General features: G+C 37.1%; 1 protein-coding gene and 2 pseudogenes across 1 annotated transcript; 1 reads left to right on the top strand and 2 right to left on the bottom strand.

Moving 5' to 3' along the window:
* Positions 1-13,785: 13,785 nt before the first annotated feature.
* LOC145642801 (gibberellin 3-beta-dioxygenase 4-like) lies at positions 13,786-18,713 on the bottom strand (annotated as a pseudogene).
* A 16,397-nt stretch (positions 18,714-35,110) lies between these two features.
* LOC145642799 (uncharacterized) lies at positions 35,111-36,676 on the top strand. Its single transcript, XM_081693967.1, has 3 exons — positions 35,111-35,836; positions 36,002-36,509; positions 36,612-36,676. Exons 1-3 carry the CDS (start codon positions 35,111-35,113, stop codon positions 36,674-36,676), a joined length of 1,299 nt encoding a protein of 432 aa, XP_081550093.1.
* An 11,578-nt stretch (positions 36,677-48,254) lies between these two features.
* LOC145642798 (gibberellin 3-beta-dioxygenase 3-like) lies at positions 48,255-50,517 on the bottom strand (annotated as a pseudogene).
* Positions 50,518-72,089: the final 21,572 nt, after the last annotated feature.

Raw genomic sequence — 72,089 nt, 5'->3', positions numbered from 1 at the left:
GAGTAATTGATTCACTTAATTACTCTTGTTTTAATATTGCTAGTATCATGATTAGGTTTATTTATATTTGATTTGACTAACAATTTATTGTTAAATTGCTTCCAATATTAATGGTAATTCTATTTTTGTTATGATCACCATATTGCATGTTTAAAGGGAATATGTAATTGAAAATCACGCCTAATAAGATAATTTGGACGACCGGTTTAGGTTCCTTTTTAATCTTGTTGTTAAATCAAGTGATCACTAATATTTTTGAATTATATGTTGCATTAATATTAAACCAATTTAGCCTAATAATAGTTTGGAGCAAATTGAATATTTTTTTTGTATGCCTTTAAGATCGCAGGAATCACTTTTCACTATAAGAATCGAGTAGAGGCTAATACGGGCGAATGTGACTCCAAGACTCACTTCGTACCATCATCCCCGATCCTCCTTTCGTGGTTCCGAACCATATGGAGTTAGTAATCTCATGGATTATGAATGGGGTGTAACCTTCACGGGTCAATCGTTGTTGCCTTCGTTGTCCCTTTATCGTGGTTGCCTTTTATGATCCGTGAATTGTTTACAAGTTCCTTAAAAACTTGTTGGCGGCTCCCTACTTTCCTTATCCCTAATCATATTATGTTAATTCCCACTTCCTATGAGTGCCAAGCATATTCACCACATGCTTTTACGTAGGCGCACTTCGAGCGATGCCTACAGGGGATATTGAGATATATTTAAGAAATATTAGGATATATTTATTTAGCATATTTTGTGCTAGTAAATCTTTTGATATATTTTATCTTTGGCAGTTTCCTAATCATATCACAATAGGGTTGATCTTTGTATTATATAAGTTTTGGCAAAGTCATTAATGAAATCAAGCGATTCTATTTCTCTTTAATTTAGCAAATTGCCCAAAAATTTCATAAACCTTGGGTGAAAACGCGTAGATATTTCATAGCCAATAGGTGGGAAAGAAAAATCTAGGCGTTCCCACCAACGGGTTACAATATATTTGGGCGTTTTTTTTAATTAAAAATTTCTGAAGCCTCTGATGGTGGTGTGTAGCTGGTGGCTGTCATTGTAAGTGGTGGTGGTTGGTGAGGAGATAGTAATGGTGGTGTGATTAGTAATTGGTGGGGGAGTTGACGAAATGCGGAGGAAGTCAGAAGGTGCTTCAATGAGGTTATGAAGGAAAGAGCTCATAAGCCCACTCTAATGGATGATGTTTTAATGGAGGAGATAGCTCATAAGCCACTTTCAATGGGGGAATTCAAGGTTGCCAATGAAAACGGGAGTGATAACAAGAGGGGTAAAATAGCCTGTTCAAATTAAAATGCGGGCATTAGTATGTAAAATGAGGGCGACATTTAACGTTCCACATAGAGTTTTAATACTTTTGTTTATAATAAGTTGCTATTAAATAAATGAATTTCAAAATTTCAACAACGCTTTAAAGAAGCGTCGTAATTCTTTTAGCAGTGCATACAATTTATAGCGCTTCGTAAGCGTTGTTTAAATGGTAAAAAGCACTATAATTAATTACTAAATGTGGTGCAGTATAACATTTTGTTCAATTTTATAGTCCATTCTAAATACTGCCCGAAAGAGAATTCCTTAGTCACGCATTAGTCAAAACAACAAGAGAAAAAGCAATTCATATTGGGTTAGAAAACACATAAAAAGAATCACAACACTTAGTTACAATGATGTAATGAAGTTCGTGACCTAAAGTCAAATTCAACATTTGACTATGGTCAAGCTTATATGGGTGTCAAAGGGAACATGATTGAGAGTTACATGTTTTATCAAGGTGGCCTCCCTTAAAGGCGTATTCTAACGGACAACTCTACGAGTTCGTGATGAAATCTAACTCGACTCAATGACTTGGTGGATTTAAAACCTAAGATGAATTCTTACTGCCATAAGTGTTATCGGTTAGGAAACACATAAATCCTTAGGGTTAAAACGTATGTCGATTTGAACACATACAACTTTCCCAAAAAATAAAATAAAATGAAGGAAGCTAAATGTGCAAAAAGAAAACCATCGTCACTTTTAAAGATGTACCATGCTTCGATACTCTGCATCGCGCCACGACACAAAGTCCCGTTGCACAGTACAAGTGAAATAGCAATGGTGCTTCTAGATTTCTTTCGCATATAAGTTTTAAAAAATTTCCTACAGGGCAGTACCTATTTCGACTATTTAATTTAAATACATGTGCAACAATGTCAATTAAATCGCAAATAACACAATTCAAGAGTCTTTCAAGTCTCAACCACTATTCTGAATCAATTACCAATCACTTAAATCGATACAAAAATCGAGAATCCTCAGCGGAGTCGCCAAATTTTAGGCATCAAATAAAGTGCACATGTTTAAACATGTGTGAATATGCTTGGAAATCATAAGATGTGAAATTTATCATTATATTACTAGGGACAAAAAATAGGGAGTCGCTAACAAGTGTTTAAGGAACTTGTAATAATTGATTCATTATCCATGAGATTACTAAATTCATATGGTTACGAACCACATATGAAGGATTGAGGATAATGGTATGTAGTTGATGAGTCATGGAAGTCAACTTCGTTTGCCCATATTAGCCTCCACTCGGTTCTTATAGTGAAAAGTATTTCATTCAATTCAAAAGACATATAAACAAAGTTCAATTTGCTCCATAGGAAAATTTAGTTTAATTATTACTGCATACTTATTTTTAAGGAAAATTTATCAGGAACTTCTTGTTTAATAGGTCAATTTGTGAACAACTACTCGCTAAAATGTTATATAAAAATACTACCCCAAATTTAAAGATGGGTAGGACTACCCTTTTTCATTTTCTGCCAAATAATTCCGCCAAGTGGGGTCCATTTGTTATTTTCCCTTAAAAAAATCCCCACACTCGTATATATTAACCAACCCTCTTCTTCTTAATTTGCATAAACTCAATAAAAAAAACCAAATCTTTGTGAAAATAAACAATTGAAGAAGAAGAAACGATTTAATTTACACAATTTTTTGGTTTTTTATATTGAGTTTTGCAAAAAAGAGGAGGGTTGGTTGATATATACGAGGTCGAAAATAACATATGGGCCCCACTCGCTAGAATTAGTTGTCGGAAAATGAAAAAGGTAATTTTTTTTTAATTTAGGGGGTAGTTTTGTTGATAAAAATTTTTAGCGAGTAGTTCTTCACAAATTAACATGTTAAGTGAGTAGTTCCTAACAATATTTCCTAATTCTAAAATTTTGTGGTCCCTTTAATTAAAGGTATCTAAAATGGCTGTCCAAATTTACTTGTTAGTCATGATATTGAATTACATATTCCCATTAAACATGCAATAGGTGATCAATAATAAATAGAATACAACATCATAATATTGTTGGAAGCAACTTCGCCATTGAAACAAACAATTAAATATTCAAAATCATGATAAAAATTGTTAATAGTGCAATAAAAAAATAATTAGAGCATATGTAGTAAAAGCTTACTTCGATTGCGTTTGTTTGTTTGAAACTATAAAACAATAAAATAGTTAGTGACTTCAAGGAATTAAAATATAATTAAATTAAAAAAAACTTAGGAAAAAATGTCAAAAATAAAATACAAACTTTGAACGATCCGCTAAAAACAAGTCAATCTTTTAATTATATATTTCTAAATAATACAAATTTTGTGGGGTATCCGCTTTGAACAAGTTATTTTACATACAACTTATTTAGCCGATTAATTTTTTATTTATTTTATAAAGTTGTTTGATAGTTTTATAAAAATAGTACAATTTCACGTGTTCCATATAACCTAACTTATCGGTTTTAACTTTTTTATTAAAGCAGATACCCCTCAAAGTTTGTATTTTTAAAAAATAATTAAAAGTCTGACTTGTTTTGACGGAATGTTCAAAGTTTGTATTATTTTTGACAATTTTTCCAAATACTTAATGTAAAAATTAAATTATGTCCAAACCCTTAATCGGTTGTAATATTCACGCCTTGGTTTATGCAAAGAGATTCGAGTGTAGTACGGACTCCTTGAAGTGTTTAGGGGAAGTATGGTGAATTTAATATGACTTTTCTTAGTTTATACACTTAATCGTGTCTCTCTAAACCTAAACTCGATGATGAATGAGCTTTTACCGCCAATTGGTCAGGTTGCGCATCAGTTTTAAGAATTGCTTAAAATTCTAGTCCATTTCTATGTCAATCCATCTAATCGAACCCACTCATAACCCAAACATCCATTCATACCCTTTTCTAAGCCCAAATTCTCAAATAAGAACTCAAATTTCTTTATTCGTGACCATAGCAAAAAACCGAGCAAAACTGAATTATTGGCCCCATGACTTTGAATCAAATCTGATTTGGTTGAATATACATTGAAATAAGGTTTCAAAAAATACATTGTATCATACAACGGTACACTTTTTTGTACGATGGTACATTAAACTGTGTCACGGTACTAAAATTTCATGCTCAGTCTCTCTTTTTCTGCCTTCTAGCCTATAAATAGGTTATTTTAGATTATAACACCTCACAAAAACACGAAAATTGCTTTAACACCTCCCAAAAAAAAAATTATTTTAACACCACACAAATTTCCCAAAAATGAGTATTACAACCACTTAACGGTTTTCGTCAAAAAATTCCGTTAAGTGTGGTCCATAGTGACACGTGTCACTATTTTATTTGTTTTAAAAAAAATTAAAATAAAAAACCTAATACTACCCCAGCTACCCCAGCCCCACCACAGCGCCACCATCGCCGTCCCCCAACCCACCCCCTACCGGCGTCCGGCGTCCCAAAGAATCGCCCGGCGCCGACGACCCCACCCCCTTTCCCCCACCTACGCACCCCACCCCCTTTTCTTTCCCCATTTTTGTTTCCTGACCACCACCCCGAAACCACCCTAAACGGGTTTAGGGTTCTGTTTGGGGTGGTAGGGAATTGATTAAGGGAGGGGGAAAGGAGAGGGAGGGCATTTCCGGGGGAGGTGGCAGGGGAGGAGAGGCTTTTTTCGGGGGCGTTTAGGGGCTTGGTTTGGGGGTGGTGGTCGGGAAACAAAAATGGGGAAAAGGAGGGGGCGGGGTGCGTAGGTGGGGGTGGGGGTGGGGTCACCGGCGTCGGGCGATTCTCTAGGACGCCGGAAGCCGGCAGGGGGTGTGTTGGGGGACGACTGTGGTGGCGCTGTGGTGGGCTGGGGTAGTTTTAGGTTTTTAATTTTAATTTTTTCTTTTTACTTTTTTTTTTAATTTTTTAATTTTTTTTAATTTTTTTCGCTAATCATAAAGCGACACGTGTCTGTATGGCCCCACTTAACGAATTTTTTAACGAATTCAGTTAAGTGGTGGTAATACCTAATTTTTTGAAATTTGTGTGGTGTTAAAATAAATTTTTTTTATGAAGGTGTTAAAAACCATTTTCGGGTTTTTGTGAGGTGTTAAAATCTAAAATTTCCCTATAAATATGACATTAATTTTAGGTTTTCGGAGAACGGGCAGAGAACGTGCAGAACACAACAATATACGAGCCTAAACTCAATAATTCAACCCTTTTTTCAGCATTATACTTATCTTAATCATAATTTTCAAGCACGCAGCAATTCAATGTTCCTTTGTAATACTTGGACTTCTACTTAGCAACCAAGACTTAAAAGGTTGAATTTATGAGATTTTGGACAAATCTAAACTTTATTTAATATAATCATTTTAATTTAATTTATGATTCAATTCCTGTAAGTTACTAACGATTTATTTATAATGTAGCAATTTAAAGGAGCGTGAGCAATGTAAGTAATTAAGTTAAGTAATTGCTTAACTTATTTATTTTGCTTGTATCACATTGAGCTTTATTATTATGATTTGGATGTTTCAATTAATATTATGATGTTGCTTCCAATATTTTTGTCGTACTATTTTATTTAGTTAGATCACCATTTTGCATGTTTAAGCAAACATATGTAATTGAAAATCACACCTAATAAGATAATTTGGATAACTGAATTAGGTTCCCTTTTAATCTTGATGAATTTAATAAGTGATCACGATAATTAGAATTCTATGTGTATTAATATTTAACTAACTTATTAATATTCCTTTGGAGCAAACTAAATCCTTATTTGTATGTATTCGAAATCACAATGAACACTTTTTCACTATAAGAATCGCGTAGAGGGCAATACGTACAAAGTTGACTTCCATGACTCAACTTCGTACCGTCATCCCTAATCCTTTATTCATGGTTCATAACAATATGGAGTTAGTAGTCTCATGGATTATGAATAAGGTATAACCTTCATGGATCAAATCGTTGTTACCTTTTAGTTTGTCCCTTTACGTGGTTGACTTAAATGACCCATGAACAGTTTACAAGCTCCTCATAAACTTGTTGGTAACTCCCTATTTTATGTCCCTAATAATATATGTCAAATCTCAATTCCTATAATTGCCAAACATAATAACCACATGATTAAGTAGGTACGTTTCAATTGACGCCTACAATTAGTGTGTAATATTAAGTATGCTTAGAGAGAATTAATTTTTTTCCATAACTCGTAGAACAGGTCCTATATTTATAGGATAAAATTAATTTGAATTAGGAATATTTTTATTGTTAAATAGAAAATTTTATTACCAAAGAATAGTAAGTTACAATTTACAAAAACTAAGCTGCAACAAACCACCGGAACACCAAAAGACCATAACAGGCCAAACTACCCCAGACATCTCCAAATTCAAGCTTAGCCACATTCTAAGAAGGGTTCTAAAGTGAACCAGGAGCAAATACTGGACTCAAGCAACTAGCCACCTTCTAGGAAGGTTTCTGAGAAGCCGGGACCTCACAGACAACCAAGAGATAACACAAACAAACAAACAAAACAAAGCCAACTGCAAGCTAAAAAAATAACAACCCTTAACAACCGTAGCAGTAGAAAAAACAACCAAATAACAACAAAAACAAAGACAACAATTTCACCAAATACGATGTATGTCAACAACAGAACATCTACAAGCAATCCTAAATACTATGTCCCTATAAACATTTTAAGCAGGTAAGCAAGAACCTGTAAACATTGTATTATTCCTCTGAATCCAAATAGCATAGACTGTTTCAGCAAGAAACATCATATGCAATCTGCCAACAGTTTTGGACTTCCTGTAGAATCTATTACTCCATCTAACTTCCTGATAGAAGGATTGCACAGTTTTCCTACACTCCAACCAATTTAAGGTTTTCTGCAAAATTTGTTTAGAATAAGCACACTATAAAAACAAATGATGAGTGCTCTCAGCAGCATTCACACATAGAACACAAGTAGGATCACATTGAATGTTTCGAGCCATCACTCTATCTTTGGATACAAGTTTGCTATGTAGAGCTAACAACAAAATGAACACACTTTTTTGAGAAGCTATATTATTGCAAACAAGTCTTTTCCACTCAATTATTGGGGCTTGAGGTCTCAGGAGCTTATACAGTTTCTTAAGTTGCATACCATTCCCATGCTTCATCTTATCCCATCCCCCAATTTCATCTATAACCTATCTGCATTTCAAAATCCTTTTTAGGACCCAAGAACGTTTTTTAGGAATAGGAACACCCCACACATTCCTATTCTTGAAATAGTAAATATGAACCCATTTGAATCATAAAGATTTCGCTTTATGAGGAATGTCCCATAAGAATTTAGTGATAGAAAAAAATGTTCCACTCAGGGAGAGAGATAACATTCCACCCACCACTAACTTTAGGCAGATACACTTTATTCTAGGCTACTAAAGCTTTTCTTGAAGGATTAGATTTCCTAGTCCAAATAAAAGCTTTAAACCTAGTTTCAATCTCTTTTAAGATATTCTTAGGTAAAACAAAAATCTGAGACTAGTAATTCTGAACTCCAAACATAATACTTTTCACTAGTTGGAGCCTACCAGCACAGGAGAGATGCCTAGAATTCCACCCAGTAATCCTAGAAGTAACCTTATCCACTAGGGGTTTTCATTGGCCAATTGTAAGTTTCTTTGAAGATAAAGGAACTCCCAAATATCTAAATGGAATATCACTTGGAGTTTCCCATAAAATATGGATAAGAGTAGCCTAATCATCATTAGACACTTCACCAAAATAAGCTTCACTTTTATCCACATTTGCTTACAAGTCTGAAGCTTTAGAGAACTTAGAGAAAGCCTAAAACAAAAGGTGGACATAAATCTTATTAGCTCTAGATAACATAAGCAAGTCATCTGCAAACATAAGATGAGTGAGCTGCATCTTTTCACATCTAGGATGATAATTGAAAGTAGGGATCTCATTTAATTCATGCAAACACCTTGACAAATATTCCATCCCAATGGTAAATGAAAAGGGAGACATAATATCTCCTTGCTTGAGCCCTTTTTTTTTTTTACAGAGAAAGGAGGAGCAGGAACTCCATTAATAAGAATAAAGAATAAGACTGTAGAAAGACAAATCATGGTCCAAAAGACAATGATATCAGGTAATCCTAACCCATCCATAACCCTTCTCAGAAAACTCCATAAATGGAGTCATAAGATTTTTTGAAATCAACTTTAACTATACATCTTGGGGTGATAAATTTGTTAGTATACCCCTTAATTAGCATAGTTTCAAGTAAAATGTTGTCACTAATATGCTTCCTAGGAATTAAACCTGCCTGAGCATCATTAACCACCTCCCCAATAACTTTAACTAATCTTGCTGTCAAGATTTTAGAGATGATCTTGTAAAGAACAGAACAACAAGCAATAGGCCTAAAGTCCTTAGCATGTCACTTTACAAAATTGGCTAAAGAGACCCGTTTAAATTAGTCGAAGAGACTGCCTTAGAGGCGGTCTCTAGCGCACCGGTCTCTTTGGCAAAGAGACTGCTTTATTATAGGCGGTCTCTAGAATGGGAAAGATGAGACCGCCTCTTAAAGATAAGTGGTCTCAATTTTGAGAAAGTTGAGACTGCCTCTATAAGAAAAGCGGTCTCAATTTTGAGAAAGTTGAGACTGCCTCTATAAAGAAAAGGGATCTCAATTTTTAGAAAACTAAGACCGATTTTTAAGCGTAACGGGTCTCTTTGGTCTCATTAAAAAAAAATAAACATATTTAATTTCATTTTTAAATTTAAATTACAGTATATGCTATATTTGTGGAAAATTGAAAGTATCAATTACAAAAAAGTTGAAATTCTACAATAAAAATTGTACACCGTATGAAAATTATTGTAATCCACATTAAAAAAATAATTACTCAACATAAAGTATAGCTGAAGTACTCTAACTTCTTCCTCTCCTTTGTTTTGAGGATTTTGTTTTCGTGAAAACAACATATCTGTCAAACCAATAACCACATAATTAATAAATCAATTATAATTGAGATTATTTAGAAAACTTAATTGAAAACTTGAACAACTAAAATAAAAGATTCCCGTCAAAGAAAAAAACTAAAATAAAAGATTAACACACAAGCACAAGAATTCACGAAAATTCTTAGAATAATCAATAACAAGGATGAAAACAGAAGACATAGAAGATCAAGACCCATATTATTGTTTAACAAATCCAGAAAATATGTTGATAGTTAGTTGAGAGTCAAAATCATTCCAGACGCAAGTAAATAAAAAAAATAATCATTAATACAAAACAACTTACCATTAAAACGATGAATGCTAAACAAAAGCGAAATCAAACAGCAGATCTACAATCAATGCAGATTCTTGTGGTGGAGTTGCAATTTATAGTGTTCGGGGCAAGGTGGAATACCTCTATATAACTTTGTCGTATAATACCTAAACAAACCCAAAATCAGTAAATTTTCTCAAAAATGTAAACAATCAACAAATTCGGAGATTCTTAGGCGAACAGAGTTATGGCGGATTTGAAAGAGGAGGATGCGGGTCATGATTTTCACTCAACTTGGTCGGATATAAATCGAGCCCATAAATTGCTTAGATTGGGTGAGAAGAGAGATTAGGAGGAGGTAGATCATGGTGGTGGTGGCTAATACATTTGTTGGGTTTTGTTTACAGAAAAGTTGGAGAGAGAGAGAGAAGGAGATGAAGCGGCGGGTTGCAATGAAATGAATGAACTGATGAAGAAGTTTATTAGGGTTTTATGTTTTTTTTATATCTGTAAATTAGGGAGACCGGTTAAGTTGTCACGGGTCTCTTTTAACTTTTTCAATTTTTTTAATTTTTAAATAAAATAATGAGAGACCGGTTATGTACTAACATAGGTCTCTCCTTTTTAAATTAAAAATAAAAAAAAATCAAGAGAGACCTGTTTTGTACTAACACAGGTTTCTCCTTTTTAAATTTAAATAAAAAAAAAAATCAAGAGAGACCTGTTATCTATATTAAAAGGTCTCTGTTGAATATTCACCTTTTATCATATAACCAAAGAGACGGGTTATTTGTAATATTGGGTATCTTGAAATAAAGAGACCTGCTATCTACTTAAACGGTCTCTTATTTACGGTCTCTTTGGCCAATTTTGTAGTAGTGTGTGAAGGATTTTTAACTTTAGGCACCATAGGGACAATTTTGCAATTCCACTCTTTTTGCATATTACAAGTATCAAAGAAATCCTTAACAGTAGCATAAATACCATGTTTAACAATGTCCCAAGTCTTCTGAAAAAAGAAGGAGTTGAAACCATCAATATAACGGGCCTTTGAGGTATCAATTCCTTTCAAAGCAGTATCAATCTCATCTGAAGATATAGGAGCAATCAGAAATTTCTAAGAATCTCTAGATAGTTGCTTTCCTTTTCTCAAAGTAACTAGATCAACAGCAGGCAAAGAGGTAACTCTAGACCCCATCAATTTCTTGTAGAAACCTGTTATATCTTGTTCAACCTCTTTTAATTTCTTCTGAAGAACATGATTCTCATTGAAAATAGAATCTATCATGTTCCTGTTATTTCTAGTCTTCATAACGACAAAGAAATAGTGATTGATAGAATCACCTAACTTCACCTAATCAACTATGGAATTTTGCTTATATATACTTTCTTGCATATTCCTCTAATATTTAATATATTGAATATATTCAGCTTCCTTAGTAATCAGAGTAGGATCATGATCACCAGTAAGCATTATTCTTTGAACTTCAAGGAGAAAGTTGTGAGCATTATCGATTATGGCATTAATATTACTAAAGTGTTTAACATTTAGCCTTTTCATTTTCTCTTTAACCAGCTTTAATTTAGCCTATACACATTTTAAAGGCCCTCTAGAAATAGAAGTCTTCTAGGAAGTTTCAATCAAAGCTTCAAACTGCTCATGAGAAGCAAGACAATGAAGGAATCTAAAAGGCTTATCCTTACCAGGAGAAGAAGGAAAACCTCAAAAAGAAGAGGAGTGTGATCAGATAAGGAAGGAGGAAGATAGATAGCTTCAACATGACCATATTGATCAATCCAAGCTTGATTTACCAGCCCTCTATCAATCTCGGTACAAGTTCTAGGCCCATCATAAGCTTTATTAGACCAAGAGAAAGGCATCCCTTTACTCTTAATCTCAAATAGCTCCATGTCATCAATAAATTGCTGTAAATCCTTGGTTTCATAATCATTAACAAAATTGCCCCGTATCCTATCTTTAAAGTGAAGAACATAATTGAAATCTCCAGTACACAACCAAGGTATAGTAGAAATTGGTAAGATCCTAACTCCATCTCAAAGAGCTTTCCTGTCATGGATAGAATGTAACCCATAAACAAAGGTACAATTGATTTGGCATCCCAAATCCTTAGTATTAATTAAACAATGTATAAAATGCTCATGGATTTTATTCACATCCCTATTAAGCCTATCATTTTTCTAACCAACCCATATTCTTCCTTTACGAGAACAAGACATATTAGTAATCCAAGACCACCCAATGACCCAATACCAATCTTCCTCTGCATAGAGGCAACATTTTTCTACTTCACCTTATTCTTAAAGAGACCAATCACATCACAATTATGCTGAGAAAGTAGCTTCTTAACATCAACTACTTCATTAAGGTGATTTAAACCTAGGGGTGAGCAAGAATTGTGGGTACCCGGATCCAAAATTGAAAAAGGTTGGGACCCGGTGGTTCCAGACCCGAAGCTGGTTCAACTGGGTCCGGATCCAATTCCTAAAATTAGGAACTGGTACGATGCAGTTCCAATTCCAAGTCTTGAATTTTTGGACTCGGTACCCACTGGGTACCCGGTTTCATACAAGTTTTTACTAGGAGCTTAAGAACTTTTGCAGCCCATGTGAACTATGGCCCAATAACAAAATAACCTCTCTTAATCATTGATCTAAATCGAACAATATTATGTAAAAAGTAAAAACTCTAAAAAAAAGAAAACAACCACTCAGCCGCACACTATCATTTCTTTCTCTGAGTTAAACTGCTCTCTTTCGCTTACTTTCCTTCTTTCTTTCACTTTCATCTTCATTCTTTTCAAATGTCCCATCCATATTAATAAAGTTAGCAATTCATTGTTCCGTCTTATTTTGTATCAAAATTCTACATATGCTGTTACTCTTTACTTTAATTCAATCTTGTTTAACAGGTTAGTTTCGCAGCTAGATAAATTTTATTTTATTTTTCAGCATGATTTTATTTTAAAAGAAGTGGACTTGCGGAGTATCACTTTATGAAATTGTTTATATTGTGGGTTTTTTGTTTAATGTATTCGAATCTACTCCAATTTTTATCCAAGTTATTATCATTACTTTTGTCAATCAGACGAATTGTAGCCAATTATGTTTTAGATAATAAAGTTAAATTAAAAATTATAGTATGAAGAAATTGGGTACCCGGTTCTGGAACCGGTTCCCACCGGTTCCGGGACCAATTCCCCAATTATTGGACCCGGTAAGAACTAATTCCAATACCAGTTCCTATTTCTTGGACCCAGATCTAATTAGTTCCAATTCCAATTCCATCCTTTAATACAGGGTACCCGGTTTTGCTCACCCCTATTTAGACCCCTTATATTCCATGTGATGATAATCATGTCACCAAAGAGGGATTACCTTCACTCCTGATAGGATTAATAGTAAAACCTCCAGCTCCTTCAATATCATTAGTCATCAGAGAAACATAAGCATTGGAAGTAAATGCAGCTGTAGCCCGAGTTCTTTTACCCTGATTCTTTGTCCTCCTGCCTACTATTCTCCACCAATCATCAGAGTTATGTTGAGTGGAGGTGGCAGCTGGTGTAATAACTACCCCATGAACAGTTTTGTTAAGATTTGGATCAGCAACAACAATCTGATTAGACTTGGGAACCCATATCGTTTTTGCTGGTGCTGTAGGAACAACTGGTTTCTTAGCCTGGTTCTGCTTTGCAAGAGCAACTTTAGCAGTACAATCATGCCCAACCCTTATTGCGCTTAGAGAAAAATGGAGGGGTCCATTCATATACTACCTTAAGTTCCTATAGTTCACCTAAAGGACTTTTAACAAAAACAGTCTTAGGAAGAACCTTTGTTACATCAATTTCAATGAGCTCCCTAGCAAAAGAGACCCCTAAGTTGCCTTGTTGTATGTTCATCTACAAAAATACGTACACCTAACAGGCTATTAATTTGACTTAGAGTTTCAGCTCCCCAATAATTGAATGGTAGATTAGGGAATTTAACCTAAAGAGAGACATTCCTCGAAATCTCATCATTAAAATAAAATTTAACATTCCAGGGTTTGACAATTACAGGTTTCCCATAGAACATGTGAGGACCAGCATAAAAAATAGCATCCTTATCACTAACTAATACCAGGTTAATAACGAAGTACCCATCATCATGCTAGAACACCTCTAGTTTTTGCACATAACTCCACTGTTGGCCTATATAATGATGAACATAAGCTATAGTAGGATAGAAGCCAACAACATAGAAAACTAAAGCATTTGACCACTTTATATTACCTACCAAGAGTTCAGATTCCTGTAATTGAGCAATTTAATTGTCTACCATCATACACTTTCGGGGCAACATAGGACAGGGCAACTCCCTTTGTAGTCAGCTTACCATTGAAGGATCCTTCAACCTCACAGCATCTTGACCATTAAGAGGAATAGGTTGAGGATTTGGTACCGTGGATTCATATTGACCCCCAACAACCTCATAATCTAATGGAATAGTAACCTTAGGTACTATTTGATTGGATTCAGAAGTTGTAGGTCTATTAGTAGCTCTGTAATACATAGCAACAACAGATGGATGAACTAGTCCCAGCGCCGGTGACGAGTCTATTATTATATATATATTATTATTATTATGTATATATATATATATATATTATTACCCGTCCCACGGTCATATTTGTACTTATTTGAGCTATGTGGAGCTATTTTTATTACTAATATACGTTTTCTAGTGTTTTTGTAGAGTTGGTATTATTTTGTAGGAATTTGCAGATTTATGATAATTCACGAGCTTATTAAGCCACTATAAAGATATTGGAGTTTGATTGTATTTTATGATCGTATATTTGAAGCTCAAGACCAAGTTAAAGGAATTTGGTTAGGTGATTAAAAGAGGTCCAATGTTCCCACAAGAAATACGAACCAAGCTAATTGAGAATTTGGGCTCAAGTTAACAAGTTTCAACTCCAAAGCCCGATTCCCACAAGAGAAGTCCAATTTGGTGCCTAACTGGACGGGCCCGATGAGGCGGGCTTGTTCACGCTGCTTAATACGCTGATTTTTAATGTTTTGAGTGGCTGGGCTTCGTTGTTTAGGCCCACCTGATTGATGTCGGTTGATGGGGAATTATAAATATCAAATTAGTGGGTTGTTAGAGGGGTTATGTAAGTTTTTAATTATTGTAGTTTTTTTCCTTTGTTTAGTTTTGAGTAGCAGCTTCCATTAATTAGTTTTAGTTGACTTTTAGTTTATTGTTTTCCACTTTTCCTTACTTTTAGTTTGAGATATTATTATTGCTTTGTAATTTCAAGTATTGGATTAGTTCACTAAGTTCAGATTTTCGTCAGTTCGATAGTAAATATCTCAACTTTATTTTATGTTTGCTTCCCTATTAGTTTTATAATTATTGTTTTTAATTATGGTTTATTTAATTGCTTTGATCTTTATTTTGCTTTCTTAAATTGTTTTGATTAGTTTAGTTTTAATTAGGCACGAGTAGTTTAAATCTAGGGTTGTGGGGATCCATAAAAAATATGAAGGGGTAATTTATTATTGTTGATTGTCAATGCTTGATAAATTTCCTATTGATTGATTTAATGCTATGCAATTAAATTATGCCTGGTTTAATTGTATGGGTTATGCAATATTGATTCGAGATTCGAGAGATGATAATTGATGTTTAGGCTTAGTTTCAATAGGCAGGTTAATTTATAAATGGTTAAGTCAAGATTCGAGCGATGCGATTTAATACCGATAGATTAATTTTGTGATTGTAATACGTAGCGAAAGCCCATTATAATCTGATTAATTATTGCATTGGTGATTGATTATTATTCTTTACCCTGTAATATTGTTTATTGGTGAACCTATACCCTAGGCTTTTATTATTGATATCTCCCTACTTTTACCTCACTTAGTTTAATTCATCATATCTATAATTTAGTTACTTTAATAATTTAGATTAATTTAATTAATTAGGAATAAATTGACTTGTTTCCCTGTGGTTTGACCCTACTTCCCTATCTACTTTAGTTAGAGGACTTAGGTAATTCTTTTGATTAGGAGATATGACTTTATCCTGTCAGCCGACGTAACCATCTCATCAACTTCTCGAATCGGGCTTGGTGTAAAGGAGGTACCTGAGTTCCTTAGATTCTGCAAAATTGTATCAAAAGGTTCATGAGTAGTCTATTGTGAAGCTTGTTGAGGTATTAGGTTATTTTTGTATTCTTTTCGACCCATTGGAGATCAGATTTGATGAAGAAAAACCATCAAACTCTAAGATCCATGGAGAGGAGAGAGAACAGAGAAAGTCAACAAAAGTCAAACCTTGAATATGTTTAGGAATTTTAGCATTAGACATTTAGACGTGTTTCTATTAGATTGATTTTTTTCTCCTGTTTTCCTTATTATTTCTTATTTTATCACTTTATTATCAAATAAATTTATAGTACTAAAATAAAGTACAAATACTCTATGTAAAATATGGTACTTATTCTGTCACTAAATATTTAACAAAAATACAAGTTGTCAAAACAGAAATGACATTTATTGATGAAAAATTACTAATTCAAAGTATCTGATAATAATAATAATAATCATGGTATTAAGTGAGATTTATGTGTCTCTACTTGTGAATAAGCATAAAATTCTTAGAACATATATTTGAAACATTAATATAAGGATCAATGGCAAACTACATTACACTTTATGTAAAAATTGAATTTATTCAACCCCCTCATTGTAAAACGGAAACAAAGGAACACTTAAACAAGTTCTTAACTCTAATTAACCCTAGCCACTTTTCCTAACAAAGGAGAGTGCCAAATCTAAGTACTTCAACGTAAGGATTGCATATTCTTTCACCTTTATAGGCTTAAATTTAGGACCCTCACAATTTGGATAGTCCAAAAAGGGAGAGAGTTCAAAGTCTACTGGAAGGCCATAAAAGTATGCAGAGGATAACCTTTGTTTTTTTTTTTTTTTTTATTGTTGACAACTGCCCTATGAATTGCACTTGGAAATCTTGCATTTGAAATTATGTGTAAAAGATCTGCCACATTTACCACCAAAGCACCTGGATGTGGGTTGACTGAGACCCACCCAAATTCGTCTTTGTATACTTGGAGTCCACTTGCATTGCCACTTTGGTGGAGGATTGTAAAGAGGAGAGTATCTGTGTGGGGCCCTATGCCCATTGTTTGGGATGATTCAGGGCATGGCGGGTACGAGTTGAGATGAATTGCATAATTATGGTCTTTAAGTGTAGCTTCTTCAGGTGTAGGCATGTTAAGTGATTTGAAAATCAAACTCTTGAGTTTGTCACCAAGGTCATTCATCTTTGTCTGGTACTCAAATATCACTTCACTATATTAAGGAAAACAACAAATTGGCATGGTTTTATAAGCAATAATGATATAATTAGTTTGTAAAACAACATGAATATCCTACACACATGAAGTCGTATATGATAACCAAATACATCTTAAATTAACACATTTAGGGTAATTAGAATAGTGTGCAATGTGAATGTAGAAAATAGTATGAGTATATGGGAAAATTAGTGTAAATAGCATACAGGATGACCCGTATGTACAATATTTAGGTGGAGTTACTTCCTTAGTCCTCTAGGAGGGACCTTTCCCATAATGTTATTTGTAAGGTTGTTCAATAGTTGCCCTAAATTGGATTGAATTAAAGAGAATCGATCATCTAGTCTGGTCTGGTCCAAAACCCCTAAAACTAGTATTAAATTTATTCCTTTTTTTTATTAAAATTATAAATTAAATTTCTATACTAAGTTATATTTAACTTAAAATTGCCACGAATATATTACATTATGAGATATTTATTACACATTCGGTAAAATGGGTATCAAATAATAAAGTTTCATATATTTTTTTCCCTTTTTTTTTTTTTATGAATTTATTATATAGGAAAATAGTTTTAAACTAGTGTTGTTTGAATTGATTTTAGATAAGTCGATTCATGGTTCGGCCTAATCATTTGGCTTTGAATTTTTGAATTTTAAATATAGGCTAGGTTCAATTTGATATTCGATTCATAAACAACTCCAGTTATTTCCACATTAAAATGGAATTTGTAACAACGTTCAACAAAATTATGCAACACTTGGCTAACGACTTGGATATATATCATAGAATTTTGTAAATATAATAATAAATGATTGCATAAATGTGCTATGCATTAGAGTTAAACAATGTACACAGGGTAACCTTAACATTTGTGGGTCAATCAACTCTATTTTAATTTATATATATATATTTTCAATTTTCCTTGTTAAAATTGATTTCTTTTTCTTAATTTGATAAAATAATGTGTTTTATGAATCCGCATAAACATATACAATTTTATTTTGACCCTAATAAATATTATTTCTAGATCTTCCAATAAATGTGGGGCCTTTTCATTTTTATTTTTTGTAAAACTAAAAACAAAATATAAGAAACATTGGTTCATAGTTTTCTACTGTTAATTTTATAAATAATAATGATTTTAATTAGTTTCACAAATTTAAATTTAAATTTTTTTAATGTAATGTATCATATGACTTTCAAACAAATGAGCTTACCAAAAACTTTCAAAACTATTAGGCCAGAGTTTCTTAGCGTGATGATGATAAGAGTTACCCATGATAGTGAACCCTTCATTCCACATTTGCTTGCTGAAGAATAAAGCAAGTCTAGGATAACCATATCCAGTATCTTCACCAGGGGCTCGTAAAACCTTCATCTTTTTCTCAAATGGAAGATTGAATAATTTTTTGGTTTGAAACTCGACTTGATCTAATAACTCCTTAGAAACCCCATGATTTATGACTTGAAACATCCCCCATGTCTCACACGCATTAAAAATGAGGCCTAAAGCCTTAGGATCTTCAAGATCAATTGTTGGAATAGAGATTGAAGCCCCCGACTTCTCATTATCAGGGTTGATTTTTGAATCGTCAAAACATTGTGCCCATATATGAGATTCAGGAACCCTTTGGATTGAGCATAAATCTATAGGAACAATAAGGCGCTGCTGCATAGGATGATCCTTGTCAGCATTTGAAAGAAGAGACATTTTTTTAAATGAAAAAAGAAAAAAAAAAACCTTGGTAATATAGAAAATTTGAGGTTTTAATTTTTATTTTACTTTGTGAGGAAGATTGAAGGTTTAATCAAAATATGAGAAAAATATCAATGGAAGCTTTGATAAATATATAATTTGTTTGTCTTTTGACTGATGCGAACTTGTGAAAACATGTATTTATAGGGGTTATAAATATTATATAAATAAATTTGAGATTAATTACATGTGTCATATATCAAGTAAATAATGGAAATTATCATGATATCAGTGCAATATCAAATACCAAATCAAATATTTCTATCTTTATAGTTGAATATTAAATGTTAAAAACTTTAAATGTTATAACATATCAATAAAAAAAGGTAAGAAATCAACATGTTTGATTATGTACATAAAATAAGGCAACTAAATTATATCCTGTGTATAATTGATATAAATTGAATGACTAATGAATCGAAAATGATCTTGTGGTATTCCCTTTGTAACACCCCAAAATCTCCCTCTACGGATATACTAGTTGTAGGGAATATTTCAAGCATTCCTTCCTTTATTCTTCTCATATTCATGTGCGCTTTCTGACTAACATACAATCAATAAGTTAACACTAAACCTGTTTATCTATGTTGGTTGAATATTAATGCACAAACAAATCTATTATTAGTGATTACTTAAATTGTAATCATATTAGCCTAAACAAGATTATCAATTATCTTATTAAGCGTGATTACAAGTATAAATTCTCTTCAAACATGCATAAAAGACGTGATCGAGCAATAACAATAATATAACAAGCAACAATAATAATAATCATAATAATATTCTCAATCTTTATCCTAGCACGTCACTAAACAATAAAAATCAAATCCTAGCACGTCACTAAACAATAAAAATCAAATCAACCTAAACATGATACTAGAAAGCAATAAAAGCATCCTAACATGATACTAGGAATGAATATAATATAAACATGCTTTCTATATCAAAAGAATAATTAAATTACTTACTTCGATTCCTCATATCTCTTTCTAATAATAAAATACACACGTTAGTAACTTCAAGGAAAATATTAAATCAAACAATTAAATAAAATAATTGAAATAGGGATTTGGGACCAAACTCTCAGAAATTATCAACCTTTCACGTCTAGGGCAAAGACAACTTTGAACTTGCCTAGGCGTGTCTAGGACTTGTGAATGCGGAATTTTGTTAAAGGAAAAGGTTTAGAAAACGAATATAGAGAGAATAAGCTTTAGCGTAGAGAGAAGAGAAAAGATTAGTGATCAAGCTTGTTGATTCTTAATGAATGAAAACGGGGAAATACGACCTTATTTATAAAGAAAATAGTCCGAAAACGACAGAATATAATTAGAATTTGAATCGGAATAAAACTAACCCCTCTCGCCAGCGACAGAGCCCAGCGCGAAACGACAAGCATCACGTATGGCGACAGGCTCTGTTGTTTGGCGATGGCCTTGTTGTTTGACGCTAATTAAAAGATAAAACGTGATTTTGTACGGAATCATCTTCTTAATATAATTAAGCAATTAAACTCCGTATTTATCAATTTTAAATCAGATTTATCAAAATAAAACACTTGTTTTATTTCAAATCAAATTCACTATTTTTCTATAAAAAAAATAATTATCAATCCTAACGCTATTAGAACTCAAAATAACCTTCTAGACTATTGTAGAAAATTAGAATCGATCCTAATAATTTTATAAATAATAATTAATGGGCCCTCCATTAGATCATTGGGCCATAAAACCATTTTAGACCCAATTTAGTATTTTGGCCATAACCTCCTCATTATTCATCAGAATTGGGCTTATAATATATCATTGGAAAGCTCTTTGCGAGCTTGACCCAACTACACTATTATTGGACTCTTGTCATGGACCAAGGTAAATTTGACTAGATATTTATATAAATAGAGTAGATTTTTGAAAACAGAAAGAAAGATGTTTATTAAAACGACCGCAGCACAAGACTTTTCAAAGTTTCACTTCGTTCGATAATCAAGTGACGTGAAAAGTATTCATAATTTGGCTTGGTTTTTGGGGAGACACAATTGGGTGTCTATAGAAGCCCCCAATTTGACTGAGTTTGTAGAAACACATGTTTTGAAAACAAAAGTCAAAGTAGCGATGGGGACAGAGAATGATTCAGAACATTCTGCGATCCTAAATCATTCTTGTAACGCCGATACCTGGAAACTAGCGTTAGTTAAATAGATAAAAGAGTTAAGAAACGCGTATCTTGCACCGTTGAGCACACGTCTCTGGAGTAACAAATTTTGTTGATGCATTTGTGACAACCTTAATAGTGCCTTGTTAACGCCGTCATTGAAGACTGCTGCTTGTAGCTATCCTTGATTGATTGTGACAACTCTTCACATCCTGAGCAACTTCGTCAAAGGTGACTGCTTGTAGCCATCTCTAGTTTTTGCCGTGACAATCTTCCACATCATGGGGAACACCGTCAAAGATGACTGCTTGTAGCCATCTTCAGCTTTGATAATTTTATAATCCTAGGAAATATCGTCGAAGACCACTACTTGTAGTTGTCTTCAGTCTTGGTATGACAATCTTCCTTATCCTAGGGAACATCGCCGAAGATCGCTACTTGTAGATGTCTTCAAAATCTTGTCTATGCCTTGACTCGATTATTTAACTGATAACTTTCTCATCCTAGTGAAAGTCGTCGAAGACCTCATTGCCTTGTGATCCTCTATCTGCTAATGCTTTGCTCGAATGCTTGTTGTGTTGATGTTTTTTTTGCAGTAATTGCTTATTCCGATTGCTTGTTGTGCCAGTACCTCGGCGCATTTTGTAAACGAGCCGGTACCTTGGCGCTTGTGCTTGCTTGTTAACCATTACCTTGTTGCTTGTGATGAGCCAATACTTAGGCGCTTTAAGCTAAGTGAGACGATCGCTGTCAAGTCAATCACTTACCGCAATTGTAATCAAGCCGACTACTAATCATGTCAATTTGCTTATAAGGGCTAACTGGCGTACCAAGGAACCCAAAATGTTGCATTAGGTCCGCATAAACCATTATGGGGGCCACATGCTTTGTCGCTGAGCCAACGCGTAGGAGCTGTCGCGACACGACAGGAGCGTGATTCTTGACGTTTGGCGCTTGAGTCGGGCTTTCGAAATAAAAACCCCTTTCTTCTCCACTTCGCCGTGGCTGCTTTCATTTGCTTGGTTTCGCTCAAAAGTTTAAATTGCTCATTCTCACTTGTTTCTAAAACGAATTTGCTTAAGTTTTTTGCGAATCAAAGCTTTCGATCTCTAGTTTCCCGATCCATGGAAGTTTTACTCAAACTCACCTCGGTTTTACTAAATTTTGTATGCTTTTGTTCGTGAATTTTTGAAAAATTTGAAACTTATGTTGCTTAATTCGCCTTGTTTGTTGAATCTTATGCCATGAAATTATTTGTTTATGCTTGCATATTGACTTGGGAGTGTTTTGAGACTTGTTTGACTCGATTTGGCGGAGAAACAAACATTTTTCCATTGTTGAGCCCTTTGAGTTCGTGAGAACAATGTGGGTCATTATTGATGTTCTTGATAGCTATTCATGCTTAATTTGTCACAATATTTGTCATAGTATTGTAAGAAATTGTTTTATTGCATGAAAATGCTATTTCTATTCAAATCAAAATCATGCTTTGTTTTAGTATTACGTATTCTGTTTTTGTTCAAACATAGTATCATGCAGCTAGGCGAACCTTAGATACTATAGAACCTTTGATTTACTAATGTTTTGCATAATTTAGCATGTCTTGACGTTGCGGCTCTGGCTCTCATTCTTGCAAGGCTCACCTTGAGGACGAGCCCGTTGACCAGGGAGCTTCCACTAGCCTAGGGAAGTTCCCTGAGTGGGATGAGCGCACTCTTTACTTCGCGCCCGAGTTTCACATCTCGAAGCGGGTGCAGATCGCGATGACCAGCGATTGTGTTTGTTGCCACGACTCAGGAAACGAGGCCATTGGTTCGCTGTACGATCTTCATTTTCGCGACAACAACGAGTTGCGTGAGCTATGGGAGTCTTGTGGTCTAACTCCTCTACTTCTGGCTACTCGGGCCATGTACTTAGCCACGATGATGTAGTGAAGTTCATAACCAAAGCCAAGTTCTACATTTGACAATGGTCAAGCTTATATAGGTGTCAAAGGGAACATGATTGAGAGTTACACGTTTTAGCAAGGTGGCCTCCCTTGAGGGCGTATTCTAACGGACAACTCTGCGAGTTCGTGATGAAATCTAACTCGACTTAATGACTTGGTGGATTTAAAATCTAAGATGAACCCTTACTACCATAAGTGTTATCGGGTAGGAAACACATCAATCCTTAGGGTTAAAACGTATGTCGATTTAAACACATACAACTTTCCCAAAAAAAAAAAAAAAACGAAGCAAGCTTATTGTTCAAAAAAGAAAACCATCGTCACTTTTAAAGATGTACCATGCTTTGATACTTCGCATCGCGACACGACACAAAGTCCCGTTGCACGGTACAAGTGAAATAGCAATGGTGCTTCTAGATTTCTTTCGCATATAAGTTTTAAAAATTTTCCTACAGGGCAGTACCTATTTCGACTATTTAATTTAAATACATGTGCAACAATGTCAATTAAATCGCAAATAACACAATTCAAGAGTCTTTCAAGTCTCAACCACTATTCTAAATCAATTACCAATCACTTAAATCGATAAAAAAAATCGAGAATCCTCCCTAGCGGAGTCGCCAAATTTTAGGCATAAAATGAAGAGCACCTCCTTAAACATGTGTGAATATGCTTGGAAATCATAAGATGTGAGATCTATCATTAAATGACTAGGGACAAAAAATAGGGAGCCGCTAACAAGTGTTTAAGGAACTTGTAACCATTGATTCATTATCCATGAGATTACTAAATTCATATGGTTACGAACCACATATGAAGGATTGAGGATAATGGTACGTAGTTGATGAATCATGGAATAGCCTTCACTCGATTCTTATTGTGAAAAGTATTTCATGCGATTTAAAAGACATATAAACAAAGTTCAATTTGCTCAATAGGAAAATTTGGTTTAATTATTACTACACTTAGTCATGATGATGTAGGTGGCTTGGTTTCGGGGTGGTGGTCGGGAAACAAAAATGTGGAAAGAGAAGGGGGTGGGGTGAGTAGGTGGGGGAAAGGGGGGGTGGAGGTGGGGTCGCCGGTGCCGGGCGATTCTCTGGGATGTCGGACGCCGGCAGTAGGTGGGTTGGTGGACGACGGTGGTGGCGCTAGGGTGGCCGGGATAGTTTTAGGTTTTTTATTTTAATTTTAAATATTTTTTTAATATTTTAATTTTTTGGCAAATAATAAAGCGACACGTGTCTGTATGGCCCCACTTAACGAATTTTTAAATGAAATCAGTTAAGTGGTGGTAATACCCAATTTTTTGAAATTTGTGTGGTGTTAAAATAAATTTTTTTATGAGGGTGTTAAAAACCATTTTCGGGTTTTTGTGAGGTGTTAAAATTTTCCTTATAAATATAACACTAATTTTAGGTTTTTGGAGAACGGACAGAGAACGTGAAGAACACATAACAATATACGAGCTTAAACTCAATAATTCAACCCTTTTCTCAGCATTATACTTATCTTAATCATAATTTTCTAGAACGCAGCAATTCAAAGTTCCTTTGTAATACTTGGACTTCTACTTATCAACCTAGGTTTAAAAGGTTGAATTTATGAGAGTTTGGATAAATCTAAACTTAATTTAATTTAATTATTTTTATTTAATTTATGATTCATTTCCTGTAAGTTACTAACGATTTATTTATGATGTAGCAATTTAAAGGAGCGCGAGCAATGTAAGTAATTAAGTTAAGTAATTGCTTAACTTATTTATTTTACTTGTATCACATTTAGCTTTATTATTATGATTTGGATGTTTCAATTAATATTATGATGTTGCTTCTAGTATTTTTGTTGTACTATTTTATTTAGTGAGATCACCATTTTTCATGTTTAAGCAAACATATGTAATTTAAAATCACACCTAATAAGATAATTTGGATAGCCGAATTAGGTTCCTTTTTAATCTTGAAGAATTTAATAAGTTAGCTAAATATTAATACACATAATTAGAATTTTATGTGTATTAATATTTAGCTAACTTATTTATATTACTTTGGAGCAAATTATATTCTTATTTGTATGTATTCGAAATCACAAGACACATTTTTTCACTATAAGAATCGCGTAGAGGGCAATACGGACAAAGTTGACTTCCATGACTGAACTTCGTACCATCATCCCCGATCCTTTATTCATGGTTGGTAAAAATATGGAGTTAGTAATATCATGGATTATGAATAAGGTATAACCTTCATGGATCAAATCGTTGTTACCTTTTAGTTTGCCCCTTTACGTGGTTGACTTAAATGACCCGTGAACAGTTTACAAGCTCCTCATAAACTTGTTGGCAACTCCCTATTTTTTGTCCCTAATAATATATGTCAAATCTCAATTCCTATAATTGCAAAACATGTTAACCACATGCTTAAGTAGGCACGTTTCAATTGACGCCTACAATTAGTGTGTAATATTAAGTATGCTTAGAGAGAATTAATTTTTTTTCCATAACTCGTAGACTAGGTCCCATAATTATAGGATAAATTAATTTGAGTTAGGAATTTTTTTTTTTTTGTTAAATAGAAAATTTTATCACCAAAGAATAGTAAGATACAATTTACAAAAGCTAAGCTGTAACAAAGCACCGGAACACCAAAAGACCAAAATAGGAAAAACTACCCCAGACAACTCTAAATTCAAGCTTAGCCACCTTTTAAGAACGGTTCTAAAGTGAACCAGAAGCAACTACTGGACTCAATCAACTAGCCACCTTCTAGGAAAGGTTTTGAGAATCCAAGACCTCACAGACAACCAAGAGATAACACAAACAAACTAACAACAACAAAGCCAACTGCAAGCTAAAGAAAATAACAACCCCTAAAAACCGTAGCAGTAGAAAAACAACCAAATAACAACAAAAACAGAGACAACAATTTCACTAAATAAGATGTCTGTCAACAACAGAACATCTACAAGCAATCCTAAACACAATGTACCTAAAAACATTTTCAACAGGTAAACAAGATCCTATAAACATTGTATTATTCCTCTGAATCCAAATCGCATAGACTATTTCAGCAAGAAACATCATATGCAATCTGCCAACAGTTTTGGACTTCTTGCAGAATCTATTACTCCATCTAACTTCCTGATAGAAGGATTGCACAGTTTTCCTACACTTCAACAAAGCTAAGGCTTTCTGCAAAATTTGTTTAGAATAATCACACTAAAAAAAACAAATGCAGAGTGCTCTCTGCAGCTTTCACACATAGAACACAAGTAGGATCACATTGAATGTTCCGAGCCATCACTCTATCTTTGGTTACAAGTTTGTTATGTAGATCTAACAACAAATGAACACACTTTTTGGAGAAGCTATATTATTGCAAACAAGTCTTTTCCACTCAATTTTTGGGGCTTGAGTTCTCAGGTGCTTATATAGTTTCTTAAGTTGCATACCATTCCCATGCTTCACCTTATCCCATCCCCTAATATCATCTATAACTTGTCTGCATTTCAAAATCCTTTTTAGAATCCAGGAAATTTTTTGAGGAACAGGAGCACCCCACACATTCCTATTCTTGAAATAGTAAATATGAACCCATTTGAACCATAAAGAGTCCGCTTTATGAGGAATGTCCCATAAGAATTTAGTATAGAAAAAATGTTCCACTCAAGGGAGAGAGATAGCATTCCATCCACCACTAACTTTAGGCAGACAAACTTTATTCTAGGCTACTAAAGCTTTTCTTGAAGGATTAGATTTCCTAGTCCAAATAAAATCTCTAAACCTAGCTTCAATCTCTTTCAAGATCTTCTTAGGTAAAACAAAAATCTGAGACTAGTAAGTCTGAACTCCAAACATAATACTTTTCACTAGTTAGAAGCTACAAGCACAGGAGAGATGCCTAGTAGTCCACACAGTAATCCTAGAAGTAACCTTATCCATTAGGGGTTTACATTGGCCAATTGTAGGTTTCTTTGTATATAAAGGAACTCCCAAATATATAAATGGAATAACACTTGGATTTACTCCTAAAATATGGATAAGAGCAGCCTAATCATCATTAGACACCCCACCAAAATAAGCTTCACTTTTATCCACATTTGCAGAAAAGCCTGAAGCTTTAGAGAACTTAGAGAATGTCTAAAACAAAAGGTGGACATAAATCTTATTAGCTCTAGAGAACATAAGCAAGTCGTCAGCAAACATAAGATGAGTAAGCTGCATCTTTTCACATCTAGGATGATAATTGAAAGCAGGGATCTCATTTAATTCATGTAAACACCTTGACAAATATTCCATCCCAATGGCAAATAAAAAGGGAGACATAATATCTCCTTGCCTGAGCCCTTATTTTTTTTACAGAGAAAGGAGGAGCAGGAACTCCATTAATGAGAATAGAGAATGAGACTGTAGGAAGACAAATCATGGTCCAAGAGACAATGATACCAGGTAATCCTAACCCATCCATAACCCTTCTCAGAAAACTCCATAAATGGAGTTATAAGATTTTTTAAGATCAACTTTGACTATACATCTTGGGGTGATAAATTTTTTAGTATACCCCTTAATGAGCTTAGTTTCAAGTAAAATGTTGTCACCAATATGCTTCCCAGGAATTAAACCTGCCTGAGCATCATTAATCACCTCCTCAATAACTTTAGTCAGCCTTGCTGTCAAGATTTTAGAGATTATCTTGTAAAGAACAAAACAACAAGCAATAGGCCTAAATTCCTTAGCATGTGAAGGATTTTGCACTTTAGGCACCATAGGGACAATATTGCAATTCCACTCTTTTTATATATTACTAGTATCAAAGAAATCCTTAATATCAGTGCAGGGAATATTTCAAGCCATCCCACACTTGAGCCCCACTGTGATCATACACTTAAGCATGGTGGCGTCCAAAGGGAAGGAAGCTAGAGTAAAAGAGTCGCCAACAAGTTTTAGGAGCTTGTAAATCGTTCACGAGGTGAAGGTTATACCCCTTAACGATCTAGGAGATTGTTAACTCCAATAGGTCTTGAACCATGACTGGAAGTTCGGGGATGAAGGTACAAATCCAACCTAAATATTGGCCTCTACTTTATTCTTTTCGTATTCATGTGCGCTTTCTGACTAACATGCAATCAGTAGGTTTAACCCTAAACCTGTTTAATATATGTTGGTTGATCAAGCATAAAACATAATAAAAATCAAGCAACATAATAACAATTATAACAATAATAATCATAATCGAAATAACAATCATAATTAAAATAATCATAATAAAGCATAATATTATTAGCAAGATCCTAGGCATGATACTAACAAGATTAATAACAAACCTTAGCATGTTACTAAAAATTAAAGATCAATTAGCCCTAACATGACACTAACATGATATTAGAAAAGAAATAGGAAGCATCACAATAATCATACTTGATATTAGAAACTTTAGTTATTATCCTAAACATAATACTAGGAATCGTAAAGACATCCTAACATGACACTAGGAATAAATAAAGCATGATTTCTATATCAAACAATCAATAAAAAATTAAAGTACTTACTTCGATGCCTCGTATCTCTTTCTAATAACAAAATACACACGTTAGTAACTTCAAGGAAAATAATAAATCAAACAATTAAATTAAATAATTGAAATAGAGATTTGGGACCAAACCCTCTAAAATATCAAACCTTTAACGTCTAGGGCGAAGGCAACTTCGAACTTGGCTAGGTGTTTCTAGATCTAATGAGTGAGGAGTTTTGAGAGAGGGAAGGTTTAGAAAAAGAAAAGAGAGAGAGAAAGCTTCTAGCTTTTAGAGAGAGAGAGAATAGAGAGAGATGATTGTTGTGAATGATGAAAAACGGGGAGATACGACCCCTATTTATAGAAAAATAGCATGGGATCAAAGAAAATCATATTCGGAATAAAATACCTCCTGTTGCCAATGACAGGAGTCAGCGCCAGACGACGAGCTCGTCACCAGATGACAGCTGCAGCACCAGGTGACGAAAGTCAGCGCCTGGCGACAATGCTGTCATCTCGCGCTGGTTCAAAAGTACAACGCGCTTTTGCACGCAGAATCACTTTTTAAACCGGTTACAGGTAATTCTGTGTCCATGCAGATTTAAAATCAGATTTAATTTATTTTATTCAAAATTAAACATCTTTAAAAATATAATTATCAACCTGAATCTTATTAGAATTAAAGAGAACCTTCTAGATATTCCTAGAAGACTAAAATCAATCCTAATCACTTTAGGAATAATAATTAATAGGCTCTCCTTTAGATCATTGGGCCTAATTTAATTTAATCCATAACTTCCTCATAATTCATCGGAATTAGGCTTATAATATATCATTGGAAAGCTCTTTTCGAGCCCAATCCAACTACACTATTATTGGACCCTTATCATAGACCAAACAAAATTGGATTGGATATTTTTCATAAAAAGAGTAAGAAAAAAATATTTTTGAAAACCAAAAGAGAAATATTTTAATGAAAACATCGTCATCACAAGACTTTTCACACTTTCACTTTGTTAGATAATCAAATGACGTAAAGTATTCATCACAGGGTTTGGTTTTAGGGAGACACATTTGGGTGTCTACAAGCAACATAAATACCATGTTTAACAATGTCCCAAGTCTTCTGAAAAAAGAAGGAGTTGAAACCATCAATACCACAAGCCTTTGAGGTATCAATTCCTTTCAAAGAAGTATCAGTCTCATCTGAAGATATATGAGCAATTAGAATTTTCTAAGCATCTCTAGATAGTTGCTTTCCTTTTCTCAAAGTAACCAAATCAACAACAGGCAAAGAAGTAGCTCTAGAGCCCATCAATTTCTTGTCGAAACCTGTTATATCTTGTTCAACCTCTTTTGGTTTCTTCTGAAGAACATGATTCTCATTGAAAATAGAATCTATCATGTTCCTGTTATTTCTAGTTTTCATAACAGCAAAGAAATAATGATTGTTCGAATCACCTAACTTCACCCAATCAACTCTAGAATTATTCTTATATATACTTTCTTGAATATTCCTCTAATATTTAATATGTTGAATATATTCAGCTTCCTTAGTAATCAAAGTAGGATCATGATTACCAGCAAGCATTATTCTTTGAACTTCGAGGAGAAAGTTGTGAGCATTGTCGATTATGGCATCAATATTACTAAAGTGTTTAATATTTAGCTTTTTCATTTGCTCTTTAGCCAACTTTAATTTAGCCTATGCACATTTCAAAACCCTCCAGAAACACAAGTCTTCTAGGCAGTTTGAATAAAAGCTTCAAACTGCTCATGAGAAGCAAGACAATTAAGGAATCTAAAAGGCTTATCCTTACCATGAGAAGAAGGAAAAACCTCAAAAAGAAGAGGAGTCTGATCAGATAAGGAAGGAGGAAGATAGATAGCTTCAACATGACCATATTGATCAATCCAAGCTTGATTAACCAGCCCTCTATCAATCCTGGTACAAGTTCTAGGCCCATCATGAGCTTTATTAGACCAAGAGAAAGGCATCCCTTTACTCTTAATCACAAATAGCTCCATGTCATCAATAAATTGTTGGAAATCCCTGGTGTATAGGATAGCTCCCGCTGAACTATCGCCCAGCCCCCAGGGTGCGCACTCACCGCTGAATAAGCGACTAAAGGAGGGCTCGTCAGCCCGGCAGAGTCAGCCTGGAGGGCAGACCAGGCTAAACTCTCCACGAAGGAGATAATACGCCTATAAATAGAGGGTAAAGTATAACGGAAAGGAGGTTAGACACTAAAATTATTAGACTTTCTATATTCCTCTAAGTACACTTTCTCTCTCTAAACACTCTCTAACTTAAGCTTCGGAGGGGGGTTCCTCGAGCCACCCCCGAGGGCAGTTTACGTGTGCTGCCGTGTGTAGGTTGTTGACGGGACCCAGCTTACCCAGCAGAACCCTTGGATCCATACCTGGAACAATTGGCGCTAGAAGGAGGGGATTGGATCACCTAACCTGAGGTTCGCCAACTGAGCTAGGGACTAGTTAACTTACCACCATGGCCGGAGAAGAAACTGTGCAAACACCCACATCTAAAGCTAATGAGACCAACCAAACACCACAAAAAGCACCCCCAGTAACTAACGATCCAAAAGGATCCACCGGAAACCCCAAATCGACCATCTCACAGAAAGCGAACCCCGTCGGATTAATGTCAGCTACTGCTAAAGCAGTGGAGAAACAAGTAGATCCGGTAGGATCCAGCTCTATTTTCAGGTACGGAATGCCGTTAACTGATGCGAGCAATGAACTTATTGTTTCAGCACCTGTAACCCAGAAACCGGAGCCTGTGAATATGCCAGCCATCCTGCAGAACCTCTCTAAGTGCAGTAAGGAGCAACTGGCTGCAATGACGGCGGTCCTTACCAACATGGGTAAGGGAGCCAGTCCATCATCGGCAACGACAACTGTGCAGCCCGCAGCAATAAAGTCGGAGGCCTCGACTCCCACCCCTGAGCAGAAGGAGCTCATTCGTTCAACTGAGAAAGAAAATATTGGAGCTGGAGGCTCGCACCCTGAATCGAGAATGGAGCGTGGAGGAAATAACCCCCACTCAGATCAGCCCGGAGAAGCGGGTCCCGCGTAGCAGGTCACCGGCCGCAGAGCGAGGACCCAGCCCGGAGAGAGACAAACGAGCGCGAATCCAGGTTGTTCCAGATGATTCCCCATTTTGCCAGGAGATTATGGAGGAACCCATGGAGAAGGTGAAGATGCCGAGCTGCAAATACAATGGGACTACAACACCCAAAAGCCATATATCAACTTTCGAGAATCATATGGTAGTCTACACCATGACAGACTCAGTCTGGTGTAAGGCTTTCCCACCAACTCTGGAGGGGCTAGCAGCGGAATGGTACGGCGCCATCCCTAAATGTTCTGTATACTCGTACAATCAGCTGAAGAGGATGTTCATGGAGCACTTCATAACCCTGGTGGACAGGACCAAGATGACAACCGAGCTGATGTCCTTGGTTCAAGGAAAAGACGAGCCCCTGAGGGATTTTATTACCAGATTCAACAAAGAGGCAACAACCATTCCAAACATGAGCCAGGAGGTAGCACTGTTGGAAACGCAGAGCGGTCTACTGCCAGGGTCACCCTTCAGAGTGTATATGGGGCGTAAGAGCCTCAAACGCTCGCGGAAGCGCTGGGTAAAGCGCACGAGTTCATCAAGGCAGACGAGACTGACAGGGCAATGCTGGGGAGGAAAGCAGCAGGAGACCCAGTCAGGCGAGCCGAGGTCACCCAGGCAGAGAACGCGCCCAGGGCGGACCAGCCAAGCAGGGGAGAGCAAATCCGCAGAGAAGCGGACAGGGTCGTAGGGCTGAGAAGATTCGATTCGCGGAGAGGGCCAAGGCCTGGGAAGTTTGATCAATACACCCCACTGACCCATTCAAGATCTCACATATTCAGCGTGAACAAAGCTGATGATAAGTGGCAGAGGCCCCCAAGGATGATAAATAGAAGCCGTGATACCAGTAAGTGGTGTGACTTCCATAGGGACCATGGCCACACCACTGAGGAGTGCACACACTTGAAGGACAACATAGAGGACTTAATCAGGAGAGGATACCTGACCCAATTTAAGCAGCGTGATGATCCTCCCAGAAGGAGGGAGGAGGAAAGAGCGGGCCGAGCTGACTGCAGAGGAGGTCATAGGGGTCCTGCAGGAGACAGGGACGGAGACAGCAAGCCAGAGGGCAGGGTGTATGTGATCAGTGGAGGACCAGTACATGGGGGGACAGTCAACAGAGCGCGGGCTGACCTAAGGGAAATGATACATCAGATTAATGACAATGACAAGTGTAGATGGCCACCCCTTCCCCCGCAGCCACGAGCCATGTTTGATGAATATGACCAGAAGGGCATAATTTACCCTCATGACGACCCGCTGGTGGTAACAATGAGAATTGCAAACTGGGAGGTGGATAGAATACTGATAGACGGAGGCAGCTCAGCCAACATCATCTAAATCAGTGCGTTCAATGAGCTAAAGTTGGACAGAAAGGATCTAAAGAGAGTAAACTACGAGGTCACCGGGTTTAATGGCTCGGGGTTACCCCAGAGGGCATAATCGAGCTCTCAATCCGGGTAGGAGAGAGGTCAAGAAGGCGTGATGTCCGAGCAGAATTTCTTGTGATAAACTCTCCCTCACCCTACAATGTAATCATGGGAAGACCGCTCATCCACAAGATAGGCGGGGTGGTATCCACTTACCACCTGGCGATGGTTTACACAACCAATGAGGGGCGATCAGCAAATCTCAGGGGAAGTCAGAAGACAGCCCAACAATGTTATATAACTGCCTTGAAGCAGCCCGCAAAAACCAGACAGCAGTCAGGTTCTGACAGAAGACTCCCTGAGCAGCCTGAGAGGAAGTCAAGGAAGAGAAAGCGTGAAGAGTATCACAGGGAGAAGGATAAACAAAAGTTGGCAATGGAAAACTTCGAGCCTGCAAAAGAAGAAGTGGCCAGACCACTTCCCAGCGGGGAGCATGTCACGGTCGAGCTTACAGAAGGTGACCCCTCGAGAGCAGTGAAAATCGGAAAAGACATTGATCAGGAGTGGGGGTCCACCTCATAGAGCTGCTGAGAAAGAATAAAGACATTTTTGCATTTTCTGCAGATGAGATGCCCGGAATTGATCCAGCGGTCATGGTACATAGGCTGAATGTGAAGGAGGACATTAGGCCAGTCAGGCAGAAAAAGCGAAGCTTCTCCACGGAGAAAAACCAGGCAATCCAGGAAGAGGTGGAAAAACTCTTGGAAGCAGGATTTATCGAACCCTGTGACTATCCAGAATGGTTAGCCAACGTGGTCATGGTGAAGAAGGCAAATGGTCAATGGAGAATGTGTGTCGATTTCACATACCTTAACAAGGCCTGCCCGAAGGACTGTTACCCATTGCCACGAATAGATCAGGTGGTAGACTCAACGAGCGGGCACGCCCTGCTAAGCTTTATGGACGCCTTCTCAGGATACCACCAGATCAGCCTGCACGAGCCAGACAGGCAGAAAACTGCATTCATCATTGAAGGGGGAGTATACAATTACATAGCTATGCCCTTCGGGCTGAAGAATGCGTGGGCAAATTTCCAGAAGGCAATGGATAGAGTGTTCCTCCACCAGAAAGGACGAAATGTAGAAGTATACGTTGACGACTCAATTGTTAAGAGCGTCACGCAGGCTGGACATATCATAGATTTAGAGGAAACATTCTCTACCTTGAACAAGTATAAGATCAAGCTCAACCCGAAGAAATGCGTCTTTGGAGTGAGCTCGGGAAAGTTCTTGGGTTTTTAGATCAGCGAGAGAGGAATAGATGCCAACCCGGAAAAGATCGAAGCAGTTCTCAACCTGCCCGAGCCTAAGAGCATTAAGGATGTCATGAGGTTAACGGGCAGAATGGCCACACTGACCAGGTTCATCAGTAAGTCAGCAGACAAAGCCTTACCATTCTATCAGCTATTGAAAGGAAACAGGGAATTCAAGTGGGGAGCCAAGGAGAAAGAAGCCTTTGAGGGCATCAAGGAGCATCTGACTAAGCTCCCGACAATGATCAGCCCGGAGCTGAGGGAAAAGCTGCAGTTATACATCTCAGCATCAATACAAACAATCGCAGCCGTTCTGCTGGTAGAAAGACAGAAACAACAAAGGCCAATATATTTCGTGAGTCACGTGCTGACTCACGCAGAGCAAAGATATCCCCTGGTAGAAAAGCTAGCCTTCGCAGTGGTCACGACAGCAAGAAAGCTAAAACCATACTTCGACGCGCATATAATAGAGGTCCTCACAAACCACCCGCTGGAAAAAGCATTACAACAGATGGATGCATCAGGCAGACTCTTGAAATGGGCAATTGAACTTTCCGAGTATGAATTCGAGGTCAAGCCTAGAGCAGCCATCAAGGCACAAGCTCTAGCAGACTTCATAGTGGAAGCCTCTTATGAGGAGAAGGAAGACGACATTGGAGTCTGGAAGGTGGAAGTGGATGGGTCCTCAGCCCAAACGGGGAGTGGAGCAGGAGTCATAATGACGTCTCCAGAAGGAAACGTATTCGAGTATGCCATCAAGTTCAAGTTCAAAGCGTCTAACAATGAAGCAGAGTACGAGGCGACGCTAGCAGGCTTGCGGATGAGCCTCGCAGCCGGAGCTCGCAAAGTACACCTGCAGACTGACTCTCAGCTCGTTGCCAGCTAGCTGCAGGGGGCATACGAGATAAGGGAAGCCACTATGATGAAATATGTGACCAAAGTGAAGGAACTGGCAGCCCAGCTAGTCCATTTCCAAATAGACTTAGTCCCCCGAGCGGGAAACTCTCAGGCTGATGCCTTATCTAAGTTGGCCAGCTCCACCTTGCAAAGCCTCACAAGAACAGTGATGGTCGAAGTGTTAGAAGAAAGTAACATTGCCGAAAAGGAGCAGGTAAACTGCATTGGGAGTCGGAGAGCCTGGTTCTCTGACATCTTGGCATACAAGCTTCATGGCTCGCTGCCCGATGACGAAGTACATGCTAAAAAGGTGAAGAAAGATGCAAATTGGTATGTGGTAATGAATAGAGAGCTCAACAAAAAAGGCTTTTCAAAGCCACTGCTGCGGTGCATCCCAGAATGGGAGCAAGAGGGTATCATGGAAGAAGCCCACTCCGGGATATGTGCCAATCACATTGGCGGAAAAGCATTGGGAGTGGAGGTCCTTAGAAGAGGGGCATATTGGCCAACTCTCACACAGGACACACTAGCGTACGTTAAAAAGTGCGACAAGTGTCAGAAATATTCACCAGTCATAAATCAGCCAGCAAACGATCTGACTCCGATTCTCAGCCCGATCCCGTTCGCTCAGTGGGGAATGGATATATTAGGACCCTTCACCACTGGGTCGGCGGGCAGGAAGTATCTTATTGTGGCAGTTGATTACTTTACTAAGTGGATAGAGGCTGAGCCCACCAAATACATAAAGGCAACCCAGATCAGAACATTTATATGGAAGAACATCATCACCAGATTCGGGGTGCCATGGTGCATAGTCTTCGATCATGGGTGTCAGTTCGACTGCGAAACCATAAAGGATTACTTGGGAGACATGGGCACCAAATATGCAAGTGCCTCAGTCTGCCACCCGTAGAGCAACGGCCAAGCAGAAGCAGCAAATAAGCTGATCCTGACAGCCCTACAGAAGAAGTTGGAAGAATACAAAGGTTTGTGGGCAGACTTAGTCCCAGAAATCTTGTGGGCAAATAGGACCACAGAGAAGGAGGCAACTGGTAAAAGCCCTTTCACTTTGACCTACGGGGTCGATGCAGTTGTCCCTATGGAAGTACAAATACCCAACCTGAGGATACAACACTATGAGCAGCGGGGGAATGAAAAGCGCATGCTGGAGGAGCTAGATTTCCTGCCGGAAGTAAGACTAAAAGCGGCCCTTAAGCAAGCAGCCCAGAAGAGCAGGATCTCAAAAGCTTTCAACAAGAGGGTCAAGCACAGGGAGCTCCTGCCTGGAGACCTAGTCCTCAGGAGGACAGTAGCAGTTGGAAGAGGAAATGAGCATGGAAAGCTGTCAGCAAACTGGGAAGGCCCTTTCATCATCCATGAACAGGTTGGCCCTGGAGCGTTCCTCCTTGCAGATCAAGAAGGTCAGGTCTTAAGAAACAGTTTCAATGCTGATGTGTTAAAGAAATACTTTGTTTAATTAGCTCGGTATATAGCTGCTTTAAGCTTGATGCACTTTTACTCAGTCTATGTCATGTTAACTAAGGCATTTAAGCCATTTTTATTCAATGAAATACAAGCCTCTGCGTGAGGAGTATGTTGCATAAATCTGTTTAATATAGTATGCCTAAGCATCATATACTAACATGCAAAAGTCAAACAAGAATAATAGTAAAGTGTTAGAGGCAAGAAGCACCCTAACACAAAATAACAACACAAAGGCATCCCTCCTTAAAACCTCACCTCACTTGCGAAAAGCAAAACAGGGCACTTCCTCGGGGACGCCTGAGGAGGAGCCTGACACGTTCAGCTTGAGCAGGGGAGAGAGGAGGGAAAGAAGAGACGAGCTACATGGGCAACACTAAGGTCCTCTTAGTCCCATTTAGCACATCTCTTCGAGGGGGAGAGAGTAGGAGAGAACAGTCAAGCAATAAGCCCTTAAAAAAAAGAAAAAAAAAAAGAAAAGAGTAAGCAGGCAGCGTAAACAAGCTGAGTGACATAAATAAGTCTCAGCACGAACAAGCTGATTGACATAAATAAGTCTCAGCACAAACAAGCTGATTGACATAAATAAATCTCAGCACGAACAAGCTGATTGACATAAATAAGTCTCAGCACGAACAAGCTGATTGACATAAATAAGTCTCAGCACGAACAAGCTGATTAACATAAATGAGTCTCAGCACGGATAAGCTGATTGACATAAGTAAGCCTCAGCACAAGCAAGCTGAACGACATAAACAAGTCTCAGCATAAGCAAGCCACAACATATGCAAGCTGACTGACATAGATAAGTCGCAGCAAAACAAGCCGGTGACACAGGCAAAACAGATAAAAAAGCTGATCGACACAAACAAGTCTCAGCAAGAGTAAGCCAAACAACGCTAAACTAAGTGTACCAACCAGCACGCAGACGAAACCGTTGGCCAAAGCCAAATGAAGTATGCAGTGCACAAACACTTGAAGCAAGCGGAAAAGGGAGGATAAAATATAACAAAACCTCTGCTGAAACGCAGCAGAACGCAAAAGGAACAAGAAAGCTCTAAACAACCAAATCGAAAGGATAGGGAGGCCCAACCTACGAGGTCCCACCAAATATAGCAAAAATGCTGCAACGAGGCCTGGATACTATTAAGAGATATTAGATTATGGGCAAATGTGCAAACAGCGAAATAAGTAACAAAACAAGGCATCAGGAGAAGACCATAAAGAGCATACATTATAAGGCTGAACCCCTGCCCACCAAGGCAGAGTAAACATTCAGCAAGTCAGATACAAGGCAAATAAAGCTGAGACCTTGTCCACCAGGACAAGGAAACACTCAGCAAACAAAGTTGGTAAATCACAAATTCGGGTTAAGCTGGGTAGACCCAGCAACAAAAGACAAAGTATTCTGAAAGTACACAGAGAAATATAAATCTTTGGCAGCTATACACCCCAAAGATAGTAACAAAAACTACCTAGTTACAACAGATCTGGGTGAGGGAAACTCAGAGGAACCATTGGAGTAGGAGGGTGACAGCCGCCATAACCTTTATTGATCATCGGTTAGAGACTCCACTCCAATAGCTGCAGCAACGTCAGGACAGAGAGGCACCTCTAAGTTCAGCACAGCCTGATTGGGAATCTTGCAGCCCGCAGCGCGAGGGTGATCAGCAGGGAGATCGAACAAACCAGCTTCACCTGCAGCTTCAACCTTGGCCCAAAAGGCGTTAAAGCGAGCCTGCTGCTCTTCACCCTCACCATACAAACTACTAACGCATCGAGCCGCAGCTTCCCACCCTCCATCATGGCGATCAGCAAGGAGTTTGGCAAAAGCGGGAGAAAGCGCAAAAGATTTGAGCGCCTCCCTCCTAGCAACCTCCAGCGCAGTAGCGTGCGCAGCCTACAAGTCCGCCACCTCCGCCTCTAACGTCTTCACCCTGGCTTGAGAAGTCCCCAAATGCTCTTGGCAGCCCTTCAGCTTGGTCTGAGTGAGCTGAAATTCTCCCAATTGGAGCTGCAAGGCATCCGCCTTCTCTCTCAGAGGAGTCACCTCATGGGCCATAGCGTCTTTCTCAGCCTGAGCCTGCTGAGCCTCCAGAGTCTTCTGGGAAAGGGTTATGCCTTGGTTCTGGTACTCCTTCTCCACTGACAACAAAGCATTAGACAAATCACCCACAGACATAACAAGCTGCAGTAAAGGCAGAGAGGAAGAGTTAGCCAAAGTAGGAGCTAACAGAAGAAGTTAACAATGAAAAGTAAAGCATGATAATAAGTAAGACGAGACAACAGCTGCAACACAAGCAAAGAAGAGTTGAAACAAGAAAAAGAAAAACTAAAAGCAGAGACTAACCCTCTGCAAGTCATGGCAAGTAGTGGCCACTGGAAGGCTGACTGAGCTGCGCGTAGAGTCAGCAGGGAGACGAACCCCCTGAGTCAGACGGTACCCCAGAGTACCACCCTTCTGAGGGTCGTCTACATATAAAGACTCATCAGCCCTCACATTCATCAGAGGCCGAAAAGAAGTGTTCTCAGCTCAAGAAGGGCAGAGTATAGGGCGCAGATGGATGACAATTGGGACTTCAACAAACTCAATGGCCCCAGTATGGCGGAAAGTCCCTCCAGCAGAAAGAGCAGACGCAGAAAGAGGATTCTCAAAGGCATCACCCAGGAACTGGTGAACGCAACGGTTAAGCTCACTGGAATTCTGAGTGTCTCCCCCACCTACGTTCCCACCTGGGTGCCCAGTGTTGGCTGAAGTGGAAGCAAAAGGGTCTCGGCCAGGAAAATGCGAGCCTTTTTCGCCTCAGGCTCATCCCTAGCAGGGGGAGAAGACACATGATCATCCTCCAGGACAATCACTGGACGATCCTGCTGGAGAGAGCCCGCAGCCCGAGAGAGCCCACCCCGGGTGGCACTTCGGAGCCGCCCCCTCAGCCCGTAGGGACGCGGCGGGATCCTTGGAAACTCCATGGCAGATTCATCATGGAGCTGAAAATCAGTAGCTGCAGCAGAAGGGATTACAACGTCCTTCGCAGCAGTGGTATCAATAGTAGAAGTAGGATAGAGCAGAACATGCTCAGCAGAGGAGACGGGTTTTTCACCCGCAGCAGTGGTCTCAATCCCCTCAAAGGGAAATCGGAGAACACTGTCAGGAAAATCATCGGCAGTAGCCTTTGGTTCTTCAGAAACTTGTTCACATTGCCTCTTGGCAGCTGAAGTCTGAGGTGCCACCCGGCCGGAAGCCGCGACAGACTGCTTCTCAAGGGAAGCAGTAGGCGCCACTAACGCCTCAGAATCTGAAGCCACCTTTCGAGGAGCAAGGCGATATCACGCCTGCTCCCAACAGTAGAAGACGAGGGCTCTGGCTCAGCGCGGCTGGACTCAGCACGCTCACCAGTGGCCGCGGTACCAACAACAGCCCGCAGGTCAGCGGGAGCCAAACGCACCTCACCCTTCAGGGAGCCCGCATACACCTCTAGCGTATCAAAGAGCTGAGGAGGGTTCTCAAGAGTGGTAGTCAAGGGGTCCTTCCAGTTATCAGCCAGCCCGAGCATGCTTTTGTCTAACTTGTCATAGCGTAAAAATACAAAATGACAAAAAGTCAAGAATATATAAAAAAAAAAAAAAAAGAAGGAAATCAGGAGAAAAGCAAAAGACAGAAAGAGCTTACCAGACTCATGTGTACGGCACAAACGCATGGCAGAAAGCTGCTCATTACCCACAATGTAAATGGAGTTAGGCAGCCAAACCTTGGGAAACTTGGAGTCCCCGCTCCCTGCAGAGCCTCAAATGCCTCCATCTCACGAGCAGGTTCAGAAGGAGAAGCTGTGACCCCAGCCATGTTGGTGCGAATCTCTCTGAAGTTACAAGGAGCAGCAAAGTTGGAAGGCACCTTCACCTAGAAAAACTTACCAGTCCAGTCCCTAAAACGCCCAAGTTTTGGGTAGGACAAGACTCTACTCTCTTTGGGAGCAACATAGTACCACCCTGACTCAGTCCCAGAGGCTGATCTCTTCAGACTCATGAGAGACTTGAACAAATGGAGAGACTCAGGGTACCTCCGAAACCTCAGGAACCATAGCAAGCAAATCAGAGTGTGTAGGGAGGCAGGATGAATCAGAGATATACAGATGTTAAAAGCACGCAACAACTTCTCTAAAGTAGGGTCTAAAGGGAACCTCAGACCCAAGTCAAGCTGCGAGGCAAACACAGCAATGTGACCTGCAGGGGGAGCCGATAACTTAGCACCATTAGCAGGCAGAACCATCTCGTAGCCCTCCCCAAAACCGTAAAATTTCTGCCCTACAGCAGCCAGATCCAGCCTCTCAGCGTCCTTATGCCAACTGGAATCTAGCACACAGCTCTTAGGCCCATAGCACTTGTCGTCAAGGAAGAACTCAGTTTTGCCCTCCGCTACGGGCTCAACAACATAAGTAGGTTGGCAGTCGAAGTATGAGCGATCACTAGGAGATTCAGCCATCCTACTTGATTGAACTGCTGGGGAGGGAGAAGGTGTTTGAGTCCTAGTATTCCCACCACGCACTACATAATGATCAAACCGATGCATGTCAACCATGTCATCAAGCCAAGCAAAACTATTTAAAGGCTGAACATGGGGAATGAGGCTAACAAGAGACACATCAGGAGGATTGGCCCTAACAACATCAGCCAAGATTTGATGGCGCATTGCGCGCCTCCTCAAACGAGTAAGATGGGATAAGGGAATCCCATCCAGCGTAAGCACCCGCTCACAGTAAGGATCAAAGAAATCAGGATGGGGTCTACGCCGGAAAGGGTGAAACGCACTACTCTCAGCGGGACGACTACTGCCTGACCCAGATGCAGCAGCAGAGGTCGCAGCAGTACCCATCCCGCTCGCAGCGGGAGGAAGGTCAAAAGGTAAAACAGTTTGTAAAGGAGTAGGAGAAAAAGAAGAAGCGTGCGCAGGGCGCTCACCTGAAGGAGAAGATCGGGAAGAGGAGGAATCCGACCTCGTGGCCGTTTGAGGCTCACTCATATTCTGACTATCAGAGGCGTCAGACATTATGAAATCTACAAAGGAATGCAGGCCCGCAAAGGAAAGAAAAAGCAATGGGGCACGAGAAAATCAACGAATCAGTTTAGAAGCAATGAAGGAACAAGTAGGAAAAAGCCAAGAATGCAAATACAACAACAAAAGAGAAAAAATGGGAACAACCACAATTGGAAAGAATCAAAAGGCACAATCTTGCGAAGAAAAAGCAAAAAGAAGCAAAATTGGGTAAATACAAACAACAAAAGGTACAAAGTAAGTACCTTTAGAAAAAAAAGTTGCAGAAGCAACAGAGTACAACAACAATGGCGGAGACAAAAGCCCAAACAAAATGAAAATTCAAGTCTGCAATTAAGAAGAACAAAGAAGGAAGAAGTCAGCAAAAGAGAAAGAATCAAAGGAGAAAAAAGCAAGTAAAGCGAATATTAAAGCCAAAACAAAGATGAAGAAGCAAGAACTTACCACAACAATGGAGGATCAAGGACGCTTGACAGAGGAAGAGCAAAGAGCAAAAATTTTGAAATGCTGAAATAATGAAGAGGGAAGATGAAAAATTGGAGGCGTGAAAAGAAACAAGTTAAAGAGGGGGACAGTGAAATTAATACGGAGTAAATGGGCAGTTAGACTAAAGGCAAAGCCAAACCGCCATGTCACTTCAGTAAAATCAAACTAACAGCCCGGATTGCCAACACGTGTCCCATTCATGCAAATGTGATCCCCGCCCCAAAAAAAAAAAATTCCTTAAACCCATCTAAGAAGAGAGCACTTCAGCGGGAGTGATAGAAAATCCTCTCTGCAAGATCGTCATTTCTCAGACTTCAGCGGGAGTGATCGAAAATCCTCTCTGCAAGATCGTCATTTCTCAAACTTCAGTGGGAGTGATCGAAAATCCTCTCTGTAAGATTGTCATTTCTCAGACTTCAGCGGGAGTGATCGAAAATCCTCTCTGCAAGTTCGTCATTTCTCTGACTTCAGCGGGAGTGATCGAAAATCCTCTCTGCAAGCTCGTCACTTCTTAAGTCTGGAAACCAATGTCACCATACAAGCAATAGGGAAACGGACTCAGTAATAGCAACGACCTGACCTCCTAAGTCTCCAAGGCGCCTCAACACCTTAGAGACTTGAGGGGCTAGGAGTGTGCAGGTTATTTCAATCAGATGACCCGTTGAGTCAGGGCCGATAAGGCTACACGCTCAGAACAGCTGGCATGAAAGAACCTCACGCCATCTCTTGAGGGGCTAGTTGTAGGGGATAGCTCCTACTGAGCTATTCCTTCCCGCTAGGCTCAGTTGAGAAGAACGTTCTTACAGTCAAAGAGTCAGCATGAGTGACCTCATACCACCTCTTGAAGGGCTAGTTGTATAGGATAGCTCCCGCTGAACTATCGCCCAGCCTTAGGGTGCGCACTCACCGCTGAATAAGCGACTAAAGGAGGGCTCGTCAGCCCGGCAGAGTCAGCCCGCAGGGCAGACCAGGCTAAACTCTCCACGAAGGAGATAATAAGCCTATAAATAGTGGGTAAAGTACAACGGAAAGGAGGTTAGACACTAAAATTATTACACTTTCTATATTCCTCTAAGTACACTTTCTCTCTCTAAACACTCTCTGACTTAAGCTTCGGAGGGGGGTTCCTCGAGCCACCCCAGAGGGCAGTTTACGTGTGCTGCCGTGTGTAGGTTGTTGACGGGACCCAGCTTACCCAGCAGAACCCTTGGATCCATACCTGGAACACCTGGTTTCATAATCATTAACAAAATTGCCCCGTATCCTATCTTAGAAGTGAAGAACATAATTGAAATCTCCAGCACACAACCAAGGGATAGTAGAAATTGGTAAGCTCCTAACTCCATCTCAAAGAGTTTTCATATCATGGATAGATTGTGACCGATAAACAAAGGTACAGTTGATTTGCCATCCCAAATCCTTAGTATTAATTAAACAATGTATAAAATGCTCATGAATTTTAATCACATCCCTAGTAAACCTATCATCTTTCTAACTAACCCATATTCTTCCTTTCCGAGAACAAGACATATTAGTAATCCAAGACCACCCAATACCAATCTTCTTGTGCATAGAGGCAACATTTATTTTTTTGCTTCACCTTATTCTCAAAGAAACCAATCACATCACAATTATGCTGAGAAAGTAGCTTCTTAACATCAACTACTTCATTAAGGTAATTTAAACCTAGGGGTGAGCAAGAATTGTGGGTACCCGGATCCAAAATTGGAACTGGTTTGGACTCGGTGGTTTCAGACTTAGAGCTGGTTCAAATGGGTCCGGGTCCAATTCCTAAAATTAGGACCCGGTAAGATGCAGTTCCAATTCCAAGTCTTGAATTTTTGGACCCGGTACCCACTCGGTACCCGATTTCATACTAGTTTTTACTGAGGAGCTTAAGAACTTTTCCAGCCCATGTGAACTATGTCCCAATAACACAATAACCTCTCTTAATCATTGATCTAAATCGAACAATATTATGTAAAATGTAAAAACCCTAAAAAAGAAAACAACCACTCAGCCGTACACTATCATTTCTTTCTCTGAGTCAAACTGCTCTCTTTCGCTTACTTTCCTTCTTTCTTTCACTTTTATCTTCATTCTTTTCAAATGTCCCATATTAATAAAGTTAGAATTTCATTTTTTTGTCTTATTTTATATCAAAATTCTACATATGTTGTTACCCTTTACTTTAATTCAATCTTGTTTAACTGGTTAGTTTCGTAGCTAGATAAATTTTATTTTATTTTTTTCAGCATGATTTTATTTTAAAAGAAGTGGATTTGCGGAGTATCACTTTATGAAATTGTTTATATTGTGGGTTTTTTGTTTAATGTATTCGAATCTACTCCAATTTTCAGCCAAGTTATTATCATTACTTTTGTTAATTAGACGAATTGTAGCCAATTTTGTTTTAGATAATAAAGTTAAATTAAAAATTATAGTATGAAGAAATCGGGTATTCGGTTCTAGAACCGGTTCCCACCAATTCCGGGACCAATTCCCCAATTATTGGACCCAGTAAGAATCAGTTCCAATACCAGTTCCTATTTCTTGGACCCGAATCTAATTAGTTCTAATTCCAGTTCCATCCTTTAATACCAGGTACCCGGTTTTGCTCACCCTTATTTAGACCCCTTATATTCCATGTGATGATAATCTTATCACTAAAGAGGGATTACCTTCACCCCTGATAGGATTAATAGTAAAACCTCTAGATCTTTCAATCTCATTAGTCATCAGAGAAACATAAGCATTGGAAGTAGATGCAGCTGTAGGCCGAGTTCTTTTACCCTGGTTCTTTGCCTTCCTGCCTACTATTCTCCACCAATCATTAGAATTATGTTGAGTGGAGGTGGAAGCTGGTGTAATAACTGCCCCATGAATAGTTTTGTTAAGATTTAGATTGGCAGTAGCAATCTGATTAGGCTTGGGAACCCAAATCGTTTTTGTTGGTGTTGTAGGAACAACTGGTTTCTTAGCCTGGTTCTGCTTTGCAGGAGCAACTTTAGCAGTACAATCATGCCCAAACTTATTGCGCTTAGAGAAAAATGGAGGGATCCATTCATATACTACCTTAAGTTCCTATAGTTCACCTAAAGGACTTTCAACAAAAACAGTCTTAGGAAGAACCTTTGTTACATCAATTTCAATGAGCTCCCTAACAAAAAAGACCCCTAAGTTGCCTTTTTGTATGTTCATCTACAAAAATACGTACCCCTAACAGGCTATTAATTTGACTTAGAGTTTCAGCTCCCCTATAATTGAATGGTAGATTAGGGAATTTAACCTAAAGAGAGACAGTCCTCAAAATCTCATCATTAAAATAAAATTTAACATTCCAGGGTTTGACAATTACAGGTTTCCCATAGAACATGTGATGACCATCATAAAAAATAGCATCCTTATCACTAACTAATACCAGGTTAATAACGAAGTACCCATCATCATGCTAGAACACCTCTGGTTTTTGCACATAACTCCACTGTTGGGCTATATAATGATGAACATCAGCTATAGTAGGATAGAAGCCAATAACATAGAAAACTAAAGCATTTGACCACTTTATATTACCTACCAAGAGTTCAGATTCCTGCAATTGAGCAATTTAATTGTCTACCATCATACACTTTCGGGGCAACATAGGAAAGGGCAACTCCCTTTGCAGTCAGCTTACCATTGAAGGATCCTTCAACCTCACAACATCTTGATCATAAAGAGGAATAGGTTGAGGATCTGGTACCGTGGATTCATATTGACCCCCAACAACCTCATAATCTAATGGAATAGTAACCTTAGGTACTATTTGATTGGATTCAGAAGTTGTAGGTCTATTAGTAGCTCTGTAATACATAGCAATAGCAGATGGATGAACTAGTCCCAGCCCCGATGACGAGTCTGTTATATATATATATATATATATATATATATATATATATATATATATATATATATATATATATATATATATATATATATATATATATATATATATATATAATATATTCCCCGTCCCACGGTCGTATTTGTACTTACTTGAGCTCTGTGGAGTTATTTTTTATTACTAATATACGTTTTCTAGTGTTTTTGTAGAGTTGGTATTATTTTGTAGGAATTTGCAGATTTATGATAATTCACGAACTTATTAAGCCAATATAAAGATATTGGAGTTTGATTGTATTTTATGATCGTATATTTGAAGCTCAAGACCGAGTTAAAGGAATTTGGTTTGGTGATTAAAAGAGGTCCAATGTTCCCACAAGAAATATGGACCAAGCTAATTGAGAATTTGGGCTCAAGTTAACAAGTTTCAACTCCAAAGCCCGATTCCCACAAGAGAAGTCCAATTCGGTGCCTAACTGGACGGGCCCGATGAGGCAGGCTTGTTCACGCTGCTTAATACGCTGATTTTTAATGTTTTGAGTGGCTGGGCTTCGTTGTTTAGGCCCACCTGATTGATGTCGGTTGATGGGGAATTATAAATACCAAATTAGTGGGTTGTTAGAGGGGTTATGTAAGTTTTTAATTATTGTAGTTTTTTTTCTTAGTTTAGTTTTGAGTAGCAGCTTCCATTAGCTAGTTTTAGTTGACTTTTAGTTTATAGTTTTCCACTTTTCCTTACTTTTAGTTTGAGATCTTATTATTGCTTTGTAATTTCAAGTATCGGATTATTTCACTAAGTTCAGATTTCCGTCAGTTCGACAGTAAATATCTCATCTTTATTTTATGTTTGCTTTCTTATTAGTTTTATAACTATTGTTTTTAAGTATGGTTTATTTAATTGCTTTGATCTTTATTTTGCTTTCTTTAATCGTTTTGATTAGTTTAGTTTTAATTATGCACGAGTAGTTTAAATCTAGGGTTGTGGGGATCCATAAATATTATGAAGGGGTAATTTATTATTGTTGATTGTCAATACTTGATTAATTTCCTATTGATTGATTTAATGCTATGCAATTAAATTAGGCCTGATTTAATTGTATAAGTTATGCAATATTGATTCGAGATTCGAGAGATGAGAATTGATGTTTAGGCTTAGTTTCAATAGGCAGGTTAATTTATAAATGGTTAAGTCAAGATTCGAGAGATGCGATTTAATACCGATAGATTAATTTTGTGATTGTAATACGTAGCGAAAGCCCATTATAATCTGATTAATTATTGCGTTGGTGATTGATTATTATTCCTTACCCTGTAATATTGTTTATTGGTGAACCTATACCCTAGGCTTTTATTTATTGATTTCTCCCTACTTTTACCTCACTTAGTTTAATTCATCATATCTATAATTTAGTTACTTTAATAATTTAGATTAATTTAATTAATTAGGAATAAATTGACTTGTTTCCCTGTGGTTTGACCCTACTTCCCTATCTCTTTTAGTTAAAGGACTTAGGTAATTCTTTTGATTAGGAAATATGAATTTATACTGTCAGCCGACGTAACCATCTCATCAACTTCCCGAATCGGGCTTGGTGTAAAGGAGGTAACTGAGTTCCTTAGATTCTACAAAATTGTATCAAAAGGTTCATGAGTAGTCGATTGTGAACCTTGTTGAGGTATTAGGGTATTTTTGTATTCTTTCGACCCATTGGAGATCAGATTTGATGAAGAAAAACCATCAAACTCTAAGAACCATGGATAGGAGAGAGAACAGAGAAAGTCAACAAAAGTCAAACCTTGAATGTGTTTAGGAATTTTAGCATTAGACATTTAGACGTGTTTCTATTAGATTGATTGATTTTTTTCCCCCTGTTTTCCTTATTATTTCTTATTTTATCACTTTATTATCAAATAAATTAATAGTACTAAAATAAAGTACGAATACTCTATGTAAAATATGGTACTTATTCTATCACTAAATATTTAACAAAAATACAAGTTGTCAAAATAGAAATGACATTTATTGATGAAAAATTACTAATTCAAAGTATCTGATGATGATGATGATGATAATAATAATAATAATAATAATAATAATAATAATAATAATAATAATAATAATAATAATAATAATAATAATAATGGTATTAAGTCAGATTTATGTGTCTCTACTTGTGAATAAGCATAAAATTCTTAGAACATATATTTGAAACATTAATATAAGGATCAACTGCAAACTACATTACACTTTATGTAAAAATTTAATTTATTCAACCCCCTCATTGTAAAACGGAAACAAAGGAACACTTAAACAAGTTCTTAACTCTAATGAACCCCAGCCACTTTTCCTAACAAAGGAGAGTGCCAAATCTAAGTACTTCAACTTAAGAATTGCATATTCTTTCACCTTTATAGGCTTAAATTTAGGACCCTCACAATTTGGATAGTCCAAAAAGGGAGAGACTTCAAAGTCTACTGGAAGGCCATAAAAGTATGCAGAGGATAACCTTTGTTTTTGTTTATTGTTGACAACTGCCCTATGAATTGCACTTGGAAATCTTGCATTTGAAATTATGTGTAAAAGATCTGCCACATTTACCACCAAAGCACCTGGATGTGGGTTGACTGAGACCCACCTATGCCCATTGTTTGGGATGAATCAGGGCATGGCGGGTACGAGTTGAGATGAATTGCATAATTATGGTCTTTAAGTGTAGCTTCTTCAGGTGTAGGTATGTTAAGTGATTTGAAAATCAAACTCTTGAGTTTGTCACCAAGGTCATTCATCTTTGTCTGGTACTCAAATATCACTTCACTATATAAAGGAAAACAACAAATTGACATGGTTTTATAAGGAATAATGATATAATTAGTTTGTAAAACAACATGAATATCCTACATACCTGAAGTCGTATATGATAACCAAATACATCTTAAATTAACACATTTAGGGTAATTAGAATAGTGTGCAATGTGAATGTAGAAAATAGTATGAGTATGTGGAAAAATTTGTGTAAATAGCATACAGGATGACCCGTATGTACAATATTTATTACTTCCTTAGTCCTCTAGGAGGGACCTTTCCCATAATGTCATTTTTAAGGTTGTTCAATAGTTGCCATAAATTGGACTGAATTAAAGAGAATCGGCCATCTAGTCTTGTCTGGTCCAAAACCCCTAAAACTAGTATTAAATTTAACCCCCCTCTTTTTTTTTATTAAAATTATAAATTAAATTTCTATACTAAGTTATATTTAACTTAAAATTACTACGAATATATTACATTATGAGATATTTATTACACATTCGGTAAAATGGGTATCAAATAATTATGTTTCATATATTTATTTTTCCTTTTTTTATGAATTTATTATATAGGAAAATAGTTTTAAACTAGTGTTGTTCGAACTGATTTTAGATAAGTCGATTAATGGTTCGGCCTAATCGTTTGACTTTAAATTTTTGAATTTTAAATATTGGCTAGGTTCAATTTGATATTCGATTCATAAACAACTCCAGTTATTTTCACATTAAAATGGAATATGTAACAATGTTCCATAAAATTATGAAACACTTGGCTAACGACTTGGATATATATCATAGAATTTTGTAAATATAATAATAAATGATTGCATAAATGTGCTATGCATTAGAGGTAAACAATGTACACAGGGTAACCTTAACATTTGTGGGTCAATCAACTCTATTTTAATTTATATATATATATTTTCAATTTTCCTTGTTAAAATTGATTTCTTTTTCTTAATTTGATAAAAAAAATGTGTTATATGAATCCGCATAAACATATACAATTTTATTTTGACCCTAATAAATATTATTTCTAGATCTTCCAATAAATGTGGGGCCTTTTCATTTTTATTTTTTGTAAAACTAAAAACAAAATATAAGAAACATTGGTTCATAGTTTTCTACTGTTAATTTTATAAATAATAATGATTTTAATTAGTTTCACAAATTTAAATTTAAATTTTTTTAATGTAATGTATCATATGACTTTCAAACAAATGAGCTTACCAAAAACTTTCAAAACTATTAGGCCAAAATTTCTTAGCGTGATGATGATAAGAGTTACCCATGATAGTGAAACCTTCATTCCACATTTGCTTGCTGAAGAATAAAGCAAGTCTAGGATAACAAAATCCAGTATCTTCACCAGGGGCTCGTAAAACCTTCATCTTTTTCTCAAATGGAAGATTGAATAATTTTTTGGTTTGAAACTCGACTTGATCTAATAACTCCTTAGAAACCCCATGATTTATGACTTGAAACATCCCCCATGTCTCACACGCATTAAAAATGAGGCCTAAAGCCTTAGGATCTTCAAGATCAATTATTGGAATAGAGATTGAAGCCCGTGACTTCTCATTATCAGGGTTGATTTTTGAATCGTCAAAACATTGTGCCCATATATGAGATTCAGGAACCCTTTGGATTGAGCTAAAATCTATAGGAACAATAAGGCGTTGCTGCATAGGATGATCCTTGTCAGCATTTGAAAGAAGAGACATTTTTTTAAATGGAAAAAGAAAAAAAAAACCTTGGTAATATAGAAAATTTGAGGTTTTAATTTTTATTTTACTTTGTGAGGAAGATTGAAAGTTTAATCAAAATATGAGAAAAATATCAATGGAAGCTTTGATAAACATATAATTTGTCTGTCTTTTGACTGATGCGAACTTGTGAAAACATGTATTTATAGGGGTTATAAATATTATATAAATAAATTTGAGATTAATGACATGTGTCATATATCAAGTAAATAATGGAAATTATCATGATATCAGTGCAATATCAAATACCAAATCAAATATTTCTATCTTTATAGTTGAATATTAAATGTTAAAAACTTTAAATGTTATAACATATCAATAAAAAGGGTAAGAAATCAACATGTTTGATTATGTACATAAAATAAGGCAACTAAATTGTATCCTGTGTATAATTGATATAAATTGAATGACTAATGAATCGAAAATGATCTTGTGGTACTCCCTTTGTAACACCCCAAAATCTCCCTCTACGGATATACTAGTTGTAGGGAATATTTCAAGCATTCCTTCCTTTATTCTTCTCATATTCATGTGCGCTTTCTGACTAACATACAATCAATAAGTTAACACTAAACCTGCTTATCTATATTGGTTGAATATTAATGCACAAATAAATCTATTATTAGTGATTACTTGAATTGTAATCATATTAGCCTAAACAAGATTATCTATTATCTTATTAAGCGTGATTACAAGTATAAATTCTCTTCCAACATGCATAAAAGACGTGATCGAGCAATAACAATAATATAACAAGCAACAATAATAATAATCTTAATAATATTCTCAATCTTTATCCTAGCACGTCACTAAACAATAAAAATCAAATCCTAGCACGTCACTAAACAATAAAAATCAAATCAACCTAAACATGATACTAGAAAGCAATAAAAGCATCCTAACATGATACTAGGAATGAATATAATATAAACATGCTTTCTATATCAAAAGAATAATAAAATTACATACTTCGATGTCTCGTATTTCTTTCTAATAACAAAATACACACGTTAGTAACTTCAAGGAAAATATTAAATCAAACAATTAAATAAAATAATTGAAATAGGGATTTGGGACCAAACCCTCGGAAATTATCAACCTTTCACGTCTAGGGCAAAGGCAACTTCGAACTTGGCTAGATGTGTCTAGGACTTGTGAATGCGGAATTTTGTTAAAGGAAAAGGTTTAGAAAACGAATAGAGAGAGAATAAGCTTTAGCTTAGAGAGAAGAGAAATGATTAGTGATCAAGCTTGTTGATTCTGAATGAATGAAAACGGGGAAATACGAACCTATTTATAAATAAAATAGTCCGAAAACGATATAATAGTATCAGAATTTGAATCGGAATAAAACTGACCCCTGTCGCCAGCGACAGAGCCCAGCGCGAAACGACAAGCATCACGTATGGCGACAGGCTCTGTTGTTTGGCGACGACCTTGTCGTTTGGCGCTAATTAAAAGATAAAACACGCTTTTGTACGGAATCATCTTCTTTATATAATTAAGATATTAAACTCCGTATTTATTAATTTTAAATCAGATTTATCAAAATAAAACACTTGTTTTATTTCAAATCAAATTCACTATTTTTCTAAAAAAAAATAATTATCAATCCTAACGTTATTAGAACTTAAAATAACCTTTTAGACTCTTGTAGAAAATTAGAATCGATCCTAATAATTTTAGAAATAATAATTAATGGGCCCTCCACTAGATCATTGGGCCATAAAACCATTTTAGACCCAATTTAGTATTTTGACCATAACCTCCTCATTATTCATCGGAATTGGGCTTATAATATATCATTGGAAAGCTCTTTGCGAGCTTGACCCAACTACACTATTATTGGACTCTTGTCATGGACCAAGCTAAATTTGACTAGATATTTATATAAATAGAGTAGATTGTTGAAAACAGAAAGAAAGATTGTTATTAAGACGACCGCAGCACAAGACTTTTCAAAGTTTCACTTCATTCGATAATCAAGTGACGTGAAAAGTATTCATCATCGGGCTTGGTTGTTGGGGAGACACATTTGGGTGTCTACAGAAGCCCCTAATATCACTGAGTTTGTTGAAACACATGTTTCGTAAACAAAAGTCAAAGTAGCGATAGGGACAGAGAATGATTCAGAACATCCTGCGATCCTAGATCATTCTTGTAACTCCGATACCTGCAAACTAGCGTTAGTTAATCAAATAAAAGAGTTAAGAAATGCGTATCTTGCACCATCGAGCACACGTCTATGGAGTAACCAATTTTGTTGATGCATTTGTGACAACCTTCATAGTGCCTTGTTAACGCCGTCATCGAAGACCGCTGCTTGTAACTATCATTGATTGTTTGTGACAACTCTTCACATCCTGAGGAACTTCGTCGAAGGTGACTGCTTGTAGCCATCTCCAGTTTTTGCCTTGACAATCTTCCACATCATGGGGAACACCGTCAAATATGACTGCTCGTAGCCATCTTCAGCTTTGAAAATTTTATAATCCTAGGGAATATCGTCGAAGACCACTACTTGTAGTTGTCTTCAGTCTTGGTATGACAATCATCCTTATCCGAGGGAACATCGCTGAAGATCGCTACTTGTAGCTATCTTCAAAATCTTGTCTGTGCCTTGACTCGATTATTTAACTGATTACTTTCTCATCCTAGTGAAAGTCGTCGAAGACCTCGTTGCCTTGTGATCCTCTATATGCTAATTCTTTGCTCGAATGCTTGTTGTGTTGATGTTTTTTTTTTTTGCTGTAATTACTTATTGCGATTGCTTGTTGTGCTAGTATCTCGGCGCATTTTATAAACGAGTCGGTACCTTGGCGCTTGTGCTTGCTTGTGAACCATTACCTTGGTGCTTGTGTTGAGCCCATACTTAGGCTCTTTAAGCTAAGTGAGACAATCGTTGTCAGGTCGATCACTTACCGCGATTGTAATCAAGCCGACTACTAATCATGTCAATTTGCTTATAGGGGCTAACTGGCGTACGAAAGAATTCAAAACGTTGCATTAGGTCCGCATAAACCATTATGGGGTGTATATGGGGGTGTAGACACCCATTTGTGTCTCCCCAAAACCAAACCCAGTGACGAGCATCTTTTACGTCGAATCATAATCGAATGAAGTGAAAGTGTGGAAAGTCTAGTGTTGCGGTTAGTTTTTATTTCTTTTCTTTCTCTCTGTTTTTGAAAACCTATTTTAAGAAAACATCCAATCCAGTTTGGTTTGGTCCCTGATAAGGATCCAATAATAGTGTAGTTGGGTCGGATTTGAAAAGGGCTTTCCAACGATATATTATAAGCCCAATTCTGATGAATAATGAGGAAGTTATGGCCAAATTACTAAACTGGGCCCGGTTTGATCTTTATATGCGGCTCAATGATATAGAGGAGGGCCTATTATTGATTTATCATTCTTATGGCGACTAGGATTGATTATAGATTTCTAGAATCTTCTAGAAGGTTCTTTTGAATCCTAATTTAATTAGCATTGATAAATTGACTTCAGTTGACTTTTAAGAGTTTTAATCAGAATAAAAGAAGTGTTTTTAAGGAAAATATAGTTTTGCCCTCTCATACGCTTAAATTTTATCAAAATAAGAAAATGCGTGGAAAATTGTTTGCAGCGCCATACAACAAGTCTGTCTTCGGCGACAGACCTGGCGTTTGGCGCAGCCTTGTCATCAGGCGACAGGTGCGTGTTTGGTGTTGCAATCGTGTTTTATTCTTTTCGAAACTCTGATTTGTTTTTTTATCATATCCGGCTGATTTTCTCTATAAATAGCCTCCAAAAACCTCCGTTTTCAATCATCAATTCTTAGGAATTCTCTCTAATTCTCTCTCTCACCAACTCTCATCAAGAAATTCTTGATATCTCTCTCTCTCTTTTCTAAACTAGCTTTTCTCATACAAAATTCCGCATTCAAAAGATCTAGACACACCTAGCCAAGTTCGAAGTTGCCTTCGCCCTAGACGTGAAAGGTTTTAATTTCTGAGGGTTTGGTCCCAAATCTCTCTTTCAATTATTTAATTTAATTGTTTGTTTTGTTATTTTCCTTGAAGTTACTAATGCGTGTATTTTGTTATTAGAAAGAGATATGAGACATCCAAGTAAGTGCTTTAATTGCTTTATTGATATTATGATATAGAAATCATGTCTAGGTTGTAATTATGATTCCTAGTATCATGTTTAGGGAAAAGGTGATAATATCAAATATGACAATTGTGATTCCTGCGATGCTTCCTATTCTCTTTCCTAATATTCATGTTAGTATCATGTTAGGGTTAAAGCTTTGATCTTTGATGTTAGTGATATGCTAGGGTTTGTTATTAATCTTGTTAGTATCATGCCTAGGATCTTTCTATTATGCTTTAACATGAATTATTAATTTTATGACGATTTATTATGATTGTTATTATTATCATGTTGCTTGATTATATTTATTGTTATTGCTTGATCACACCTTTTATTGCATGTTTAAAGGGATTTTTACTAGTAATCATGCTTTATAAGATAATTATTAATCTTGTTTAGGGTTAATATGATTATAATTCAAGTGATCGCCAAAAATAGTTTTGTTTGCGCATTAATATTCAACCAACATAGATTAAACAGGTTTAGGGTAAACCTATTGATTGCATGTTAGTCAGAAAGTGCACATGAATACGAGAAGAATAAAGTAGAGGCCTATTATTAGGGCAGGTTCAATCTCTTTTAGGTTGGATTTGTACCTTCATCCCCGAACTTCCAATCATGGTTCCAGACCTATTGGAGTTAACGATCTCTTGGATCGTTAAGGGGTGTAACTTTCACCCTGTGAACGGTTTACAAGTTCCTAAAACCCGTTGGCGACTCTTTTGCTCTAGCTTCCTTTCCTTTGGACGCCACCATGCCTAAGTGTATGATCACAGTGGGGTTCAGGTTTGGGGTAATGCTTGAAATATTCCCTACAGTTTTTGGTGAATCAACTAGGGAGGATTTTTATTTTAATTCCTGAAATTTATTTTGGCAATGATTTAAAATGAGTTGATGAGACTCGAAAATTTCTAAGTATTTCATGTGCGTAATTTTAATTAACATTATTGTCATATGCATAAAAAAAATCTTATTGGAAAGACCATCTGTAATGAGTTAAAACATAGGATTTTTACATATAGGAAATTTGAGGAATATCTTTCACAACTAGGATCGAAATAATGCTGCGCGAAACTGGAAAATTTTATAGAGCACAGAAAGCTGCTGAGGCATGTAGGAACTGGCATCAGAAAACAGAGTTTGTCACCGATGATATGACTCTGTCTCCAGGCGACAGAGCCATATTGCGGCGACGACCTCTGTTTGCTGGCGCCAAGTTCTTCCAATGCCGAGCCAAAAATATGCGTTCTAATTTTGACCAGTTTTTAGCACTGTTTGCTTGATTCTACTTCCTGATTGAGTTTTTCTCACTTTTTTGAAACCCATATGTGTTCTACATATGGACATAACCCTCTGGGAATTCATGCTCCATCTACCTGATTGAACGCTCTGTGCAACAAAGGGTACATCCGAGAATGTTGAATTCACCAAACCATGGAAGCGAGTTTCTAACTCGTGGTGTCCCATCCACTCGCGCCAACCCTTCAAAAGGTAAGGCTTCCACGCGGTGCATCTAGACAATTAACCATGGACCCTATTTGACTAACCCATATCCCGAACTTTAGAGAACTAGAGCCATGGTTAGGTTGCAAACTCATTGCATCATGTTGTGCCTACTTTACTAATTGTGCATTATTTGTTGTGCATACTCTATGTGTTTTTCCTAACCATTTGTTTGACTTGTGTTTAAGACAAAAATAAACTGATTAATGACTAAAAGGACTTTGTCTAATTAATTAATTAATTAATTAATTAGAGTAATTAAAGTCTAATAATTTAATTGGAATTGACTTAATACGACTTTAGGCATGTCCCGTAGAGTTAAATTACTGAAAGCAGTCCCATATCAACGTTCCAGCAATGGCGCCACGATTTGGACTGCAACGTCGCACTTTATTGTGCAACGCCTGGTGACAACTCTGTCGTCTGGCGCTACACTGCAAAGTGCGGCGACAGTCCTGTTGCCTTGGCGACAGTTCAGAATTTTGCTCGAGTTCTCACTATGAGTCTAATTAAACAGTTTGTTAATCAATTCGATTATTTTGGTACCTTTGTTAAGTCCTTAATCGAGTCTAGACACTAAGTCCCATGGTCTTACACAAGAGTCAAACCATGTCACTTGCACTCACATATAAAGCACACACTAATATGTATGTACACTTTGACCATGTTAAGAGAGTCTTGTATGCACGTGTTTTCCGTCATTTTTTTTAGGGGGGTAAGTCGGATATTATCCTCCAATTAAACCACTTTTTTGAACCATATACTTGATTCCCAAAAATATACACCCTATTTTTGCTTTTTTCGTTTTCTTTATAAACCCGTAAAGTCAAAGTCAATTTGAGTCAAGTCATTAAAATAAAATTGGTTTAATTTACAGCGTTTGGTCAATAAAGGAAGGGAGTTTAATCAAACACCACCTTTTCGTTCAAGTACAACTTTTTGACAAACCAATCGCTCGAAAAAGAAAAGCCAAGAAGATAATGGAAACTCAGGAAGAAGTCAACGAACTTAGGAATTAATTGACTAACGTAACTGAAGTGTTGAAGACTTTAACCCTCCGATCCAAATTAATGAGCCTATGAAGCAACAGAAAATGGACCTTATGCAAGAAAGCTTGAGCAAGCTATCTAGTGATTACAAGTTTCAGGGCATTAGTTCACAAGGGGTTTCGGTGGATAAGGAGCTTCTTCCACAGAAGTTCAATGCCAACGACATCCCAAAATTCAAGGCAACTGGCAACCCTTATTTTCATTTAAGAGCTTTTGAAACAATAATATGAGTATTAAGGGTATTGATAAAAAAAAGTATTTCCTTCTCTATTTTCCTTATCTCTTGAAACCATTTGCCAACAATGGTTCTTCTCCCTTGACAAAGAGAAAACCTCTACTTGGGAATCAATAGTAAACGTTTTCATTGATAGGTATAAGTGCAATATTCAAGTTGAAACTGATCATAGAGAACTTGAAATACTAAAATAGAAAGAGAATGAAGGTTTCACTTCTTTCTTCAATAAATGGAGAGAAACCTCTGATAGGAGGATTAAAGTACCAAGCGAAAAAGAATTTGTGAGGTTGTTCATCAAGAACCTCCAAGAAAAGTACTAAAAGCTGTAGAAACCCATTTGTGTCTCCCCAAAACCAAACCCGATGATGAGTACCTTTCGCGTCAAATCATAATCGAATGAGGTTAAAGTGTGGAAAGTCTAGTGTTGCGGTTTAGCTTTTAATTCTTTTCTTTCTCTTTGTTTTTGAAAACCTATTTTAAGAAAACGGCCAATCCAGTTTAGTTTAGTCCATGGCAAGGGTCCGATAATGGTGTAGTTGCATGGGGCTTGAAAAGAGCTTTCCAACGATATATTATAAGCCCAATTTCGATGAATAATGAGGAAGTTATGGCTAAATTACTCAACTGGGCCCGGTTTGATCATTAAATGCGGCCCAATGATCTAGAGGAGGGCCTAATATTGATTTATCATTCCTAATGCAGTTAGAATTGATTTTAGTCTTCTAGATTCTTCTATAAGATTCTTTTCATTCCTAATTCAATTAGCATTGATAAGTTGACTTTGGTTGACTTTTTGGAGTTTTAACCAGAATAAAAAAGTGTTTTTAAGGAAAATACGATTTTGCCCTTTTGTACGGCTAAATTTTATCAAAACGCGTGAAACTGATTATTAGCGCGTGACGACAAGCATTAGCACATGGTGCTAAGGCTTGGCGCCTGACGCTAATGTTCAACGTCTGGCGCCAATAGTGTTTTATTCTCGTCGAAACTCTGATTTGTTTTCTATCCGTCCGGCTGATTTTCTCTATAAATAGCCTCCTAAACCTCCGTTTTCAATCATCAACTCTCTAGTTTTCTAATTCTCTTCTCTCTCTAACCTAAATCTTATTCTCTCTCTCTATACTAAACTAGCCTTTTGCATACACAATTCCGCATTCATAAGATCTAGAAACACCTAGCCAAGTTCGAAGTTACCTTCACCCTAGACGTGAAAGGTTTGATATTTCTGAGGGTTTGGTCCCAAATCTAGTCTAAACTTTCTAAATCTCTATTTCAATTATTTAATTTAATTGTTTTTATTATTTTCTTTGAAGTTACTAACGCGTGTATTTTATTATTAGAAAGAGATACGAGACATCCAAGTAAGTGCTTTAATTGATTTATTGTTATTATGATCATGCTTAGATTGTTATTTTGCTTCCTAGTATCATGTTTAAGGAAAAAAATAAGTTCCTTAAATCAAGTTTGATTTCTACGATGTCTTTTCTTTCCTAATATTCATGTTAGTATCATGTTAGGGTTAAAGCTTTGATTTTTATTGTTTAGTGACATGCTAGGGTTTGTTATTAATCTTGTTAGTATCATGCCTAGGATCTTGCTATTTTTATGCTTTAACATGATTAATTTAATTATGATGATGATTATAATTATTTGGATTATTATAATTGTTGTTATGGTTATTATTATGTCGCTTGATTATATTTATTTATTGCTTGATCACGCCTTTTATGCATGTTTAAATGGAATTGGTACTTGTAATCACGCTTAATAAGATAATTAATAATCCTTTTTAGGGTTAATATGATTATAATTCAAGTGATCGCCAATAATAGTTTTATTTGTGCATTAATATTCAACCAACATAGATAAATAGGTTTAGGGTTAAACTTATTGATTGCATGTTAGTCAGAAAGCGCACATGAATACGATCAGAATAAAGTAGAGGCCTATTATTAGGGCAGGTTCAATCTCTTTTAGGTTGGATTTGTACCTTCATCCCCGAACTACCAGTCATGGTTCCAGACCTATTGGAGTTGACGTTCTCGTAGATCGTTAAGGGGTGTACCTTCACCTCGTGAACGGTTTACAAGTTCCTAAAACTCGTTGGCGACTCTTTTGCTCTATCTTCTTTCCCTTTGGATGCCACCGTACTTTAGTGTATGATCACAGTTGGGTTCAAGCTAGGGATAATGCTTGAAATATTCCCTACAGTCACCAAGGAGACAATGGGAGCCATGCTTGCACAAGAAGTAGAAGGTAAAGAAAATGCAATCTACTATCTAAGCAAAAAGATGCTCGAGTATGAAGTACGCTACACACCGCTTGAGAAATTGTGCCTCGCATTGGTGTGGGCCACAACCAAGCTAAGACATTACATGCTCGTGCATACATTCTTTGTAGTTTCCCGAATGGATCCACTTAAGTATCTATTCGAGAAGTCTACACTCAATGTGCGCATATCAAGATGGATAGTCAATTTAGCCCAGTTCGATGTGAGATTCATGCCTCAAAAGGCTATCAAAGGATCTGTGGTCTCGGATTTCCTAGCAGATTTCCTAATAGAAGATTCAACGCCAATACACGAAAATGAATTTCCAGACGAAGACTTGATGGTCACAGAAGATGATACTTGAACTTTATACTTCGATGGAGCCTCAAACCAAAAGGGATGTGGCGTTGGAGTATTATTAGTATCACCTAAAGAAAATCACGTTCCAATCTCCATAAAGCTAGATTTCGACGTTACCAACAATGCTGCTGAATACGAAGCATGCGTGGTAGGCCTTGAAACAGCTTTGGCATTGGGAGTAAAGAAATTACGAATATTCGGGGACTCTTCATTGATTATCAACCAGATTTCTAAAAGTTGGAAAGTAAGGAGTGAAAGTCTAGTCCCTTACCAAACTTATTTGGAAACTCTCACAATTAGTTAGAAAAGGTAGAATACACTTATCTACCTAGAGAGGAAAATCAATTTGCTGATGCTTTTGCAAGACTAGCCTCAATGGTTAGGGTTCCTACGAAAATCGAGCAAATGTCTCTAACTATAGAGAAAAGGCACAAATCGGCTTATTACGTGAAAAAATGAATTTGGTACCGGTTCAAACCCGGCCTAAGGCACCGGTTTGAACCGGTGCCAATGTGGGGGGTGCCAAAAAGGGGTTGTAAAAGGCACCGGTACAAACCGGTGCCAAAAATCGAAATTGGCACCGGTTAACCGGTGCCAAAAAGGCCCACTAAATTTTTTTTCAAAGTTTTTGGCACTGGTTAACCGGTGCCAAAAAACCCCCAAAAATCAATTTTTTTTTTTTTTTTTTTTTTGCTTAAAAATTAAATAAACTAAATTAAATAAAAACACAAAATATAAATCAAACATCACAATAAATTATAAACGATTCTGTTTAATATATAATCAATAAAATTTTACAGCATAGATCAATAAAAAAAATTACATATAAATCAAAAAAAATTACAACATATAAATAAAAAAAAAACTACAATAAAAATCAAAAAAAAATATTACAATATCACAATCTAAAAATCCCCATATTCTTGATTCTTGATTCTTGGATTATGTATACTTGCGCCAATTTAAACATCAAAAATAAATTGATTAAAATAAACAAGCTGCGAAAAAAATAAAAAAAAACCCAGAAAATAAAATAAAAAAATCGAATTAAAATCGATTAAATTAAAAACAAAATCGAAAAAACCCAGAAATCAAAAAATCAAAACAAAATCGAAAAAATAAAAACAAAATCCCAGAAAAAAATGAAAAAAACCCAGAAATCATAAAAATAAAAACAAAATCGAACAATTAAAAAACCCAGAAATCAATTAAAATAAAAACAAAAACAAAAAAAATTGAAATCGAAAAAACCCATAAAAAATCGAAAATCAAAATCAAAAAACAAAAATCAAAATCAAAATAAGACAACGAAAGTAAAAATCGAAACACAAAAATCAAAATCGAAAAAAAAGAAAAACAAAAATCAAAATCGAAAAAATAAAAACAAAATCCCAGAAAAAAAATGAAAAAAACCCAGAAATCATAAAAATAAAAACAAAATCGAACAATTAAAAAACCCAGAAATCAATTAAAATAAAAACAAAAACAAAAAAAATTGAAACCAGAAAAACCCAGAAAAAATCGAAAATCAAAATCGAAAAAAAAGAAAAACAAAAATCAAAATCGAAAAACAAAAATCAAAAATCAAAATCAGACAACAAAAGTAAAAATCAAAACACAAAAATCAAAATCGATAAAAAAGAAAAACAAAAATCAAAATCGAAAAACAAAAATAAAAAATTGAAAAACCCAGAAGTCGAAAAAATGAAAACAAAAACGAACAAATAAAAAACCTAGAAATCAATTAAAATAAAACAAAAACGAAAAAAAATTGAAATCGAAAAAACCCAGAAAAAATCGAAAATCAAAATCGAAAAACAAAATTCAAAAATCTAATATCAAAATCAGAAAACAAAAACCCAGAAATTGAGGGAGGAGGTGACGTGTTCGTGGTGGTCTCTGTGGTGGTGTTGCATGTGCTCGCGGTGGTGTTCGTGGTGGTCTCCGTGGTGGTCTTCGTGGTGAGCTTGAAAGAGAAGGAGAACGAAGAAAGGGAAGGAGGAGATGAGAAGGAGGAGATGAGAAAGGGAAGGAGGTTAAGTGGAGCGAAAGAGGAGGAGAGGAGAAGAGGAGAGAGAAATAGTAGGAAAGAAGAGGAGAGGAGAAGCGGCGAGTGAAGCGAAATAGGGTTTGGGGGTATAAATATGGCCGATTTTTTTTATTTTTTTTTATAGTTTAACCGGTTTTTTTTAATATTAAGGAACGGTTCAATTGGCACCGGTTCAAACCGGTGCCCTTTTACTTTTTGGCACCGGTTTGGTCTGAACCGGTGCCTTTTATTTTTGTGTAAAATGGAGCCCAAATTTGGGCCGGTTTAGGGCACCGGTTTGGCCTGAACCGGTGCCTTTATGGGGGTGCCTTATTGTATTTTTCTACTAGATATATTCAAGCCATAGAGGATGATGAAGTGGTCCAAGATGAAGTAGAAGAAGAAGAACCGTGGTATACGGATATACTTAATTACGTCACCAAAGGAGAATACCCTCCTCATGCTGACAAAAGAGCAAAACGAGCATTAAGACTATTGGCTTCCCAATACGTACTCATCGACAACGAGTTACATAAAAGGGTACCTAAGGGTCGAGCTCTCTTATGTGTAGGGAAAAAGGATGTCCAAAGAGCTATGAGGATAGTCCACGAAGGCATTTGTGGAACCCATGTTAATGGCAAAATGCTAGTTCAAAAGATAATGCGAGAAGGGTAATATTGGACTACCATGAATAGGGATTGTCATCAATATGTAAAAAGATGCCCTAAATGCCAAATTTATGCTAATTTACAACATGTTCCTCCATCTCTACTTTACACCTACACTTCACCATGTCCATTCTCTACATGGGGAATTGATATCATTGGTAAAATTATCCCTCCAGGAACAGGTGGTCACGAATACATCCTAGTAGCAATTGAATACTTCACAAAGTGGGTTGAAGCACAATCATATGCTAAACTCACTGCAAAACATGTAGCACTCTTTATCGAAAGGAACATAATTTGTCGATACGGAGTCCCACATGAGATGATAAGTGACAATGGAACTCACTTTCAAGCTGAATGTGAAGAATTGTTACAAAAATATGGCATTCAACACCATCATTCTTCTCCTTATAGACCTCAAGAAAATGGAGCGGTTGAAGCAGCTAACAAACATCTAAAGACTATCATCGAGAAAATGACAGAAAATTACAAGGATTGGCCTGACAAACTCCACTTCGCACTTTAGGGTATCGCACGTCAATTCGCACATCAACAGGAAATACGTCATTTTCCTTAGTTTATGGAATGGATGTCGTACAACCTGTAGAGTTAGAGATACCATCTCTACGCATTGCATTAGAAAGTAAACTCGATGAAGTCGAATGGACTAGAGCAAGATAAGAAGAGCTAATTCTACTTGATGAAAAGCGACTAGAAGCTCTACATCATACCCAATGCTATCAAACCCGTATGGATAGACATTTTAATAAGAAGGTCAAGACAAGAAACCTCAAAGTAGGAGAATTTTTGTTAAAGGCATTAAGGAAAAATGTTTTGGATCCAAGAGGCAAATTTATGTTTAATTGGTCCGGACCTTATATTGTCAAAACAATCCTATAAGGAGGTGCAGCAAAACTAACTGACATTGATGGCAATGAGTTTTCGAACATGACAAATCTTGACCAACTTAAAAAGTACTACCCATAATTACTTGAGTAGTGTAGGGAATAATTTCAAGACTTTAAATCCCACTAGCTTGAACCCCACTGTGATCATACACTAAAGTACGGTGGCATCCAAAAGGGAAGAAGATAGAGCAAAAGAGTCGCCAACAAGTTTTTTAGGAACTTGTAAACCGTTCACGAGGTGAAGGTTACACCCCTTAACGATCCAAGAGATCGTCAACTCCATAAGGTCTAGAACCAAATAAGGGTTCGGGGATGAAGGTACAAATCCAACTTAAAAGAGATTGAACCTGCCCTAATAATAGGCCTCTACTTTATTCTGATCGTATTCATGTGCGCTTTTTAATTAACATGCAATCAATAGGTTTACCCTATACCTTTTTATCTATATTGGTTGAATATTAATGCACAAATAAACTATTATTGGCGATCACTTGAATTATAATCACATTAACCCTAACAAGATTATTAATATCTTATTAAGCGTGATTACAAATACCGAATTCCCTTTAAACATGCATAAAAGGTGATCAAGCAATAAAAATAAATATCAAGCAACATAATCATAAAATAATAATAATAATGACAATAAAATTATAATCATAATTAAAATAATAATAATCATAAAAATAATAATAATATTCATAATCGTCATAAATTATAACAATTATAATCATAATCATGTTCATGTTAATATTAAAGCATAATAAAAATAGCAAGATCCTAGGCATGATACTAACAAGATTAATAACAAACCCTAGCATATCACTAAGCAATAAAAATCAAATCTTTAACCCTAACATGATACTAACAATCATAAATATTCGGAAGAATATAGGAAGCATCGCAGGAATCATATTTAATATTAAAGTTACCCTAGACATGATACTAGGAATATCATAATAATAATATAAACATGATGTCTACATCATAATATCAATAAAAACCATTAAAGTACTTACTTCGATGCCTCGTATCTCTTTCTAATAACAAAATACATGCGTTAGTAACTTCAAGGAAAATAATAAATCAAAACAATTAAATTAAATAATTGAAATAGAGATTTGGGACCAAACCCTCAGAAATTAAACCTTTCACATCTAGGGCGAAGGCAACTTCGAATATGGCTAGGTGTTTCTAGATCTTGTGAATGCGGAATTTTGTATTTAAAAAGCAAAGTTTAGAAAAAGAGAGAGAGAGAATAATCAAGAAAATCTTGATGAGAGTTGGTGAAAATTGGTGAGAATAGCTGAATGTAGATGATTGAAAACGGAGTTTTTAATACGATATTTATAGAGAAAATCAGCCAAAAAAATAAATTAAACAAAACAGAGTCTGACGCACAAAAAACAGAGCTGGCGCCAACCCTGGCTAACTGGCGCCAGGCACCAACACTAGCGCCAGGCGCCAGGCCTGGTTCCAGGCGCCAAGGCCTGGGGTTAGGCGCCAAGCCTGATTCTAACGCGTTTTCAAAAATCAGATAAATATACCGTACTGAAGGATAAAATCATATAATTTCCTCAAAAATGCTATTTGATTTTGATTAAAACTCTGAAAAGTCAAAAGTCAATTTATCAATGCTAATTGAATTAGGAATGAAAAGAACCTTCTAGAAGATTCTAGAAGACCAAAATCATTCCTAATTGTATTAGGAATGATAAATCATATTAGGCCCTCCCCTAGATCATTGGGCCGTATATAAAGCTCAAACCAGGCCCAGTTTAGTAAATTGGCCATAACTTCCTCAATATTCATCGGAATTGGGCTTATAATATATCGTTGGAAAGGTCTTTGCAAGCCCCATCCAACTAAACTACTATTGGACTCATATCATGGACCAACCAAACTGGATTGGCTGTTTTCTTAAAATAAGTTTTCAAAAACAGAGAGAAGAGAAAAGAATAAAACTATCCGCAACACTAGACTTTCCACACTTTCGCTTCATTCGATTATGATTCGACGTGAAAGGTACTCATCACTGGGTTTGGTTTTGGGGAGACACAAATGGGTGTCTACAGAAGCCCTCACTTTGACTGAGTTTGGAGAAACGCAAGTTTCAAAAAACGAAAGCCAAAGTAGCGATAGGGACGGAGAATGATTCAGAACGTTCTGCGATCCTAAATCAATCTTGTAACGCCGATACCTGCAAAACTAGCATTATTTAAACAGATAAAAGAGTTAAGAAACGCATATCTTGCACCGTCGAGCACACGTCTCTGAAAGTAACCGATTGTTTTGATGACCTCCTGCAAGCTAGAGAATGTCATCCCGCTTGAAAACTGCTACGCCTGTAACTGCTTCCAAATTTGGAAGATTTCTTCGCCTGAAACGATCCTCCCCTACTATGATAATATTCCACGTCTAAGGGAACACCAACGAAGATTATTTCTCTTGAAACAATCCTCATCCGCATTGATAATATTCCACATCCTAGGGAACACCATCGAAGATTATTTCTCTTGAAACAATCCTCATCCGCATTGATAATATTCCACATCCTAGGGAACACCATCGAAGATTATTTCTCTTGAAATAATCCTCATTTGCATTATGACCATCTTCCATGCCTGAGGGAATATGATCGAAGACAACTTCGCCTGAAATTACCTCCAGTTGTTTGTGACAACTCTCCACAAGCTAGGGAACGCTGTCGAAGTTATCTTCTCTTGAAGCCATCCTCATTTGATGCGATAATTTTCCGAAGGAAATTACCGAAGATCCACGCCTGTCGATCTTTAAAAGTTCGCCTGAACTTTGCTTCCGCTATGCCTGTACGTCGGCGCTTCCGTCGCTTTGAACCTGTACGTCGGTGCCCTTTTGCTTTTGAACCTATATGTCGGTGCCTTTTGCTAATGAGCCAATGCTTAGGCGCTTTAAGCTAAGTGAGACGATCTTTTATCAGGTCGATCACTTTATGTAATCAAGCCGATTACTAAATCATGTCAGATTGCTTAGAGGGGCTAACTGGCGTACCAAGGAACCCAAAAATATGTTGCAGAGCACAACCTCATCAGGTGGCTGGGTGCTTTGGCGCCACTAAAAAACCATCAGCGCCACCTTATTAGCATTAGCGCCAGGAGCCAAGACAAATTTGTGACGCCAATGCATAGGGCTTGGCGCCAACACGGGGATTTCCTTAAATACCCTTTTCCCCTTCATTTTGCTGCTTCTCGTCGCGATTTTGCTCGAAAGAAAGTCCGAAAAATTCAATTGCTCGGTGCTTGCTCGTTTTTCAACCGAATTCGCTCAAATTTGTTGCAAATCAAAGGTCTTTCATCTATTTTCCCGATCTATGTAAGTTTTCTTCAAACTCACATCGGTTTTCATGAATTTTTGGCATGTTTATTCACAAATTTCATGAAAATTCGAAACTTATAATGCTCAATTTCCTTTGTTTGTCAAGTTTTATGCCATGAAATTGCTTGATTATGTTTGTATATTGCCTTAGGAGTAATTTGAGACTTGTTTGACTCAATTTGGTGAAGAAATGAGCAATTTGCCATTGTTGGACCTCTTAAGGTCGTGAAGAACAATGTGGCTTGTTCTTGACATTTTTGCTAGCAATTCTTGTTCAATTTGTCACAATAATCACTATGATGTTGCAAGAAATTTTTTAATTGCTTGAAAAATGCTGTCATGCTTAATTCGAATTTGTGCTCTGTTTTAGTACTACATACTCTGTTTTTGCGAACATAGTATCATGCGGCTAGGCGAACCTTAGATACTATAGAACCTTAATTTATGATAATTTTTCACAATGTAGCATGGCTAGACAATGAGGCTCGGGTTCACGGTCCCGAAACACTAGACGGGAGCATGAGCCCGTAGAGGACGACATCACGCCTTCCACTTCGCTTGGTCGACTTCCGGAGTGGGATGAGCGGACCCTGTTCTTCGCCCCTATCCACCACATTTCTGAGAGGGTGAGACAGGGCATCGTGCCCAGGAGGACACGGCATCACGACTCCAGCCCCCGTACCGGCTGAGGATGTGAGGGTAAGATTTTCTTAGCTTTACTTTCCACTAAGTAGCCCCCAAGTAATGTTTTACTGACCTTTTTATCTTATCAGGACGGTGCTGCTGAGTTCGTGCCACCCCGTATGTTCATCCACTACCAGGGGATGTACGGGCCGATCGAGGAGATGATTTCTCCGGCTCCCGAGGGCGAGCGCTTCGTAGAGCGGTCGATTCCTCGCCACCAGACTCGAGCAAGCCTAGTTTTTTTCAGAATTTTTGTGTTCAAATATCATGTATATTTACTGACTTATTTTTCTGATAGTTTTCACGCGAGGTGGTTTCGGTGATGGCACGATGCATAGATGCCTTCCGGAGCTAGCTCGTCCGGATGAGGAACGCGGCCACTTGCCGTCGGGACGACGTCACCCGAGAGGTAGTCTTTCTTTATGTATTTCCTTGCATTACTCTTTTTCAATTTTGCCCTGTTTCTGATTTAATTCTTTTTACAGGGCCAGCCTATCACTTCTCACACCCGCGAGAGACCTGAGGGGCGGAGGGATCCGGCGAGGTCCAGCTCGAGACATCGTCGTACTTCGTCAGGGGGTAGAGGTGGTCGCTCTGAGGCTGCCCGTGCTGACGTTGCTGAGGGCTCGGGATCTTCTTCTGAGGGTGCTCATGCTGCACCGGTAGGAGAGGCTACCTCAGCTTTCAGAGGTGGTGGGATGTACGAGATAGGCTCGTCATTGCAGCAGCCTCCGTGGCCTCAGCCTCAGGTTGATCCTGGCTGGAGTGGTCCTATATTGAGTCTTCCTCCTCCTACGGAGACTGGAGCTGGAGATGGTGGAGAGGTGACTCCTCGTACGGCGCAATTTTATGATATGATGGGCCTACGTCCTCCAGCGTCGTAGTTTGTTCATGTGTATATTTTATTTTGACTTTTTTATAGAACTTTGCCTTAGACTCATTATTTATAGACACATTTTGTATATTTATGCTATTATGAATTTATTTACTATTGTGTGTATGTTTGTGTGTGCAAGAGAAGTGTGACAACAATTTTGCGCAAAAATTCCGTCATTTTTATTATTGATGGAGGGTATCCGACTCTCTCCCCCAAAAAGAAAAAATAAAAAAGGAAAAAATCGAATGAAATGTCGGGTGTTTGGAATTTAAAATAAAGTCCAAAAAGAATAATATAAATTAAAAATAATAGCTATTTTTAATTAATTAAGAAAAAGGATAAAAAAGAATTTTGGAATGTTGATACTCATTGTTTCAGAATAGGGTATGATGAGATTAGCCCTTTGCCGGAGGAATTTGGTACTATCTTAGGCTTCCCTGCAATAGACCTTATAGCAATCCCTAGAGTAGACGCATATTATTATAAGGATTTTGAGCGCTTCTTTAATTTGAAATAAAGGGATTTATCAAAAATAGTAGATGGCAACATAGTTAATCTGAAAGAATTTGCACGCCATTATTTTGATAAACCTCTTTCTGAATCTTTTCATATATACAGAAGAAGGGCGTTCCTAATTTGCATGCTTAATCAATTTTTTCTTAGTAGTGGTAAAAATAATGAGGGCCAATCAATTATAACCACTGTTTTAGAACAAATTGAATCAGGGAGAAATCCAATGCCATTGATAGTTGGAGAGACTATGATTAGTCTGGATGAATTGAAAAGGGACCCAAAAGCGCCTTTTCGCGGCTCTCCAATTTTATTACAGGTAGAAAAATAATATTTTTAATTACAGAAATCAAAAAATATATTTTTGTATTTTAATAATAATTTATTTGCATTGCAATTTTTTACAGATGTGGCTAATGGAGAGGCTAGGATTAATTAGCCCTCCGGACGATATTGAAAAGTATACTCCCAATTGCTTCGTGAGAAGGAAGAAGCGCATTCCTAAAATTGGGCGCCATGGGTAGAGAAAAGTCTTCGAATCACGTGATTTTGCTATCAAGTGGGTCGTCCCATGGTGGAAAATAGAAAGGATGGTTGGTGTTAACAAGCAACCTTTCTGCCGTCTTCCAAGCTTGTCTTGTGTAACTTATTATTACCCCTGCAGGGTAAAAAGACAATACGGCTTGCTTCAGAATATTCCTTCCGGGGATCTTCGTCCTCCCTATGAGTACCCTGTATCTCAAGAAGTAGATAGATTTGATGCTTACTGGAGCGCTAGACCTTTATGGGAAGTGATTACCCAAAAGGTACCTCCTTCTTTGCCCAATGATGTAAAGAAGTGGTTGCTGAAAAAATCTTCGATTGATCAGGGTAGAACCGATGTGAAGAATCATCTAGGTGACAGGGTGATTCCTGCCAAGGAACGCCTAGGTGCAAGAATTGAATTTAAAACACCTACAATGCCTAGGAAGAAAAATACTACCAAAGACAAAGGGAAAAGGAAAGCTAACACCGCAGATAAAAAAGCTTGGATGGAAAAGAAGCATGGAGTGTTAGCTGAAGGGGAGACCATCTACTCCAAAATTGAATGTAGGTCCTCTAAAGGATGCCTACTAGCTAAAGTTATGGATGAGGAGGAGGAAGCAGACAAAAATTGGAAAAGAGCTAGAAAGGAAAAGAAAGATTAAGAGCATCGCTTAGCTTTAAATTTATTAGACTTAGATTATTATTTTTATTTAAAGTTAATTTATTTCAGCTTTATTTAAATTCCATCAATAATGTAATTTTATTTTATTAATGAAATTTTAGCTTTCAATTAAATTGTTTACTTTAAATTTATTTTATTAAAGCAATGAAAATCGAAAAAAATTAATTTTCCAGAAACTCTTCGAGTACGGAAGTCGAAAATTTTCCGAAAAACACCGAAATTTGCCCAGAGCTTATTTCCAGATTGGCGCCAGTTATTGGTATTTGGCGCCTGTCTTTTAAGTCTGGCGCCAGGCGCCAATTCCATCGGCTGGCGCTGATGACTTCTGGCTGGCGCCAGGTTCTTTTCTATGACGCCAATAATTCGCCGATTTTCTGTTGAATTTCTCATTAATTCTGGAACGCAGAGATGTCGAAAAATAAAGTGGTCGAACTCGTAAAGGGTTGCCTACGTATCCTTTCTTAAAGAATCAGGCCGAACGTAGCTCTCTTGAGTATCCTACTCAAGTATTTATGGGTAGTATTTCTTAAGTTGGTCAAGATTTGTCATGTTTGAGAATTCATTTCCATCCATATCAGTTAGTTTTGCTGCACCTCCTGATAGGATTGTCTTGACAATGTAGGGTCCAAACCAAATAGGTCTAAATTTACCCCTTGGGTCTAAAACATTTTTCCTAAGTGCTTTTAATACCAAATCTCCTACTTTGATATTTCTTGTCTTGACCTTCTTATTAAAATACCTAGCCATGCGAGTTTGGTAACACTGAGTGTGATGTAGAGCTTCTAGTCGTTTTTCGTCGAGTAGAATCAATTCTTCGTATCTTGCCCTAGTCCATTCAACTTCATCGAGTTTACTCTCTAGCGCAGTACGTAGAGATGGTATTTCTAATTCGACAGGTTGTACGGCATCCATTCCATATACCAAGGAAAATGGCGTATTTCCTGTTGATGTACAGATTGACGTGCGGTAACCCCACAATGCGAAGTGAAGTTTGTCAGGCCAATCCTTATAATTTTCCGTCATTTTCTCGATGATGTCTTTAAATTTTTATTAGCTGCCTCGACTGCTCCATTTGCTTGAGGTGTATAAGGGGAAGAATGATGATGTTGAATGCCATATTTTTGTAGCAATTCTTCACATTCGGCTTGAAAGTGAGTTCCATTGTCACTTATCATTTCATGTGGGACTCCATATCGACAAATAATATTTCTTTCGATAAAGAGTGCTACATGTTTTGCAGTGAGTTTAGCGTACGATTGCGCTTCGACCCACTTTGTAAAGTAATCGATTGCTACTAGGATAAATTCGTGGCCTCCTGTTCCTGGGGGAGTGATTTTGCCAATGATGTCAATTCCCCATGTAGAGAATGGCCATGGCGATGTGTAGGTGTAGAGCAAAGATGGAGGGACATGTTGTAAATTTGCGTAAATTTGGCATTTAGGGCATCTTTTTACATATTGATGGAAATCCCTATTCATTGTAGTCCAATAATATCCTTCTCGCATTATTTTCTGGACTAACATTTTGCCATTTATATGTGTCCCACAGATTCCTTCGTGGATTATTCGCATTGCTCTTTGTGCATCCTCCAATAAAATCTCTTATCTTCAATATGATTGGATATAAGAAAGTGATTGGAAATTTCTATGATCAAAAGTTGATCAAATGACATTGTTCTCCATCTACTTCATATGGAGTTAAATAGTTGATTAAACTCTAATATGAATAATGATTGAATAAGACTTA

This window comes from Chenopodium album, chromosome 8 (genome assembly GCF_948465745.1).
Source record: "Chenopodium album chromosome 8, dcCheAlbu1.1, whole genome shotgun sequence".
NCBI classification, from domain to species: Eukaryota; Viridiplantae; Streptophyta; class Magnoliopsida; order Caryophyllales; family Amaranthaceae; genus Chenopodium; species Chenopodium album.
This window is presented reverse-complemented; position numbering and strand designations above follow the sequence as displayed.

Coding starts and splice junctions, on each gene's coding strand:
- LOC145642799 (XM_081693967.1), top strand. CDS start 35,111: ATGATGAAATATGTGACCAAAGTGAAGGAACTGGCAGCCCAGCTAGTC. Junction 35,837..36,001: donor AGCCCACCAAATACATAAAG/GCAACCCAGATC, acceptor TGCCACCCGTAG/AGCAACGGCCAAGCAGAAGC. Junction 36,510..36,611: donor CCTCCTTGCAGATCAAGAAG/GTCAGGTCTTAA, acceptor ACTTTTACTCAG/TCTATGTCATGTTAACTAAG.